Source organism: Platalea leucorodia (assembly GCF_965183815.1).
Source record: "Platalea leucorodia genome assembly, contig: HAP1_HAP1_SCAFFOLD_118, whole genome shotgun sequence".
NCBI lineage: Eukaryota > Metazoa > Chordata > Aves > Pelecaniformes > Threskiornithidae > Platalea > Platalea leucorodia.
The window spans coordinates 222,947-292,489 of NW_028121417.1; the positions used below are offsets into that span (position 1 = coordinate 222,947).

Below are 69,543 nucleotides of genomic sequence, written 5' to 3' on the forward strand. Positions count from 1 at the left end.
GCAGGACCTTGTTAACGTGCGCTTCCATTACACACATCATGCAGAAGCCTTGCTGGCGACCTGAAGAGGAAGGGAGGGAGGGAAGCTTCTCAGGTTAGCAAGATATCCAGAGCGGCGGGAAACCTAATGGAGATCTTGAAGTTACAAGGATAGCCCCCACCCCTCTTCTCCCAAGGTGCCAATGGCCCACCGAGCCTGGGACATTTCAGTGCACAGAAAACTTTCTTCAGAGGGATGCTGAACGGACAAAAGGTTTCTGTGCAAGAAGCAAAGAGAGTTTAACTTGCAGGCATAGGGACCGAGAGTGGGGCCTCGAAAGAGGTGCCTTTCTGAAGATGAACACAGCGAGACAGGACAAGGGGCTTCTAGGCTTGCGTGTTCAAAGCACACCAACTCGGGGGATTGACAGAGGAGGGCTGCTTTTGTCCTCAATCAAATTCCAGGTGCTGGGAATCCTTGGGAAGAGCCCACCAGATTTGCAAGGAGCTGTTCATAAAAGCACTGACACGAGCGGCTGTGCTCACGCGAGAGCAGGTAGTTGGCGAGAGGGGGTGTGTACGTCAGGCACTGCAGGACGGAGTTGAGGTAGCACGTATTGCCCAGGTTGTGGAGGCCTGCTCCAGCTCCCTGTCTTTGCTGCCAGGCCATGCAAAGCTTCTCCGGGGGAAAGAGGATCCTCTGTGGCAGAGCCATTCCCTTGGCAATGGCTGCAGGGAAATGACATTGGAAAAGAGATTTGAAAGACGATGTGGTTGCACAAAAGCATCTTTTAAAAGTCAAGTTCTGTACAGGAGCCCCCAGGACACGCAGCTCTACCCTCCGACACAGAACCACTGGGGGAAGCCTAACACTGCCATTGACAATGAGTGGTCAAGAAACAGTTTTGGAAAAGAGTCTGTTGCCCTGCTTACTTTGCCAAAACGCCATGAAAGCCACGCTCTGATTTCTGTGCCTCGGGCTACCTTCCTTTCCCTCTAGACTCCTGAACTGGATTATCAGGTCAAGTCTTCCCTTTTCCTGATTGTAACGTGATGAAAACAAGCAAGTCCCTAGCCCAGAAGGTAACCCGACTGATGTCAGAGCTTTCTACGAGCAACATCCTCTTCCAAAGTCTTGTCCATAGTGGCAGAGGAGGGACAAAACGTGTTTTCCCGTGTCTAATTGAAAACACCTGGGTGAGCCTGGCTGATTGCAGAGAAATAATTGTAGTTCAACAAAATGATTGAAAATAATTCCAAAATTCCAAAATTCCAAACGAAAACCACAGATCAACGTTTGCCATCAGAAGTGTTTCAGTGGTACTTGTAAGTGCTGCAGAGCTGCAGGCTGACGGCCCTGCTGTCCCTGTCACCGGACTCCAGTTGACAGCAATTGCCAAGGCCCTTTTGACAGACTGCATTGCGTGTCACCTTCTCTGAAGGGGACCTGCTGCTTACCTGTGGCCAGCGTTAGCAGCAGAGCCCTCTGGTCTCCAGCCCACACTTTCCCACCTTGTACGCAGGAGTGACCGGCTTTTGGCCGTTACTTTAATGGCTGCCTTTGCCGTCCTCCTTTTCTGTCTCCCTTCCTACCCCATCAGTCAGGGTGGGCTTCTTGTCATTCTAGGCTGAGCCCAACGCCTCAGACTACACGGCCACCCCCCTACTTACCTATCCTAGGCTATGGTAAAGAAATATAAGAATTAGCAAACAGGAGCTCTACCGATAGCCTGTATCTGGCCGGCCTAGAAAGGTGTAATAGCTCAGCCTAGAGCTCGGAAGGCACAGAGCAGCCTATACTTTTCTCCCATATCTACCTACCCTATGATGTGTCCTGAAAGTCAAATCATAATTACCTTTGACCGAGGATGGAAGCTGAGGAGAAGTGGGCAGGAAACGATAAATGGTTGGAAAAAAGTGGGCACGCAAGTAGCAATGGAAGGAGCTGAGTTATCCCGAAGGGCAGCTCAGCCCAACTGGCTTTCGCTGGCCTGCTCTTCAGGATTCCAAGCCCTGGCCAGGTGAGGTCACAAGCGCCGGGTGGGTGCCGCATCACCGCCCCTTTGTGACATGGGCGCCCACATGGGGACATGTCCCCTGGAGGCCACACAGCTGCCACGGCCCAGGCACCTCCCACAGCCATCAGCCCCTGGGCTTCCCCATGCCCTGCTGGCAAAGGGCTGCTCATCTGCCGTCAGAGCTCCCACCTCCTCCCTGAGCTGCACCAGCCGGATGAAGAAAATCCTGCCCAGGGCTGTAAGCGTGCCTGTTCCCAGCTTTGGCTGGCACATTTGGGTTGCTGAGGGTTTCTTTTCCACTCTTCCCAGGTACAGGACTGTGTCCGTGAGACTCGTGGAGCAAAGCACCTGGTCTCTTACAGGTTCATTTCCAATGAATTTTATCTGCCCCCAAGATACAGCCATGGGCTGGCTCTGAACTAGTGCTCCTGCCTGGTACCAACACCCCTGGTATCTCTGTCCCGTCCTTCTGCTGACAGCCCCACCACCGGCATCCCCACCGCAGGCTGGAACCTATATCCCCAGGAACAGCATCCCCACCCCACGCTGCTACCATCGCCCCAGTACCTGCAGCTCCCACCCACCTACGAGCAACCCCCACAAGTACCTCCCGGGGACCCCCACAGAGGGACACCCCAGGGGCTCTCTTAGCAAAATCTCATGCCCTAACTATTGCAGCAATTAGTCTTGAGAGTATGAAATTGGACCAAGTTCCTGAAGACAGACAGATAAACATCTCGTTGACATTGTATACTGCACAGTCATGGTTCAGTCAGCATGACCAAAGGGCCCCAGCTCACTGCAAGGAGGAGAAGGACAGCCCCCACCCTGAAGAAGAAAGGATGCCCCTGGACGACCCAGCTCACGCCAGCATCCCAGCCCCTCCGACACCTCTGTGAAACCCTCCCCTTATCTGCCATCAGAGACCAGCATCTGCAGCCAGACCCACTCCAGGGACGTCAAGATCAAGAAAGAAGCAGATGGATGACGACGCCACAGAATTAGAGTTGCTTTGCACAACAGCAGCCTGTGTGTGTGTTCAGCAGGGACTGGTTAAATTGCATTGGACCTGAACACTTGAAAGGCATAAGAAGCATGTGTAAAACCGCATTTGTGGTGCCCCAGTTTGAATGGGACGGCTCATGCGCACAAATGCAAGAATTCCTCTTGTAATGCTATACTCTGCGTCCCAGCTTCTCTCCTCGGTCAGCATAGCCCACTTGCCAAATTTTTGTGACAGCTCCCCATCATGGCCACACGGTACCGGTACCGGCACCGGTTCCACCACAGTTGGGAGCAGCAGTTGCCCCCCAGGGCACAGACGGGAGGACAAAAACAACCCAGAAGTGCCCCCACCCCCCACCCCCCAATCCCAGCCACCAGGGCAGGATGGGGCAGCACAGGCATGTTGGCATCACAGGGCCACTGGGGCTGGCCCCATCCCTTCCCCTTGGACAGGAAATTCACCTCCCCCAAAACATCATGTTTGGGATGGGAGACCATTGGGATAGCAAACCATCATTGGGATGGGAAATCATCAGTGGGACGGGGAACCATTGTGGGGCTGGGAAACCCACACTGAGGGCAGGAAATCATCAGCAGGATGGAAAATCATGGAGGTGGGAAGTTGTTGTGGTATGAAAAATCAAAGCATCGCAAGGCTGGCTGAAGCAGGTGCTGGCGGAATGATCGCCATGGGGACGGACCCCTCAGAATGCTGTTTGCCCCTAACCAGCCCCACACTGCCCAACTGCCATGGCAGGTACAGCAGCAGGCTCGCGCTCCTCCTGGTGCTCCTGCCCTCTGGGTAACCCCCCCAACAGCCTCTGCCCACCAGCATCTCAGGATGGGGGTCTGGGTCTCTGTGCAGAGGCTGAGGGACATGGGCTTCTTTCGCCTGGTGAAGTGGAGGCTCAGGGCACTCTAGTAGTAGCGTGCAACTGCTTGAAGGGTGGCCTCAGAGGTGATGGAGCTTTTCCTGGTAGTGGGAAGAGAAGGAAGCCTCCACAAAGTGCAGCTGGGAAGGTTCAGACTGGATGTGAGGAAGAAGAAATGTCACTGAAAGGGTAGCCTTGTGGTGCAAGAGGTGACCCAGAGGGAGTCTGGATCAGCCCATGGCTTTGTGTGTCAAGGGAAATCCAGCAAGGGTGCAGAGACATCAGTGAAGATATAGAAATGCCGGGGTGAGAGCTAGGCGGGAAGGCAAGATGGATGTCAAGGGCCTGAAGGGAAAGAGGTGCAGGCATGGGACAGCGTAGGACAGCCTGCAGGAGATGTGGCCAAGGGCTCTAGCAAGGCTGAAAGGCCCAAGAGGACCGAGGTCTTTGTCCTCTTGGCTATGGCAGCTGCCTCCGGCACCGAGGCCTACCAGGCAAAAGTCGTTTTGAGGCTCTGGCCTTTGTTTCTTCCTCAGCCCTGCCTGGGGAGGCCGGGAGGTGTTGTACAGTTTTCCTACACTTGGCATTGCTCACCCTCACACCCCACTGCCCCCAGGAAGAGCCCTGAGCCATGCGGGAGGGACAGGATCTGCCTTCCCGGGGCCTGCGGATAAGGGCTTGGCCTTTCTGCTTCACAAAAGAAACCAAAGGCTTTGCTCAGCATTACAGCTGCCTGCACAGAGCCTTTGCCTGCCTGCAATCATGGCCTCCAATTACCTGCTCTAAGGAGTCCCTGGGGAGGCTTTGTCAGTAATGGTCCTCATGGGACTCATTAATGCTTCAAGGTACTTTGGGTTTAGCTTCTGACTTGGACTTCTTGAGCAGTTTGTTCAATCTCCTCTCCGTATCTGAGGTTCAAGGCCTCAGCGCCAAATACACCATGGGGCTCATTAAAATACAGAAAGCCCTAACGAGCCCTGTCTCTTCCTGTGATTTTCTCCAAGTCTTCACGACTTGTACAGCTAATTAGAGAGGTTTCATAGTGGAGTTAAGGAGAAAGATTTCAAAGTGCATCTAATAAAAATGAATTTTTTTATTTTAAAGGATATTTTGTATTAACTCTGAGGTTAAAGAAGAGGTGATAGAAGCATTCTCCAGGTGTTAATGATCCTGAGTGTCCGCTCGGGAGGTCTGGACAGGTGGGAAAAGCAGTCCCTTGAGGTCTGCCACTGTATGGACAACTTTGCTCCTCACCTCCCAAACCTCCCCATTTCTGACATTGGCCCCCTGGGACTTGCATCACTGTTCCTTGCATCAGACTTCTGCACTCAAATCTGCAGCTGGATGTCACAGCTCCATTGCACCATCTCCCACCTGCTCTCCTTCGAGAACTGGCTGCACACAGGCACAGAAGAATTTCTCCTATTTGCAATTAAAGAAAAGCAAAGCAGGATAAAGTTCCACAAACAATAAAACACACTCTGTAACCATATGCTCAGTCCAAGCTGCCTCTAAGGAGGTTGCCTTTCTACAAGGGATAACCTTATGAGAAATGCTTAGAGATAGATAGGTGCAAACAGATAGAGAGGAAAACAACTGAAGTGTTGGTTAAAGAGGCAATTAGACTACTGAAAGACAGGCAAGCTTTGAACTCCCTGGGGCTTAAAGCAGCTGCATAGGTGAGAGGTATCTGAAGGAACAAAGACTAAGGGGAGGAGAAAACTGGAGAAAAATGGCAAGGGCCTTTGCCTAGGCAGTCTGCATCCACAAAGATGATTTTAGAAATGGCCACTCTATCAGGATAGGTGAAAGTGTATGAAAGACTAGTGAAACTAGGTACACTGTATAACAGGCAGAATAGTGGTAATGGAGTTACAGGGGAAGACAGGCATTTCTTTGAGTATCCCTTTTGAAAGGTCATGGGACTGGTGAAGGTCTTATGTGAGTGAGGACAAGCAAGTGGTGCACCCATCTTTGAAGGCAGCCAAAAGTGCAAGGCAGGGAAGCGCAGGCTGTACAAGCTCCCTTTGGTGAGGAGGGAGCCACTGAATGCCTCCTCATGGCTGACATTTCTGGACAGCTAAAAGAGAAGAACATGTCCAAAAGCAGTCAGCATGGACTCCCCAAGGGTAAATCATGCCTCACCAGCCTGACTGCCTTCGTGGTGAAGTCACTGTGCTGGTGCATGAGGGGAGAAGAGTGGATGTCGTTTACCTGAGCTTCAGCATGGCTCTTGGTGTGGTCTCCCTCAATAGCCTTCTACTCAAGTTAGGCCATTGCAGCCTGGATGGACAGAGAAACAGATGGGCAAAACGCCAGTTGGATGCTGTGTGTGTGTGCCGCCGAGTGCATTCATGTTGCCGAGATGTGCTCTGTGCCTTGTGAAAGGTGAAAAATGCCACCTTCTTCTCGAGGGCAATGTCACTGATGCTTGCAAAACCCCTTCTGACTGCACAGGGGAGATGCTCTGCAGGCCACCTCCTTTGATAGCATGCAATGAAAGGGACAGGGCAGAAAGCCAAGGAAGCGTGATGGAGCATTCGCAATGAAGCTGTCCACAGTGGGCGAGAGAAATCTCTCTGGGACACTGGGGGTTGTTCCTGGTGTAACAGGCAGAAATGTCAGCGGTCTGTTTGGTGTCCACACCTGAGCTGGCCTTGTGCACTCCTCATACACACAGAAACATTCAGAGACAGGAGTCCTTCCCTTGCACATGCAGAGGCAGTGCATTGCAGAAAACATAGTGTCTCCCTGGCCTCCTCTTGGCACTCCCGGAGGCTGGGGGACACGTCAGCCCTGCGGTGTATTGCTCTGCTCTGCCCTCATCTGAGGTGCCCCAAGGCACGAGGAATAGACGCAGGGACCTTAGTTCAAGGAAGCACATCCCAGTGCTGCATTCAGGTGATTTCCCAGGGGACGTTACTCTCAACATGAAGTGACCTCAAGACACTGTCCCACAGGCCTTGGTGGCACCCTGTATTGGGTTCGTGTGGCAAGGTTTTGGTAGCAGGGGGGCCGCAGGGGTGTCTTCTGTGAGAAGAGGCCAGAAGCTTCTCCAATGTCCCATAGAGCCAATGCCAGCCAGCTCCAAGATGGGCCCACCACTGGCCAGAGCTGCACACCAGTAGCCGGGAGAGATTAGTGAGAATGTGTGAGAGGAAATAACTCTGCAAACACCAAGGTCAGTGAAGAAGAAGGGGGAGGAGGTGCTGCAGGCGCTGGAGCAGAGATTCCCCTGCAGCCCATGGAGGTTCACGGTGGAGCAGATAGCCCTGCAACTCCCCTGCAGCCCATGGAGGACCCCACACTGGAGCGCTGGATGCGCCCGAAGGAGGCTGTGACCCCGTGGATGCCCACCCTGGAGCAGGCTCCTGGCAGGAGTTGTGACCCTGTGGGGGACCCATGCTGGAGCAGTCCATTCCTGAAGGACTGTGCTCCAAGGAAAGAACCCATGCTGGAGGAGTTCATAAAGAATTGCAGCCCCTTGGAAGGACCCACACTGGAGAAGTTCTTGAAGGACTGTCTCCCATGGGTGTGACCCCATGCTGTAGCTGGGGAAGAGTGAGAGGAGGAAGGAGTGGCAAAGACAACATGGTATGAACTGACCGCAACCGCCATTCCCCATCCCCCTGTGCCACTCGGGGCAAGGAGGCAGAGATATTGGGAGTGAAGTTGAGTCTGGGAGAAGGGAGGGGTGGGAGGAAGGTGCTTTAAGATTTGTTTCTATTTTTCATTATCCTACTCCAATTTGATTGGTAATAAATTAAAGTCAAGACTGTTTTGCCCATGATAGTAATTACTGAGTGATCTCGCCTTGTCCTTATCTCAACCCACAAGCCTTTCATCGTATTTTTTCTCCTCCTGCCCAGCTGGGGAGGGGAAGTGTTGGAGTGGCTTGGTGGGCACCTGACGTCCGGCCAAGGTCAACCCACCACACACCCCTAGGGACAGCTGATGGCATTTGTGCTCACTCGGGTTCATCTCTCCACACGCACATGATGTGCATGCTTACGTCTCATCTGTACGCTGCAAATGCAGACCTCTGACCTAGGCATTTGGTGTTCCTCCGTGGAGGGTCAAAGAACCTCTGCAAGCTGTGGCAAGAGGCGAGTGCTGAAAATGGTGGTGGTTATTCGCTGGTCAGTGACGACTGCTCTGGGGCAGCTTCACCCAGGTGCCCAGCGAACACAAGCACAGAGCAGACCCTGCTCTGCTGCTCCTTCACATCTCTCCCAGAAAGCCTGGCTGTGAAAGGACACTGCCATGTGTAACCCTGCACACTCACACACTTGAGCTTTCACTGGTTTTTTCTCTCCAGTGTGTTTTCCTGGGCATGTTCTTAAGAACAACGTTAGAAGCAGACCTAAGCCTTCAGCAACTGCCCTTTCATGATGGCAATGCTGTTATGGACGTCAGCTCTGCCACAGAAGCACCCACTGCTTGTCCCCTCCTGCTGGCACAAACTGCCACACACCAGGACTATATCAAGCTGCCAGTGCTCTCAGGCCTTACACCAACAGAAGGGCTCAGAAGGAGCGAGTGGAAGAGGAAAGTGAGCAGCTCGGAAAGACCAAGTGCTGGTGCTGCCTGGCAGTGCTGCTGTGCCAGGACTCTCTTCCCCTCCACCTCTGCACACAGGCACTGCCCCTGCAGCTCCAGAGAAGGTCTCAGTAAAGGACCTGGGACGAACAAGTCACTGCAGGGTCGTTTATTTTGTTTTAAATCACAGAGAGCACGGCTCGTCATTACACAGTCTCTGGGTCACACAGGACAGGTAGATACTGACTTAGGAATGGTATGAGTAATGGCATTGCTTTGTGGACAACATTATTGCAACTAAGAAAAGCTAAAAACCAAACCAAACCAAACCAACTACCAAAGTCAGGCTGGGCCTATAGTGCTTTACATTGTGAGTGATATACAGAATAAGATGGGCAGTTTATTGCTGCTTAAAACCATCCAGTCATCAGCTTCCACACTGCATCCTTGAGCTCCTGGTTCCTCATGCTGTAGATGAGGGGGTTCACTGCTGGAGGAAACACTGAGTACAGCACTGCCACCACCAGATCCAGGGATGGAGAGGAGAAGGAGGGGGGCTTCAGGTAGGCAAAAAACGAGGTGCTGATAAACAGGGAGACCACAGCCAGGTGAGGGAGGCACGTGGAAAAGGCTTTGTGCCGTCCCTGCTCAGAGGGGATCCTCAGCACGGCCCTGAAGATCTGCACATAGCACACCACAAGGAAAACAAAACACCCAAATGCTACACAGGCACTAACCAGAAGAAGTCCCACTTCCCTGAGGTAGGCATGTGAGCAGGAGAGCTTGAGGATCTGGGGGATTTCACAGAAGAACTGCTCCAGGACTTTGCCTTGGCAGAGGGGTAGGGAAAATGTATTGGCAGTGTGCAAGAGAGCATTGAGAAACCCAGTGCCCCAGGCAGCTGCTGCCATGTGGACACAAGCTCTGCTGCCCAGCAGGGTCCTGTAGTGCAGGGGTTTGCAGATGGCCACGTAGCGGTCATAGGCCATGACGGTTAGGAGAGAATATTCTGCTGAAATGAAAAAGACAAAGACTTGGGCAGCACATCCCAAGAAAGAGATGGCCCTGGTTTCCCAAAAGGAATTGGCCATGGCTTTGGGGAGAGTGGTGGAGATGAAACCAAGGTCTGTGAGGGAGAGGTTGAGGAGGAAGAAGTACATGGGGGTGTGGAGGCAGTGGTCGCAGGCTACGGTGGTGATGATGAGGCCGTTGCCCAGGAGGGCAGCCAGGTAGATGGCCAGGAAGAGCCAGAAGTGCAAGAGCTGAAGCTCCCGCGTGTCTGCCAATGCCAGGAGGAGGAACTCGGTGATGGAGCTATCTTTGGACATTTTTCCCTTTTGGAATGGGAACCTGTCCAAGAAGGAAAACACAATGACAAATTAGGGGAGACTTCTCAGAGGTAAAGCCCACGCCATTTCTCATCGCAATCCCCCTCCCTGAGCTGAACGAGGCATGTTTCAGGAAATTTTTCAATGCTACCAACTGAATGACATGGTGCCTGACAGCTTGGGCACCTAGTTCCCATGAAGACACCTCCAGGGCAGGACCCTCAGAGCTGGTGTCAGAACAGAAGCTGACCTGCAGCCCCACCTCAACCCCACAGAGGAAGAGCACAACAGAAATGTGGGGAAACAGGGAAGAAAACTGCAATGCTCCAAAAAAATGAAGCAAGAAGAGAAAGGCAGATGGGCATGCTGTGGAGCCTTCTCCTTACCCAGCTTTGCTCTCCGCCTCACTGACAGTGACACTGTAGGGCAGTTGTCTGTGTTGTTCTGTGTTAATTGTAGGACACATGCACTTCTCCCAGACTGGAGGTCCAGCTGCCAAGGATGTGACTCATGCCCTGGATCCCATGGCCTTGGGGGAACAGGCTTTGCTGGGTGGGAGAGGAGACCAGGGGGGTTGCTCCAGACAAGGTGTCTGCACTGCAGGGGGTGGCAGGGAGGTGCCCAAATCCCCCTTCCCATGGCATTTCTGGGAGCAGCTCCTGCTCACTCCCTGCCCAAGCCTCTGTCTCTGCTGCCAGAAGCTGTCCCTGCCAGGAGCTGGTTCTCTGTCCCCAGGTCTCTCTCATGTAATCACTCACAGACCCCATCCCCCCCGCTGTGTGCTCAGCTCTGACCTGCAGAGCCCTCCTGGCAGCAGGGCACTGCCCAGGGGCATCTCTGTGTCTGCAGCAGCTAAGGAGCAGCTCAGACAAGTGCTAAGGAGAACTGGGGTCTCCGTGCCTTTTCCACAAGGGAGACAGAAATTCCCATCTCCCACAGCCCACCCAGTCAACCATGAGGAGAAAACTCAAAGCACAGACTCCTTCCCATTCAGGTAAATGTTGTCTCAATGTTCTTCTTCAAAAGGACCCTCTGCAAATGTGCTGGGGGTGATCTGGAGCTGTGAGCAGCCCTCAGCCACACAGCAACCTGTTGACAGCAGGAAGATCCTGACCTACCTTGCCAATGGCTGCTCCTTCCACCCACAGCTTCTCCCCACATCACTGTGCGCAGCTCCCTGGGCCGGCTGAGTGCAGACCCTGGCACGTGGCAGAGTCCCTGCCCCAGCACTCAGCCCCTGGGGTGCAGGGACCCTGCTCTGAAGGACGGCCCTGGGCAGCCCTGGCTGCACACCCACCTTCACACCCTGCAGTTGTCCCTGGGAGAAGACAGCCATCATGCCCTGTCCCTCCGATGGTGCAGCAAGGAAGCCCTGCTCTGGAGCACATCCTTCTCCTCCATTCCTGCCATGTTGATGTGCCAGTTCTAGGAGATCCCTCCAGGATGGGCCCTGCAGCCAAAGACTTACTGTGTTAAGGGCTGGGAAGACTTCTCCTCCTTCACTCTACGCAATTTCCCACTCCTGGCTCTCTGTAACCTCTCTCTGTCTCACTCCTCTCCCCTCGGTGCCTGCAGGCAGTAGCCTCAGCCCTGCTGCGCTTTGCAGAGGAGCTGCTCCTGGGCACAGCTGTCTCTCTGCAGGGCTGCCCACTTGCCAGGAGCTCCCTCCATCCCAGGAGCCCAGCCCAGCTCAGCAGCAGAGGCCCAGCCCAAGGCAGCACTTTCTCTGCCCCTCTGGGCTCCCTCCAGGTGTCCCTGGGGCTCCAGGGCTGACAGCTCCTGAAAGGCAGCAGGGTCCTGCATGGGGAACACAATTTGAAGCAGACTGAAGTAATCACCAACTGTCCCTCTCCAAACACTGGGCAGACCGATTCCTGCAGTGGGAATTGCTCTACCAGGGTGCACGGGTCTATGGGAGGTGTCAATGTTCCCCTCTGGACACTTACATCCCTGTCCCATTGTCAGGCAGGAGAGGCTGGCAGTGACGGCAGGGGATCATTTCCACCTGTGTGGGGCAGGGATTCAGCTCAGGGTGCTGGTTTTGGCTGGGGCAGAGTTAGTTTTTTTCAGAGTAGCTGGGATGGGGCAATGTTTTGGGTTTGTGCTGGCAGCAGTGTTGATAATCCAGGGATGTTTTCGTTACTGCTGAGCAGTGCTTACACAGAGTCAAGGCCTTTTCTGCTTCTCAGCCCACCCCACCAGTCAGTAGGCTGGGGTTGCACGAGAATCTGGGAGGGGACACAGCCAGGACAGCTGACCCCAACTGGCCAAAGGGCTATTCCACACCATATGACATCGTGCTCAGCCTATAAAGCTGGGGGAAGAAGAAGAAATGGGGGGATGTATGGAGTGATGGTGTTTGTCTTCCCAAATAATGGTTACATGTGATGGAGCCCTGCTTTCCTGGAGATGGCTGAACACCTGCTTGCTGATTGGAAGGAGTGAATGAATTCCTTGCTTTGCTTTGCTTGCATGCACAGCTCTTGCTTTCCCTATTCAACTGTCTTTATCTCAACCCACGAGTTTTCTCATTTTTGCTCTTCCAATTCTCTCCCCCATCCTGCTGGGTGGGAGTGAGCGAGCGGCTGTGTGGTGCTTAGTTGCTGCCTGGGGTTAAACCACGACACGGGGTCAGTGCAGGCATCTCGGCTCTCAGCAGTAGCCCTGAAGCTGGAGGGGCATTCAGCTTGTCCCATGCACCCCACAGACCCACATGAGCTGGGATTCCTCTTGGCTCAGCTCAGAATGGACAAAAGAGGTGGGAGCTCTTTGTTTAAGCTGCCATGCTAGTTAATGGAGATGGAGGCCAGGAGTGGGCTGCTCAGGTGGAAACACCTGGTGCCATTTGAGGTGCCACAGATGGTCCAAGGCATGTGCAGGTGACTGCAAGCTGTAATGGAACAATTGTGAGTGACAGGTTGGTGTCTTGGGGGCATCATCTTGGAGGCCGTTGGGGAATTCCTTTGGCCAACTCAAATGGCAGCAGATGCTGACATTTAGTACAAAGAATCCTGTCCATGATCAGTATGTTCAGGGCAGCCCACAGAGATATTCCTCTGACCAAATTGAGGCATCTGCCATAGCAAAGGCTAAGTCTCTCTCCTTCTCTTCTCCCTCAGCTGTATTTCCTAGATCTACACTGACTGTAATGTCTTGTGGTCTCCTTTCAGAGCTGCACAGCCCTGCTCTGCTTATCTCTGGCGCTGGTGAGAGCAGGCTTTGCTCACTCTGCAGGCACCTCATGTCAGCTACCTCAGCATCTACATCTGCATCTCCTATCATTATTTCCCATATGATCCATCTAGCATATACTCCAAGCACATCTCTGCTGTGAAGAAAAGCCATCGCGTATATGGGCTCTTGGGACCTCAGAGGGGCAGACTGTGGCCTGTCCTGGGGACCTTCAGGAGGGATCTCATGAGCAGGAGGACGGATAGGCAGCAGAGCTCAGCACAGCTGGTCTTTAAGGACAACCTCCTGCAAGCACAGCAGTGGTCCATGCGGATATTCAGTGGACTCTCATAAGGGACTTCAGTGGCACCAAGATGAGCTGTTACTGCTGAAGTTACAGCTAAAGAGGGAAAACCAGACTCTGTGGGGCCACTGCAGAATTTAGCAAGAGCAGGTGTAGACAGGTCTGAGATACCATATGTGGCCTTTGGCTCAGTCTTCGTCAGCAAGGTCTCCCAGGCCTTTTTGCCTTGAGGCAGGGCCCATGGAGAACAAGCAGCAGTGGGTGGGGATCAAGCCGGGGGTCACCTGAGCAAACTCAACTCTTTACCGGTCCATGGGACCTGAGGGACTCCATCCAAGGGTGCTGAGAGAGCAGGCAGAAAGTCACAGTGACACTGCTCTGTGTCACTTTGGGCAGGTCATCAGGGGAACTCCCCGAGGACTTGCAAAAAGCAAACATTGCATGCATCTTTCAAAAAGTCCCCAAGGATGAGCTGGGGAACTCCAGGCTGTTCACCCTCCTTTTGGTTGAGGCGTGTGTCCCAGAGCGTGTCCTCTTGGATCCCATTTCTGGGTTTCTGAAAGAGAAGGTGACTGGATTTACTCAGGTAGATCATGCCTGACCATCTGTGCTGCTCTCTGAGATGAAAGGGTTGTACTTCTGGGTGAGGGGAGAGCAGTGCATGTCGTTTACCTGGACTTAAGCAAGGTTTTTAACACTCTGCCCCACGATATGCTTTCATCTGTGTTACGATATTATGGTCAGTCTGGGTGGGTAAGTAGATGGATCACAAACTGATTGCCTGTTTGGGCTCAGAGGGACGCGGTAAATGGGTGCTACTCTGCCTGAAGGCCTCTCACTGCAGAGTCCTGCAGGGGTCTGTCCTGCAACCTGCCCTCTTTCACATGGTTTTCCTGGTCTGGAGGAGATGAAAGAATGCTTTCTCATAGAGTTTGCAGATGGCACCAAAGCGAGGGGAGCAGCTGAGACACTGGAGGGCAGGGCTGCCATCCCAAAGGATACAGACAGGCGGGAGGGATGGACCAACAGGAACCTCATGAGGTCCAGCAAGGACAGATCCAAAGGCCTGTCCTGGAGTGGACTAAGCCCCTGCAGCGGCACAGGTGAGGGGCTGCTGGCTGGGTTGCAGCTCTGTGTTCAATGCTCTGGTGGTCCTTGGGTTACATTAGGCCAAAGAAGAGCTATCGGCAAGGAAGGCCAAGAGCCTCCTGGGCTGTATGAGCAGGAGCACAGGCAGGGGAAGTGGTTCTTCACCTCTGCTCAGCACTTGTTAGGCCACATGCAGAATACTTTCTCAGGGTTTGACCCCACACAATGCAAGAGAGGCACTGCCTATGGTGATCCAGGGATGTTTCCAAGAAGACAGTCAGGCTCATCACTGGGGTGCAAGACAGGAGGACAAGAGGCAATGGGCTGAGACAAGAGAGAGTCAGGTTAGCTCTGGGGAGAAACTTTTCCAACAGGCGGACAGTCAAGCACTGGGAGTTGTTTCCCAGGCTGTGCTCTGGCTCCATCCCTGCAACTTCTCGACACCCAAATGGACCAAACCCCTCAGTAACCTGGTGTGACCCTGCTTGGAGCAGCAAGTTAGTCTAGACACCACCCAAATTCCCTTCCAGCCTGAACGATGCTGGTTTTCCTTCTCCTTCATGTTGTCAATGTTAAGGAATGCACTCAGGGTCTCCCTGACTGTGGAAGTCATTCCCATCCGGGACAGGGCTGCCTCCCAGGTACCCCCAGACAGCCCTGATCCCATCCTTTGCTTCACCTTTCATGTCCTGGTTCCCTCTTGCCCTCCTCTCAAGGTCATCTTTTTTACCATCCTCATACTCCCTGTAAAGAACCGCCTACCCTGTTAGCCCTTTCTGCATTGGCTAGCCTCTTCTGGGTTTGTGCCTTCCTTTGTTGTTTCTGATGTGGGTTTTGTGAGGCTTTCTACCTTGGGCAGCAATTCCAGCAAACAAGTACTGCTTTTTCTTTACCTGTAGTGTCCTGCAATGCCTCGTGCTGTTATCCTGGTAGAAGCACAAATGAGGATGAGCCATCTGCAAACATACCATAAATGCTGGCACAAGAGGGCTCCAGTCCAGAGGGACCCAGGCACACTTGGGGATTTGGCCAAAAAAAACCCCAAAACCCTCCCAAAGATCCACAAGGAGAAGGGACAAGCCCTGCACCAGGGACAGAATAACCCTGCAGCAGTGTGGGCTGCAACCTGACGGGGTGAGGAGTGGCCCTGAGCGAAAGGGCCTGGGCATGAGCATGGATGCCATACAAGCCAGTGGTCTCCCAGTTCTGGAGGAATGGGCAGAAGCTGGAGAGGATCGAGACAAGGACAACAAGGATGGTGTTAGGGCCTGATTACATGAGCTGTGTGCAGACAGTGAGGGAACAGAGCCTCTTTAGCCTGCTGCTGAAGGGCGTGCTGAGGAAAACCCAGCACCATCCTACGTCTGCCTGGAGAGATGATGGAAAAACCCTCTCTTCTGCTGCCAGAAATGGTATGGCATGGGCAACAGCCCCAAACTGCCTCTTGGGAGATTCACACAGGGCAACAGGAAAAGTAACAAAAACCCTAGGAGTGTGGTGCTGCACTGCAGCAGGACACCCAGCGTGCCTCTGTGATCCCCACCCTGGGAGGTTTTCAGGTCTCAGCTCCCAAAAGTGCCACCAGCCTGACCACGGGGTTGGTGGTAGTTACCCTTTGGGCAGGAGGCCAGGCTGGAGACCCCCAGCAGTCCCCTTCCCACCCACGCTTCCACCAGCAGCCTGTGTCTTGCAGTATGTCCTAGAAGAAGGGACTCAGTTGAAGGTGAGGGTGTCTCTATCAGGCTCATGGGAAGATTCAGAGAAGAAAGCAGCTCAAGCGATCTCTAGTCCATTGTGCAGCTCAAAGCAAGGCCAGCTCTGAGGTCAGACCAGGTTGCTCCCGAAATGCTGGTATTCATGAAAAGGCTCTAAAGAGGAGCCAGGCATCTAAGTCACGGTTAGAGAACCAGAGACAAGGCATTTGACCAGCTCCCTGGAGACCGGTATTGGGAACACCTCACCTTTTGGTCCTCTACTGGTTTTGGTTGGGATAGAGTTGATTTCAATCATAGTAGCTCATATGGTTATATGTTTTGGATCTGTGACGAAAACAGCCATGATAACACAACGATGTTTTAGCGATCGCTGATCTGTGCTGAAACAGGGTCAAGGCCTTTTCTGTTTCCCAGGCTGCCCTGCCAGTGAGTAGGCTGCGAGTGGGCAAGAAGTTGGGAGGGGACACAGCCAAGACTGCTGGGGGAATCTCCAATTAATTACTGAAAGGAAGGTTCTCTGCTGCAGATTTCAGGCTTCAGAGATAGGATCTGAAGAGAAGAGCTTTGAACTAGCAAAGCTTTTCCATCATTTTGCATGTGTTGCCTCACTTCCCCGCTTTCACTCATTGGCACCCAGAAGCATCACCATCTTCAATTTGCTCTCCTCTGAAATACGGCCAAGTGATGGGAAGAAAGGAAGAAGAAGGAGGTAGGAGGTCTTTTTCAGTCTGTATACAGCTGAATTTCAAAGGTATAATTCAGGTTAATTTTGGTACAAACCTTGATTGTTTGAAAGCGTTCAAGGGACTCCCCTCCAGCCGCCCACCTTTGTCCCTGGCCTGGTGAGCACCTCCAGGGCCTGGTTCTACAAGCGCTGCAGTGCCATGGCTGTGCTGGGCCTTTGTGTATCGGCCGGAGCCTGGCACTTGGAGGGACAGGGTGTTGTGCCATTGGGCATCCATAACGGCTCAAGCTGGGAAGTGAGTCTGCGAGTCAGACCCAACGAGGTCCATGGCCAGGCATGGCTGTGCCCATGGCTGTGGCTGGCGAGCAGTATGCCCACAGCGTAGCTCAGGTCAGACTGACACTGGATTTCACATCCCTGATCCACTTTTCCCTGTTTGCAAGTACCAGATCCAGGTGAGCATCACCTCTGTTGGCACATCTGGCAGCTGGGCTAAGAAGCTGGCCCCAGGAACCAGAAGAAACCTGCGGGGCTGTTTGCACCCTGCGGTTTCCCCTTCTCGTGAGCATCAGGGTGATGAGAGTCCCCAGGGGTGATGTGGGGTCAATGGACTTCCTCCCATTGCTTAAATAAGACTGTGTCCTCTTCCTCACCTGCTTCCAGCTATTTAGCTCCTACCACAATGTCTCCCTAACTGGTCTCTCCTGTGACCCCCACCCACAAGAGCTCACCCAATCTGCTGCCCATCCCATAGAGGACCTCCATACATCCAGGCAGCTCCCTCCCCCTGAGGGCATCCCCCTCCTGATGTTCCCCACCTCTCTCCTCTGAACAGCCTGTATCCATGCATCACAGAACCTTAAGGTTTCTGACTTGTCCCACACACCTCAGCAGGTATTTACATCAATGTCACAGCTCTGTGACAGCACACAGGGCTCCATCCTCTCCTGTCTGTGCCCCAGGCTGAGGCCATTGGTGCCCATTTGTGCTGCAGCCCCTCAGCTTGGTGCCACCAGGGCCAACCTCAGACTTGTCACAGCTCTTGCACCCAAGATCCTGTGCAAGCCAAGGCTTTGCTTCAGAGCGGAGACATGCTGGCGTGGATGGCAGATGGCAATGTGAGGCTGAAATGAGGGGCCCACAAGGTGACCAAACCCTGTGCTTCCCAATGCCAGAGAGAAACAGGTTTGGACTGTGCGGCCCTGGCAGGAGAGGGCTTTGCTGTCTGCAATGTCACTGCAGCCCAGAGAGGCTGTGGTGGAGGTGAAGCTGATCTCCAAGAAGGACAGGTTGCTGCTGAAAATATCCTTGACTATGGACATCCTGTTATCCAGGCACGCTATGAAAATCATTCACTTCTTCCTTGATTGTATCATCAAGGAGGTGAATAAAGGATGGGGGTAAGAAGAATCCTTTGAAAGTGTTGGCACATGAGTGGAGACCCTGCTGTGGTGTGCCTCGTACTCATGCACTGCCCCATGCATCTAATGGCTAGACGTGGGACAGACACTGCCTCCCTGCAGCAGTGGCATTCAGTAACTTGCTTATAAGCCCCAAACCTCTCTGAGATGCCATTAGAGGTGTCTGTTAGTGACCAGCTCTGAATGGGGATTGCTGTGCGATAGGTCCTAAGATGCCCCCATCAGATGCCCTTGTGCTGGGCAGCTTTGGCATCTGAGCTAGCACTACAGGCCGGTATTTGGCCATTAAATTGAGCAGCTGCCCTGTCCCTGTCTGGGTGACTGGTCTCATACCAGAACAAAAAAAGGCAATTCCTAGACCTAACTCTGACAGAAATGACACAGCTGGAAAGAAGTGTCTCTCCCCAGCTGAGGGAGGGAACATGAGTGATTGCTCCAGCCTGTTTCACAGCAGGTTCCCCTGGAGCCCCAGGGACACCTGGAGGGAGCCCAGAGGGGCAGAGAAAGTGCTGCCTTGGGCTGGGCCTCTGCTGCTGAGCTGGGCTGGGCTCCTGGGATGGAGGGAGCTCCTGGCAAGCAGGCAGCCCTGCAGAGAGACAGCTCTGCCCAGGAGCAGCTCCTCTGCAAAGCGCAGCAGGGCTGAGGGCACTGCCTGCAGGCACCGAGGGGAGAGGAGCAAGGCAGAGAGAGGTTAAAGGCAGACGTGAGTGGGAAGGTGCATAGAGCTCACTGGAGCAGACATCTTCACAGCCCTTGACACGGTAAGGCTCTGGCTGCAGGGCAATGCACTTGAGTATCCTGGAGGGATCTCCTAGAGCTGGCACATCCCATGGTTGGTGCAGTGGAGAGGGGCGTGCTCCAGAGCAGTGGTTCTGTGCTGGGGCAGGGACCCTGCCACCTGCCAGGGTCAGCTCTCAGCCTGCCCAGGGAGCTCCCCACAGCAATCTAGGGAGAAGCTGTGGGTGGAAGCAGCAACCCTCGTCAGGTTCTGCTTTTGAGAGGGTGCTGCGTGGGCCAGGGCTGCTCACAGCTCCAGATCATCCCCAGGACATTTGCAGAGGGTCCTTTTGAAGAAGGCCATTGAGGCAGCATTTACCCGAAGGAGAAGATGGCTGGGTGGGCAGTGGGAGATGGGAATTTCCTTCTGCCTTGTGGAAAAGGCAGGGAGACCCCAGTTCTCCTTAGCACTTGTCTGAGCTGCTCCTCAGCCCCTGCAGACACAGAAATATCTGCGGGCAGTGCCCTGCTGCCAGGAGGGGTCTGCAGGGCAGAGCTGAGCACACAGTGGGGGGGACTGGCTGTTTGAGCAGGGACAGGGAGGAGACCTGGGAACAGAGAACCAGCCCTTGGCAGAGGCAGCTCCAGGCACCAGAGACGTGGGCAGGGAGTGAAAGGGATCTGCTCCCAGAAGCGCCATGGGAAGGTGGGGATTCAGGCACCTCTCTGCCATCCCCTGCACTGCAGATGCCTTCCCTGGAGCAACTCCCTGCTCTCCTCTCCCACCCAGAAGAGCCTCTGTCCCCATGGCCCCAGGGTCGAGGGCATGAGTTACCTCCTGCACAGCTGGACCTCCAGAAAAGAAGCACATGGGTCCTACAATTAATATTTATGTGTGCTTGTGTCTGTGAGGTGGAGAGCACAGCTGGGTATGGAGAAGGCTTCCCTGCATGCCTCTCTGCCTTCCTTTCCTTGCTTCATTTTTGTTTTTTTTTTTTTTTTTTGAGCGTAGCAGTATCCTTCCTTGATTCCCTCCCTGTCAGTGATGCTCTTGGTCTCTGGGGTTGGGGTGGTGGTGCAGGTCAGCTTCTCTCCTAACTATGACTGGGGATCCTTCAATGGAGGTCTCCTCATGGGAACTAGGTGCCCAAGCTGTATTTACAACTGTGAGGCACCATGTCATTCAGCTGACAGGGTTGGGGACTGAGCTGACTCGTTCCTCATTCAGCTCAGGGAGGCGGGATTTCAATGAGAAATGGCAGAGGATTTTCGAGAGAAGATTCTCCTAACTTGTTGCTGTCTATTCCTTTTTGGACAGTGCCCAATGCCCAGAGGAAGCAAATGTCCAATGGCAGCTCCATCACCCAGTTCCTCCTCCTGGCATTGGCAGACAAACGGGAATTGCAGCTCTTGCACTTCTGCCTCTTCATGGGAATCTACCTGGCTGCCCTCCTGGGCAACGGCCTCATCATCACCGCCATAGCCTGTGACCACCACCTCCACACCCCCATGTACTTCTTCCTCCTCAACCTCTCCCTCCTCGACCTGGCCTCCATCTCCACTACTCTCCCCAAAGTCATGGCCAATTCCCTGTGGGACAACAGGGAAATCTCCTACTTGGGATGTGCTGCACAGCTCTTTTTTTTAATCTTCTTTATCTCAGCAGAGTATTGTCTCCTAACTGTCATGTCTTATGACCGCTACGTGGCCATCTGCAAACCCCTGCACTACGGGACCCTGCTGGGCAGCAGAGCTTGTGCCCACATGGCAGCAGCTGCCTGGGGCACTGGGTTTCTCAATGCTCTCTTGAACACATTCAATACATTTTCCCTACCCCTCTGCCAAGGCAATGTCCTGGACCTTTTCTTTTGTGAGATCCCTCAGATCCTCAAGCTCTCCTGCTCAGACTCCTACCTCAGGGAAATGGGCCTTCTTGTGGTTAGTGCCTCTTTAATCTTTGGGTGTTTTGTTTTCATTGTGGTCTCCTATGTGCAGATCTTCAGGGCCGTGCTGAGGATCCCCTCTGAGCAGGGACGGCACAAAGCCTTTTCCATGTGCCTGCCTCACTTGGCCGTGGTCTCCCTGTTTGTCAGCACTGTAATGTTTGCCTACTTGAAGCCCCCCTCCATCTCCTCCAGATCCCTGGATCTGTTGATGGCAGTTCTGTACTCAGTGGTGTCTCCAGCAGTGAACCCCCTCATCTACAGCATGAGGAACCAGGAGCTCAAAGGCATCTTGAGGAAAGTGATTTCAAGGGCTTCTTTCAGGAGGCATAAACTTCCTATCTGTATCCACACATAACTCCCACGGTAAACCATTCCAGGACTTTACTTTGTGAGGTGTTCTATCATCATTAGCATCACTATGTTTATAATTATCATTATCATCATTATTATTATCACTATCATTATGGCTTCATTGAGCTTTCTCTGTCTTGCCTGTAGCACGTATTCATGTCTGTCTGACACTGGGTCAGTGCTGACTCTCTCATAGCAGATCTTTAATAAATGGCTTCTCCCCAGTGCAGTGCCTGAAGCCTCGACTTGTCTTCCAAAGCTGTTGCCAAGCGTGGTCATGAGCAGCTGCACCCCAAAAGGGCCTGTTGCTCCCTGGACTCAGGAGCAAAGAGCTCAGTGTCATGTTGTGACCTGTTAGAGAGCAAGGTTTGCATTCAAGTTTCTAGTTACAGTGGAGATGGTGAATGGTCACTGAGGCACATATGCAGGGCTGTCCCACATGGGGGACACATCCCAGGGCTTCCAGATATGGCAGGCAATGTCCTTAAGGATGGGAGTCTGGAGTTGCCTGGGGAGCCTGGGGCATCCCCATGGACAGCGTGTGCTTGGGGTGGGCAGTGACATGAGCCCCACAAAGTGAGAGGTCCCCCACAATGGAGTCACCCAAAGGGAAAGTGCTAAACGCAGGGATCTGTAGGGAAACGAGGACTCTGCAATCCCAGGGGAGGCAGTGGGCACCAAGCAGGTACAAAAAAGGAAGACTGGAGAGTGATTCTTGTCACCCTCAGGCCCAAATGAAGACACCTACTGTCCTTGGGAAAGCACCACAGTCCTTTCAAGCACCTGCCACATCCAGAGACCCCCAGGGAGGCGGATTAGCGGTTATGATCCCCATCCAGGTCAAGGCCCTGCAGGGAGCATGGGGAGGGGGCCAGGAAACGTCCAGCTGCATCAGAGGAGGGGTGGGGAAAATTCAGGTGGCAGCTGATGTGGGCTGGAAATTGCCTGGGGGAGACAAATTCTGGCATTGCGCTCATCAGCAGTAGTGCCCAGACTGTGGCTACCCTAAAGCAGGCTCACGGTGCAGAGCCACAAGTCCTTTCTGTCCTGGTGCTCCCTGAGGTCTGGGAAGTGGATGAAGCAGAATCGGCATCCCTCACTCCCCACCCCTTAGTGCCATGGTTCCTCCTGAAGCGTGGCATTGAAAGGGAGGCTGGGAACCTTTGTCAGGGCTTGTGCTGAAGGAAGCATGACCCCGTGAGTTTGCTGTTGTCCCTCAGTCCCTGTGCCCAGCACATGCCCTTGAGACAGTCTCTCCCAGCCCATATGCTGGCCCCAAAGTCACCCCCAATCCTGACCCTTTGTGTTTTCCAGCCCTGGCCATTCACCATGGTCCAGGTGTGGGCTGATCATTTAAATGTGACCAGCTCCACCTACACTGGGAGAACATCCAGCCCTTCCCCAACTCCCACATGCCCAGACCCTGGCAGTCCCCTGTCTACGAACCCCTGCCCGGGACACAGCCAAGTCTGGGCAGGGACCGGTGCTGGGGAGGGCTGCCAAAGCAGGAGGGCTGCCGAGGGATGTGGCACTGAGGTCCATTGGGCAGACCGTCCCAGGGGGATGTTTTCCCTCCCCTGAATGCAGCCTGCCCCATTGATGCCTGCACAGCTGGGCTGTGTGGCAGCAGAGCTGTGCTGCTGCAGGGATGGGAATGAGAACAAGAGCCATGATGCTCCAGGAAGCTCCCACACTGCCAGGACCCCAAATGACCCTCAAAATGACCCTCAAACAGGCAGGGCTGTCACCCCAGTCATAGTACTGGAGGGGCAGGCTGAGCTCCAACAGCTCCAGCTCTGCCAGCAGACTCGCTGAAGCCAGAGCAGCTCCCCACAGTCAGGAGAGGACTCAGGGCTGCTCGCAGGCTTGGGGGTGCCTTGGGGGTGCAGCTCCTGGCACCGCTTCCAGGAGGCCCAAGACACAGAGGCAAGCATCGGTTCCCTGCACCGCAGCCCCTGGTGCCTCCTTCCCTGCGTCACCATCCTCTCTCAGGAGCACCACTGGGTGCATCACTCCCTGCCTTGGCTGAAGGGGAGCTGCTGGAGGTTGTCTCTGATGTCCGCCATGGCCCCTGGCTCTGCCCCAGCACCAGCTCCCGTTCACTACCACAGTCCTTCTGTAGGGCTTGTCTCTGCTTGGATCTGGCCACCCCAGCCTGCCTGCATGGTTCCAGAGGGTCCCAGCGAGGCTGTGCTTGGAGAGGAGGTTGTGATTCTCCTTGGTCTGAGTAGGTGTGATGATCTGGCTAGGGATCATGAAGGGAAGGAAGGGACAGGAGACCATAGAGACAAGCAGCAGTAAGGGGAATTTCTTATCAGGTTAAGGAAAGAAAAAAAAAACCAAAACATGTATGTACTCATTCACAGACATAGAGAGAGAGAGTTTTTTAAACATCTATATACACATATATCACCACGATAGTTGATAAGCAGTGGGTCAGGGGCACAGAGGTTTTCAAAACTCGTCTGGAGAAAGCACTGATGTCCCTGATCTAACCATAAACTTCTCCCTGCTCAGAGCAGACCTTCAGATGTCCCTTCTGACTCAGATCCTGAAGGAAGAAGGGGCTGGACATGGACTCAGGAGGAGGGGACACTGCTGCATGTTGAGGCATTGCTGCCATTTATAATCACTGTTTCACCCTGTCCTCAGGGTTACAAGGTGAGGGAGATCACCCTCAGGAGGAGGCTGTGCTCCAAGGGACACCAGGAGTCCCGTTGGTGTGGGGATCCTACAGAAAAGTTCTCAGAAACCCTGCCAGGCATTACAGACCCAGAGAATCACAAAATAGTTGGGGTTGGAAAGGATCTCTGGAGGTCACCTAGTCCAACGCACTTGCTCAAAGCAGGGGCAGCTAGGGCAGGTTGCCAAAAGCCATTGGGTCCAGCTGGGCTGTGAATATTTCCAAGGATGGAGACTCTCTGGGAAACCTGATCCAGTGTTTGACCTCCCTCACATTTAACAAGTGTTGTCTTTTGCTGAGATGGAATTTCATGGGGTTTAATCTCTTTTTCTGTCACTGGGTACCACTGAGAAGAGTCTGGATCCCTCTTCTTCACTCCCTCCCATCAGGTTTATTTTTACACTTTAATGAGATTCCCCCCGAGCCTTCTCTTCTCTAGGCTGAACGGTCCCAGCTCTCTCAGCCTCTCTTCATGTGAAAGATGCTCTGGTCCTCAGTCATCTTCACAGCCCAGAGACAGCCACGTTTCTGCAAGTTCTCAATTTCGTTGCACTGAGGAGCCCAGAACTGGACCCAGCGCTCCAGGTGTTGCCTCACCAGTGCTGAGGAGAGGGGGAAGGATCACCTGCCTCTGCCTGCTGCCCTTCCTAACGCAGCCAAGGATGCTGATTGCCTTCTATACACATTGCTGGCACATTGCTGGCTGATGTCGCACTTGTCCACCAGGACCTCCAGGTCCTATTCCGTAAAGGACCTTGCATTTCCCTTTGTGGAACTTCATGAGGATCCCCTCTGAACCACTTCTCCAGCCTGTTGATGTCCCTCGGAATCCCAGTGCAACCCTCTGGTTTATCAGCCACTCCTCCCAGTATCCTGTCATCTGTTAACTCCCTGAGGGTGCCCTCGCTCTCATCCTCCAGACCAGTAAGAGATTAAACAGTATTGGCCCTAATATTGGACCCAGGGGAACACCATTAGTGACTTGCCTCCCGCTGGAGTTTGTGTTGCAGGTCACAAAAGCTGTGAGCCCAGCAAGTCAGCCAGTTTGCCATTGCCCTCACTTTCCCCTTCTCTAGTCCATTCTTAGTCTAGGAGGGTGTTATGGGAGCCTGGCTGAGCAGCTCCACAGCTCCTCCTGCTCGTCCTCCTTGAAGACAGGACTGACATACGCTTTCTTCCAGTCCTCAGAAGTCTCACCCAAAAGCCATGGGACCTTTCAGAGGTGACCAAGAGTGGCTTCACAATGACATTGGCCACATTGCTAAGCCCTCACGAGCACATCTTGTCAGCTCCCATAGCCTTGTTTATATCTGGTTTGTCTAAAGGTTCCCTAACCTGATCCTCCTCCACCAGACTTGCCCTCTGGCCTCAGGGGCCTGGGATTCCTGAAGGCCGGTCTCACCAAGAAGGCACTGGGTGCCTTGGCCCTTTCTGCATCCTCTGTCATTACAGCCCCAGCCCCATTTAGGGGCCCGTGTTTTTTCCCAGCCTTCCTTTTGCTGCTAATGTCACTGTAGAAGCTGCTCGTGTTCTTCAAATCCCTCCACAGATGCAACTTCAGGTGGGCTTTGGCTTTCCAAGCCCATTCTCTGCATTCTTGGGAAGTTATCGTTGATGGTCTCCAGAAACCGCCTGGATTGCATGTGTCCTGCCCTGTTGTCCTTCCAGCAAATATCAGGGTGGTTCAAGTCCTCATGAGGACCAGGGCCTGTGAATGTGAGGTTTCTGCCTGTTGCCTGAAGAAGGCCTCCTCTGGTGCTTCCTGCTCAGGTGCTCTGGACCAGGCGCCCTCTACAACATCAGCAATGCTGGTCTGCCTGCTAATCCTGACCCACAAGCTCCCAGCTAGCTCATTACCCATCCCAAGGCAGAACTCCATGCGTTCCTGCTGACCTCTCCGATAAAGGGCAGCTCCCTCTCCTTTCTTTCCCAAAAAGCTTGGATCCTGCCTGCATGTGCTTGAGGTCTTTGTCCCCTTGGCCATGGCAGCTGTCTGTGCTACCGACATCTACGAGGAGACAGGTTGCTCTCATGGCACTGGGGCCTTATTGTCTCCTTGCAGCCCCTGGGAAGGCCGGCCACTGCCATACTCTTGTCCTTCACTAAGCACTGCACATCCCACATCACCCTGCCCCAGGAAGAGCCCTGTCGTGGTTTAACCCCAGCCAGCAACTAAGAACCACCCAGCCGCTCGCTCATTCCCCCAAGGTGGGATGGAAGTAAAAGGGAGAAAACTCGTGGGTTGAGATAAAGACAGTTTAATAGGGAAAGCAAAAGCCGCACGCACAAGCAGAGCAAAGCAAGGAATTCATTCACTCCTTCCCATCGGCCAGCAGGAGTTCAGCCATCCCCAGGAAAGCAGGGCTCCATCACGCGTAACGGATACTAGGGAAGACAAACACCATCACACCGAACATCCCCCCCCCTTCCTTCTTCTTCCCCCAGCTTTATAGGCTGAGCATGAGGTCATATGGTATGGAATAGCCCTTTGGCCGGTCTGTGCCCCCTCCCAGCTTCCTGTGCACCTGGCAGAGTGGGGGAAGCTGAAAAGTCCCTGACTGGTGTAAGCACTACTTGGCAACAAGTTAGCACTCCTTTAGCAACAACTAAAACATCAGTGTGTTATCAACATTATTCTCATCCTAAATCCAAAACACAGCACTCTAGGAGCTACTAGGAAGAAAATTAACTCTATCCCAGCTGAAACCAGGACACAAATACAGGGGAAGGTCAATATTTCTTCTCCCTCAATTAATATACTTCCTAGACATTCCCATTTCACGTCATGGCAGAAAGACACCATCATTTTATTAAAAGTTTTCAATCATTTCAGCTGATGAAAGTTTCAAACAGTTCTTCCCCTTCCCAGGCAGAGCTCAGCTGTCTGCCTGTGGATCTCGAGTGACACTTGTAGAGGCCCCGGTGTAGCTGAGGCGTTTCCCTGCGACTGGCCACTGTCACACAGGACAGGAGGTCTCCTGCAGGAGACCAGAGCCCCTCGGGAGCTGCTGAGAGAGGCCAGGCAGAGGACACCTGCACTGGCACCAGGCATCTGTGTCCCTGTAACGTAAGACATCCGTATCCCTGCAGCTACATCCCACCCCAGTTCTGAGAATCATTTATTCTTTCAAAATAGTAATTTAAAACAAAAAAGCTCATGAAATCCCCCAAAGACTGGTACATTACAAGAAAACAAAGCTAAACTAGGAGGAAATAAACACAAAGACTTAAAAAAAAAAAAAAAAAACAGACCTGAAAATTGTATTAAAACATTTTCTTTGTTTTAGATCTTTCCTCATTTCTTCTTTGTTTCATTTTTATTGGTATTTTCTAAGCCTTTCTATCCTAATCAGGCCTGCAGCATAAAAGAAGATATTTCTATGACTTGCAGAGATCCAAATGTGTTCAAACTCCACCAAGACCCACCAAGGGCACAGACCAGCCTCCTCTCTCCTGCACCTGCATGTCTCAGTTCCCTGCCAGGAGACAGGGCTCTACACCACACACCCACTGGAGCACGTCCTTGCCCTGCATGGTCACACAGCTCAGCTAACATTGGTGCTGTCCTCTCCCGGGCACCTTCCAGCCCAGCCCAGACCTTTCCCAGCTCTCCCCACCTCCCCTACCCTCTCCCCAGCCCAGCAGAGCAGCCCAGCCTGGGCTGGTCCCACGGCAGTGCCCACCGCAGGGTGCTGCAGAGCTCTGGGCACTCACCCCACAGCCCCAGCCCCTCTGAAGGGCACAGCAGCTGCTGGGGGGGCAGAGAAGGGTCAGCCTCCCCATCAGCCCCAGGGCTGGAGGCTCACCATGGCATGAGGAAATGGAGGTTAGTGAAGCCGAAGAGCTCCTGGTCTGGGGTCCAGGAGCTCCCCATCACAGACTGCCTCTGCCAGCTCAGTGCCAGCCCTTCTCCCCAGGCCAGAACAAGAGTCCTGGTCAGGGCACAGAGCAGCCTGCCCCGAGTGGGTGCCTGCAGAAAGAGGTTTCTCTTTCTCATGGATTCCTCCCTGCAGGCATGGAAATGCTCCCTTGCTCTTCTCCCTGGACATCCCTTTCCCCAGGTGGGCATGTCCAGGCTGGCCTGGCCAGCCTGTCTTGGTTCCCACCCCTTGCTCTCCACAGCGCCCTGAGCTGGCAGTGCTGCTCTGAAAAGGGCAGGTCCTGCTGTGGTCCATGGCCATGGCTCTAGGGAACCAGCAGCCGTGGTGTGAAGGTGGCAGAAAGGATCTGTCCACTGAGGCAGCAAGGGGCAGCCCCGAGATCCACATGTGCCTGCTCCTCCATGAGGCAGCTGGGCTTGTGGCTCCTTGGCCCCTCCTGGATGCTGGGGCTGCACCCCCAGCTCCAGAGGAGATGTAAGAGATGGGAGGAGAGACAAATGATTTGCTGCTGCATTCTTTATTGTGTTTACCTGCACAAGGAGGCTGGTTCCATATGCACATGAAGTCTATCAGGTCAGAAAACACTCGTAGGGGGGTATGAATAATATTATTTATGTGGAAGTCCTATAAGAAGTATAATAAAAAAAGAGAAAACAGGACAGATAAGATCAAAAGAACATCCAAGCTTTTCCTGAGGATGATGAACAATTATTGAAGGTTCAGAAGTCTGTGTTCAAATGGTTTCCACAGGGCCTCCTGGATATCTTTGTTCCTCATGCTGTAGATGACGGGGTTCACTGCTGGAGGCACCACAGTGTACAGCACTGCCACCACCAGATCCAGGGATGAGGAGGAGATGGAGGGGGGCTTCAGGTGGGCAAACATTACAGTGCTGACAAACAGGGAGACCACGGCCAGGTGAGGGAGGCACGTGGAAAAGGCTTTGTGCCGACCCTGCTCAGAAGGGATCCTCAGCACAGCCCTGAAGATCTGCACATAGGACACTGCAATGAATACAAAACACCCAAATGCTAAAGACGCGCTAACCACAATTAGCCCAACTTCCCTGAGGTAGGCATCTGAGCAGGAGAGCTTGAGGATCTGGGGGATTTCACAGAAGAACTGCTCCAGGACATTGCCTTGGCAGAGGGGTAGGGAAAATGTATTGGCAGTGTGCAAGAGAGAGTTGAGAAACCCAGTGCCCCAGGCAGCTGCTGCCATGTGGACACAAGCTCTGCTGCCCAGCAGGGTCCCGTTGTGCAGGGGTTTGCAGATGGCCACGTAGCGGTCATATGCCATGATAGTGAGAAGACAAAATTCTCCGCCAATGAAGAAGAGAAAGAAAAAGACCTGTGCAGCACACCCCAAGTAGGAGATGGCCCTGATGTCCCACAGGGAATTGGCCATGGCTGTGGGGACAGTGGTGGAGATGGAGGCCAGGTCTATGAGGGAGAGGTTGAGGAGGAAGAAGTACATGGGGGTGTGGAGGCGGTGGTCACAGGCTACGGCGGTGATGATGAGGCCGTTGCCCAGGAGGGCAGCCAGGTAGATGGCCAGGAAGAGCCAGAAGTGCAAGAGCTGCAGCTCCCATTTGTCTGCGAATGCCAGGAGGAGGAACTGTGTGACGGAGCTGCTGTTGGACATCTGCTGCTTCTGGGCATGGAAACTGCCAAAGGAGATAAAAGAGAAAAAATCAGAGAAGATTCTCTGAGCAAAATTTCATTCGTTCACTGTGAAATACCTAAAGGTGCTTTTCTTTCCTGGGGGACTGTTACGCAGCTCGGAGGCTTCAGCTGTGGTTTGTGCTGGCTGAGTGTGCTGTGCAGAGCCGTGCCCTCTCCCCAGGGGCTCCTGAAGGGTCAGCCCTGCTTTCCAGCAATGACCCATGGAGGCAGCAACAGCCCAGGGTGTTTGGAGGGAGGCTTCCTGGGGAGGGGTTCCCTGTGCTGCACTAGAGCGGAGGGCGAAAAGCCCAGAAGGACGCTTTCTTCCCCAGAGGAAGGTGGGAGATGAGGTGCAGCAAATGGGTCTCGTTACACTGTGTTTTAGTATTCAGCAACCCCCATCCCACTCGGGAAATGGTCTTGGAAAGGGTCAAATTCCCCCGTTGCCCCATTGCTCTCAGTGCAAACCTCCGCCAGTGCTCCCATCCAGGAGGGCTGCTCTGTCCATCAGCCTGGTGCCCAGCTGCTCTGGGCTTGCACCACTCTCAGCTGCAGGAGGACTGCACCCACAGGTTGCTCTGCAAAGGACACTGGCCTGTCCTGGGAGCAGAGGGGTGCTGTGCCAGGTGCAGAGTTCAAAACACCTCTCCTTTCCAGCACAGCTCTGCAGAGTATGAGGAAGAGGACAGGGCAAGGATGCTGATTGGCATGGGTAGATTGGGTGCTCTCAGACATCTCCGAGGTCATCCAGGAGAGCTGTGCCCTTCTGGAGGGATGCTCACAGCCCCGCAGGACTCCCTGTCCAGCAGAATCCGGTGTCTTAAGGTGCTGTCTGCTAAGGGACGCAGTGTCTCATTGCCCAAGCACTGAGTGCAGTGTCTCGAGCCTGAAAAATGAAGAGAGGGCGTGGGCACCTTGGTCCCATGGAAACACCTCCAGGGCAGCACCCTCCAGGCCAGGGCCAGAGCAGGCACTCCACACCCCCACCCCTTGCCCCACACCACCGCCGTTCCTGCCAGGGACCCCACGAGCAGGAAGAAGAGCAGCACAAGCAGGTGGAGGACCAAAGCAGAACTCTGTGACTCTCCTCCCAAGGGAAGCAAGGAGAGGAGAGGTGGCTGGGCACTCAGGAAAGCCTTCTCCTTACCCAGCAGAGCACAGCACCTCCCAGTTAGCAAAAGCCCCGGGCAGTCGCTCGCAGCCCCTTTGCCCTGCAGAGGGAAGCGGCCACGTGTCAGGAGAGATGCCCCTCTGCTGTGCCAGAGCTCTGGCTGCAGAGGAGGCACCTCCTGCCCTGGACCACACGGCCTTGAGGGCAGAGGCTGTGCTGGGTGGGAGACGAGAGCAGGGGTCTTGCGCAGAGGCAGGTGTCTGCATTGGAGGGGATGACAGGGAGCTTCCCAACTTCTCCCTCCCATGCCATTTGGGGTTGGAGGTTCCTAGAGCTCTCTGCCCATGTCTCTGCTGCCTGGAGCTACCCCTCCCGGGAACTGTTGCTCTGCCCTCCAGTTTTTCCCTGTCAGGGATCACAGACCCCATACCCCATCACCCACTCCTGTCTGCTCAGCTCTGACCTCAAGAAACCTCCCAGCTCCAGGCACTCTCTAGAGGTACTCCCCGCTTGCAGGCAGGAAGGAGCAGGTCAGAGAAACCCTGCTGAGGCCAGCAAAGGTGGTGCTGGTGCTCTCTGGAGGTAGAGGAGTGGATGCAAGCAGTTGCCTTGCCTCCTACCAGACCTCCTGATCTCTCAGGGTGGCAGCTCGGGACTCTCAGGCTCCCCCTCCAAACGCAGCAGCGCCTTTTCCCCTTTGTCCTGAAACAGCAGGAAACTGAAAGCACAGCCTCAGGAAAGCTCTTTAGCTTTCAGGGATCCCCTGCCTTGCTCTTCCTCTGCAAAAGTCCCCTCTGAAATGCCCTGGGCAGCTCTGGCTGCACAGCCTGCCTTCACCCCTTCCCCCTGGTCTAACATGAGCCCCTGGGCTGGGAGGCCTCCTCACAGACCCTGCAGGCTGGAGCCTATGAACGCTTTCGGAGACCCTTCCCGCAAGGGCAGCTGCATTGCCCTGCACCAAGAGACTCACCGTGTCAAGGGCTGCAAAGGTTTCTTCCCTTGCAGCTCTCCTCTCTCCTCCCACTCCAGGCTGCCTTAAATCGTGCTCTGCCCTACTCCTTTGCCCAGAGCCCTGCTGCGCTTGGCAGAGGAGTTGCTCCTCGGCAGAGCTGTCTCTCTGCACTGCTGCCTGCTTACCAGGAGCTCCCTCCACCCCAGGAGCCTGTCTCAGCCCCGGAGGAGGGGACCTGCCCAAGACGTCACTGTCTCTGCCCCCACCCCACTCGGCGCTCCCTCCAGGTGTCCCTGGGGCTCTCCAGGAACCTGCTTGGGAAGAGACTGAAGGAATCACCACTGTTGCCTGTCTCACCTCTGCAGAGACGTTTCTTTGCAGCAGTGGCCTTGCTGCTCTCCGAGACACAGTTAGGTCTGCGAATCCCCCTTCCTTGGCCCATCATGAGACAGGACACCTGGACACTGCCAGGGAGGCATCTCCTTTAGCCATGCTGAGGGAAGGCAATCAGCTGAGTCAGTGGAGGCATCTCATGCTGGATTTGTAGTGGTGGGGCTGGAAGGGACCTCAGCTGCCTCCCATGCCTGCCACAAACCCCCAGGAGGTGGGATTCCTCTTGCTTCAGTCATGGTGTCTGTTAGGAATAGGCACCTGCACTCCTTTCCTACAGTCCCATGGTCATGCCCCTGTCACTCCAGAAACACAGATGGGTTCTGCTCCTTTATAGCTTGATGGCATGAGGGTACACTGTTTACTGGTGTCCATTAGAGCCTTATAATCCTGCGGGTCTCCTGTTCCAGGCCATCGAATCCACACAGTCCCGTAAACCCTGTTGTCCCATTCCTCCACCTGGCTGGAGGCAGGGCCCCCTCTAATCCTGGTCATAGCATTTATAGAATCATAGAATCATAGAATGGTTTGGGTGGGAAGGGACCTTTAAAGGTCATCTAGTTAAACCCCCCTGCAATGGGCAGGGACTTCTACAACCGGATCAGGTTGCTCAGAGACCCATCTAGCCTGTCCTTGAACGTTTCCAAAGATGGGGCATCTACCACCTCTCTGGGAAATGCATTCAAGTGTTTCACTTCCCTCACTGTGAAAAATTTTTCCTTGTGTTCAATCTAAATCTACCCTCCTACTGCAGCCTTCTTTTCTCCAGGCTGAACACCCCCAGCTTTTTCAGTCTTTCCTCATAGCAGAGGTGTTCCATCCCTCGGATCATTTGTGTGGCCTCCTCTGGACCCGCTCCAACAGGTCCATGTCCTTCCTGTGCTGAGGACTCCAGAGCTGGACGCAGGACTCCATGTAGGGTGTCACCAGAGCAGAGTAGAGGGGCAGAATCCCCTCCCTCGACCTGCTGGCCACACTTCTTTTGATGCAGCCCAGGATACAGTTGGCTTTCTGGGCTGAGAGAGCACATTGCCGGCTCATGTCCAGCTTTTCATCTACCAGTCCCCCCAAGTCCTTCTCCTCAGGGCTGCTCTCAATCCCTTCATCCCCCAGCCTGTACTGATACTGGGAGTTGCCCCCACCCAGGTGCAGGACCTTGCACTTGGCCTTGTTGAATCTCATAAGGTTCACACAGGCCCCCTTCTCAAGCTTGTCCAGGTCCCTCTGGATGGCAACCTGTCCCTCGGGAGTGTCACCTGCACCACTCAGCTTGGTGGCATCTCAAAACTTGCACTCAGTTGCACTGTTCGTGTCCTTGATAAAGACATTAAACAGTACTGGTCCCAGGATGGACCCCTGAGGGACACCACTTGTGCATTGGGTATCTATCTCCAGGGGTGGTCTCCACTCTAAGGTGGGCTTTGACTAGATGATCTCCAGCACCTACAACCTCTCTTCTTCCTCTTGGATTTGACCTTGAAGCTATCTCAGGATTTCTGATGTCTCCACTGGAGGGGTTGTCTTCTCAGTCAACACCCAAGGTTGAGCTTGAGACCTTCTAAAGATCTAATGGCCACCTGGCACCACCTGAGGAGGACAAGCCTTGAGCCCACCCAAGCTCAGGTGAAGACCTGGGCAGAGGCTTCCCTCCAAGGAAGGCTGGATGAGGTGAGGGGGAGTCTCAGCCAAGGGCTGAAGGCACTGGGGGAGGTGGGGCTGGCCCACAGCAAGGTGAAGGTCAAGAAGCAGGGCTGCAGCTGGGGCCAGAGGCCACATGGGGCATGGCATAGTGGAGGGAAGGGAGGGAGGGGTATGGCCAATGGACGCACTTAGGGGTGCCAAGGTTGCACTTAGGGGTCCAAGGGGGCCCTTAGGGGTCTGGGGGGCAGTTAGGGGTCTGTACAGGGATGAGACCCAGTCTATAAGGTTAAAGAGATCAGGGACGGGGCCCAGTCTGTACTGGCAGGAGTTAAAGGGATCCAGGTTGGACTGTGACGGGACAGAGCCTGTACTGGGAAGGGATCATGGGATCCATTTTGTACTAGGACGTGCCCAGTCTGTAATGGAAAAGGATAAAAGGATGCAGTTTGTACTGGGACAGGGCCCAGTCTGACCTGGGCAGTGTTAAACGGATCCAGTTTGTTCTGGGATGAGGCCCAGTCTGTGCTGGGAAGGGGACCAAGGGATCCAGTTTCTACTGGGACAGGGCAAAGTCTGTGCTGGGAGGCATTAAATGGATCCAGCTTGTACTGGAAGGGGGCTCAGTGTGTACTGGCAGGGGTTAAAAGGAACCAGTTTGTACTGGGACAGGGCCCAGTCTGTACTGGCAGGTATTAAATGTGTCCAGTTTGCACTGGGAGAGGCCCCATTCTCTACTGGGAGGTGTTTGAAGGATCCACTTTGTACTGGGAGGGGGCCCAGTCTGTACTGGGAGAGGTAAAGTGATCAGGTTTGTACTGGGAGGGGGCCCAGTCTGTACTGGGAGGGGGTCAGGGGATGCAGTTTATAATGTGACAGGGCCCAGTCTGTACTGGGAGGGGTTAAAGGGAACCAGTTTGGACTCAGATGGGGTCCATTCTGTACTATGAGGGGTTAACAGGATCCAGTTTATAATGTGACAGGGCCCAGTCTTTACTGGGAGTGGTTAAATGGACCCAGGTTCTGCTTGGAGGGGGGTCAGTCTGTACTGAGAGGGGTTAAAGGGTTCCAGTTTGTACTGGGACTGGTCCCAGTCTGTACTGGAAGGAGTTCAGGGGATCCTCCTTGTACTGGGAGGGGGGGGCCAGTCTGTACTGGGAGGGGATCAGGGCATGAATTTTATAATGGGACAGGGCCCAGTCTCTGCTGCAGGGCATTAAAGGGAACCAGTTTGTACTGAGACAGGGCCCACGCTGTACTGAGAGAGGTTAAAGGGATCCAGTTTGTACTGGGACTGGTTCCAGCCTGTACTGGAAGGAGTTCAGAAAAAGAAATCTATGTAATAGCTGAAAAAGTCTTAATTTCCAGCTTTTCGTGACTTTTTAAAGAAATTTTGCTGATCCCTGAGGGATGCTGCTAGTATCTGGCTCCTCGGAGGACTTTGTACCACTGACAGATTTGTTCCTGATCGTCCAGCCAACTTCCCACCCACCGCATCATCCACTTCTTCAGTCCAGATGTCAACAATCTGCTCTGGGGAGGCCATGGGAAACCACATGCAAGGACTTGCAAAAGTCCAGGTACACAGCATGCCCTTCTTTCCCCTCCCACGTGGGTTCAGCAATCCTTTTCTTGTCCTTCAAGTGATGGAGATAGCTGCAAGAGCATTTGCCCTGTCACCATCCCAGGAACCTAGGTGAAGCTGACCAACCTGTAACACGCCCGGTCCTCCTTCTTGCCCTTCTTGAAGATGGCTTTGATATTTGCCTTTTCTGAGGACCTTGCAACCTCCCTGATCTCTCTGCCCCTTCCAAGATGTTTGAGAGAGATCTCATGATGATACCAGCCAGCTCCACCAGCCAGCTCCACCAGCACCTCTCTGCTCCTTCCCACACCAAAAGCCTTCTTCATATCCCACCCTTGCAGGGGAGTGCCCAGGACACAGCACACACCAGTCCAGGCCCTCTGGGCTGGCTCAGAAGAGAGCCAGAAGTGATTTCTTCCTGCAGGCCCACAGCTCCAATGGTTTCCCTGCGCAGCTCACAGCTTCCCTGAGCATTTTTCTCAGTGCCCCCCAACCTTTCTAGTCCACAGGCTTAGATGAAGGGATTGAAGAGGGATGTGAGGATGGTGGAGAAAAAGGGCTTTGTCAAACTGTCTCAGGAGGGCTGTTCTGGGCATCACACCCCCAAGGCCGAGGGTGTCATAGAAAACAGTGGCACCAGTGAGGTGAGAGGAGCAGGTGGAGAAGGCTTTCTGCCTGCCCACGCTGGATGGGAGAGCTGCCCCGGGGAGGCATCTCTGATGCACACAGGATGACCATGTGAGCAGGAAGGGGAGGATGGGGTCTAGAAAGCAGGTTATGAGAGCAAAGAGCACGAGTGTCACAGTGTCACTGTGTGAGAGCTCCAGCAATGGGGTGAAATCACAGAAGAAGTGGTCCGCTCCCCTGGGGCCACACAACTGTATCTGGGACACGACTGACATTATGACTGTAGATGACAGAAATGCCCCTAGCGAAGGGGCAGCTGCCCTCTGGAGACAGACCTGCCGGTTCATGAGTCTTGTAGAGAGCAGGGGGTGGCACACAGCCCAGTACTGATCGTAGGGTGTGGTCACGGGTAGTAAACACTCAGTGCATGCAAAAGGTGCAGGAAACAATACTAGCACCGTGATGAGCAGAGATGGTGCTGTCCCCAGTCACGCAGCTGGCCATCAGCTGGGGCAGGGTGGTGGGTCTGTAGAAGATCTCCAGGGAAGACAAATGGCCCAAGAAGAAGCCCATGAGGGTGTGCGGATGCTGGTTTGCCACCACGTGCATGATGATGAGGGTTTTTCTCAAGCACAAACACTATGCAGGTCATGAGAGAGAGGGAAGAGATTTGCCTAAGGACTGGAAATGTTCCCCATTCCATAGGTATGTGGGACTCCATCATGGCCCCATTGCCCTTTCTCCACCTATGAGGAAGAATATTTGGTTCAGTTTTAGTTTAGTTTTATCCTTGGACTCCCTGGCAAGGGTCATCTCTAGGGAAGCTGTGGGTTTCCTAAAGCCTATTTCTAAATTCCTCCATCTCAAGCGAGCGTCTGCATCCACCTCCTCTCTGCTTCTACTGTCTATGGAACTTCCTCATGAGTTTCCTCTTCACCCAAGCTGGTCTTGTCAGCTATGGACTCACCCCTGCTCTTTGTGAGAGATTCTGTCATTGAAGACCAGCTGTACTGAGTTGTGCTGCCCCTCACTGCTGCCCACAGGATCCCCACTAAAAGCCCCCTGAACAGGCCAAAGTCTTCCCCTCTGACATCTGACACCTGCACTCTGCTCCTCTCCTTCCTCAGGCTGCTCAAGAGCTGCACCCCCCTATTTCATGGACACTACAGCCAAGGATGACACTGGTTTTCACATCCCTCACCAGATCCTCATGGTCTGCAAGGACCTGAGCCAGGTGAGCATCGTCTATGTTGGTCCAGCTGGTGGCTTTCCTAAGCAATTGCTCCAACATCCTCCAGAAACCTATTGGTCTCTTTTCACAATGCTGTCTTCCCTCTCCAATGAATGTCAGGGTCATTAAAATCCCCAGAAAGAGCCCCAGGTCACTGATCTGGAGACTTCCTTGAGTTGCTTAAGTAAGAGCTTGTCCACCTCCTCCCCTTCTTTGCAGGTTCTTTATATCCCGCCACGATGTCGCCCAAACTGGCCTCTCCTCCGATCCTCACCCACAAGGGCTCACCCAAGCTCTTGACCTCTAGATTCATTGGACTCTTTGAAGAGTGTATCATCAAGAGAGTGAGTAAAAGATGGGGGAGAGGAGAACCAGAAGAAGGGGAGAACGTAGGCCCACAAGTGGAGACCCCAGTGCAATGTGCTGCTTCTTCATGCAGTGCCTTGAATCTACCGGATAGAGATGGGACAGGGCTGGCCTCACTGCAGGGGTGGGGATCAGTCACTTGCACACAAGCACCGAAGGAATCGGAGATGCCGCCTGGGGTGTCTGTCACGCACCCGCTCTGAGGGGACGTGGCTTTCCTGCAGGTCCTGTGCTGTCCCTGCCAGCCACAGGCAGGTTTGGTGGAGAGCCTTGGTGTCTCACAGAGCCCTACAGGCCTGTATTTGGCCATTCCGTGAGCAGCTGCCCTGCATTAGGTCGGGCTCCATGGGGATGTGTGAGACAACTCTTGTTACAGACAGTGCAGAGCTGGTCAATACAGCTAAAGGAGGGGAGAAAGAGAGAGACTTCACTCTCCTTCGGGCACAGAACTGCATTTGCTCAGCTGAACACTTCTATGGGTGGCCCTGAACAGCGTGAGTAGGGACGGGTGGTGATGTCCTAAATGTGGGCATCTGCTGTCATTTCGGCTGGCATCCGCACCAGGCTGCAGGATGATGCCCCCAGATGTTTCCCAGTCTCTCAGTACTGCTCCATTATCGTGGACTACATCTGGTACCTCAAATGTCACAAGGGGCTTGTGTGTCAAATCCTGGTCTCCATCTCCATCACTGACATTGGGACCGTAGAAAATGAGAGTACACAGTGTACCCTAATGCCATCAAGCTATATAGGGGCAGAACCCATCTGTGTTTCGGGAGTGACAGGGGCATGACCATGGGACTGTAGGAAAGGAGTGCAGGTGCCTATTTCTAACAGACGCCATGACAGAAGCAAGAGGAATCCCACCTCCTGGGGGTTTGTGGCAGGCATGGGAGGGAGCTGAGGTCCCTTCCAGCCCCACCACTACAAATCCAGCATGAGATGCCTCCACTGACTCAGCTGATTGCCTTCCCTCAGCATGGCTAAAGGAGATGCCTCCCTGGCAGTGTCCAGGTGTCCTGTCTCATGATGGGCCAAGGAAGGGGGATTCGCAGACCTAACTGTGTCTCGGAGAGCAGCAAGGCCACTGTTGCAAAGAAACGTCTCTGCAGAGGTGAGACAGGCAACAGCGGTGATTCCTTCAGTCTCTTCCCAAGCAGGTTCCTGGAGAGCCCCAGGGACCCCTGGAGGGAGCGCCGAGTGGGGTGGGGGGCAGAGAAAGTGACGTCTTGGGCAGGTCCCCTCCTCCGGGGCTGAGACAGGCTCCTGGGGTGGAGGGAGCTCCTGGTAAGCAGGCAGCAGTGCAGAGAGACAGCTCTGCCAAGGAGCAACTCCTCTGCCAAGCGCAGCAGGGCTCTGGGCAAAGGAGTAGGGCAGAGCGCGATTTAAGGCAGCCTGGAGTGGGAGGAGAGAGGAGAGCTGCAAGGGAAGAAACCTTTGCAGCCCTTGCCACGGTAAGTCTCTTGGTGCAGGGCAATGCAGCTGCCGTTGCGGGAAGGGTCTCCGAAAGCGTTCATAGCCTCCAGCCTGCAGGGTCTGTGAGGAGGCCTCCCAGCCCAGGGGCTCATGTTAGACCAGGGGGAAGGGGTGAAGGCAGGGTGTGCAGCCAGAGCTGCCCAGGGCATTTCAGAGGGGACTTTTGCAGAGGAAGAGCAAGGCAGGGGATACCTGAAAGCTAAAGAGCTTTCCTGAGGCTGTGCTTTCAGTTTCCTGCTGTTTCAGGAAAAGGGGAAAAGGCGCTGCTGCGTTTGGAGAAGGAGCCTGAGAGTCCTGAGCTGCCACCCTGAGAGATCAGGAGGTCTGGTAGGAGGCAAGGCAACTGCTTGCATCCACTCCTCTCCCTCCAGAGAGCACCAGCACCACCTTTGCTGGCCTCAGCAGGGTTTCTCTGACCTGCTCCTTCCTGCCTGCAAGCGGGGAGTACCTCTAGAGAGTGCCTGGAGCTGGGAGGTTTCTTGAGGTCAGAGCTGAGCAGACAGGAGTGGGTGATGGGGTCTGTGATCCCTGACAGGGAAAAACTGGAGGGCAGAGCAACAGTTCCCGGCAGGGATAGCTCCAGGCAGCGGACACATGGGCAGGGAGCTCTAGGAACCTCCAACCCCAAATGGCATGGGAGGGAGAAGTTGGGAAGCTCCCTGTCATCCCCTCCAATGCAGACACCTGCCTCTGCGCAAGACCCCTGCTCTCGTCTCCCACCCAGCACAGCCTCTGCCCTCAAGGCTGTGTGGTCCAGGGCAGGAGCTGCCTCCTCTGCAGCCAGAGCTCTGGCACAGCAGAGGGGCATCTCTCCTGACACGTGGCCGCTTCCCTCTGCAGGGCAAAGGGGCTGCAAGCGACTGCTCTGGCCAGGGAGTGCTGTGGGGCTGTGAACATCCCTCCAGAAGGGCACAGCTCTCCTGTAGGACCTTGGAGATGTCTGAGAGCACCCGATCTGCCCATGCCAATCAGCATCCTTGTCCTGTCCTCTTCCTCACACTCTGCAGAGCTGTGCTGGAAAGGAGAGGTGTTTTGAACTCTGCACCTGGCACAGGGCCCCTCTGCTCCCAGGACAGGCCAGTGTCCTTTGCAGAGCAACCTCTGGGTGCAGCCCTCCTGCAGCTGAGAGCGGTGCAAGCCCAGAGCAGCTGGGCACCAGGCTGATGGACAGAGCAGCCCTCCTGCATGGGAGCACTGGCGGAGGTTTGCACTGAGAGCAATGGGGCAACAGGGGAATGTGACCCCGTCCAAGACCATTTCCCAAGTGGGATGGGGGTGTCTGAATACTAAAACACAGTGTAACGAGACCCATTTGCTGCACCTCATCTCCCACCTTCCTCTGGGGAAGAAAGCGTCCTTCTGGGCTTTTCACCCTCTGCTCTAGTGCAGCACAGGGAACCCCTCCCCAGGAAGCCTCCCTCCAAACACCCTGGGCTGTTGCTGCCTCCATGGGTCATTGCTGGAAAGCAGGGCTGACCCTTCAGGAGCCCCTGGGGAGAGGGCACGGCTCTGCACAGCACACTCAGCCAGCACAAACCACAGCTGAAGCCTTCGAGATGTGTTACAGCCCCCCAGGAAAGAAAAGCACCCTTAGGTAGTTCACAATGAATGAATTAAATTTTGCTCAGAGAAGCTTCTCTGAATTTTTCTGGTTTATCTCCTTTGGCAGTTTCCATGCCCAGAAGCAGCAAACGTCCAATGGCAGCTCCATGAACGAGTTCCTCCTCCTGGCATTTGCAGACACATGGGAGCTGCAGCTCTTGCACTTCTGCCTCTTCCTGGCCATCTACCTGGCTGCCCTCCTGGGCAACGGCCTCATCATCACCGCCATAGCCTGTGACCACCGCCTCCACACCCCCATGTACTTCTTCCTCCTCAACCTCTCCCTCATAGACCTGGCCTCCATCTCCACCACTCTCCCCAAAGCCATGGCCAGTTCCCTGTGGGACACCAGGGACATCTCCTACTTGGGATGTGCTGCACAGGTCTTTTTCTTTCTTTTCTTCATTGGAGGAGAATATTGTCTTCTCACTGTTATGGCCTACGACCGCTATGTGGCCATCTGCAAACCCCTGCACTACGGGACCCTCCTGGGCAGCAGAGCTTGTGTCCACATGGCAGCAGCTGCCTGGGGCACTGGGTTTCTCTATGCTGTGCTGCACACTGCCAATACATTTTCCCTACCCCTCTGCCAAGGCAATGTCCTGGAGCAGTTCTTCTGTGAAATCCCCCAGATCCTCAAGCTCTCCTGCTCACATGCCTACCTCAGGGAAGTGGGACTTCTTCTGGTTAGTGCCTGTTTAGCATTTGGTTGTTTTGTTTTCCTTGTGGTGTCCTATGTGCAGATCTTCAGGGCCGTGCTGAGGATCCCCTCTGAGCAGGGACGGCACAAAGCCTTTGCCATGTGCCTCCCTCACCTGGCCATGGTCTCCCTGTTTATCAGCACTGGCATTTTTGCCTATCTGAAACCCCCCCTCCATTTCCTTCCCAGTTCTAAATCTGGTGGTATCATTTCTGTACTCAGTGTTTCCTCCAGCAGTGAACCCCCTCATCTACAGCATGAGGAATAAGGAGCTCAAGGATGCCCTATCTAAACTTGCCCAATGGGCGCTATTTCACAGACAATAACCTGCCTACCTTTCTATGCACATTTCCCACAGTTTATCTTAGTCCACCAGTCTACCTTTTCCTCTTGTGATAATCCAAAATATAGAGAATTTTGTGGGTTTATACTACTTGTCTTGAGGCTTGATCTTATTGTGTCTGACCCTTTTACCATACTGTATCAGATGTGGCCTGTCAGATAGCAGCTCTTCAATAAAATGGCATCTCCCAGGTCCAGTGCCTGAAGGCCGGGCTCTTCCTCCAAAGGTATTTCCAAGATAATATCCAAGGAATTTGTCTTTTAAGATGTCTGTTCTCCTCGTGTTCTCAATGTTTTGGGAGTTAAAGGTCATGTTACTATTTCATTCCACTGAGCCAAATACTCTGGATTTAAAAGCTCTCTTTTTGGTGTCCAATGGGAGAGGAGATGGCCCATGAGCTCCCATTCTCTCCTCAGGTTTCTTCATGTATGACAGGAGTGATGGCATATACCAGACTCCCTAGAAAAGAATTTGGAGAGGTGAGGAGAGGAGAGGATGGGGACTCCCCACGTGCCCTGGGGTTGGAATGAATGGAGGCTCAGAAGGTGAAACACCCTCAATGGTGAAGTCCCGAAAAGTAAAGCACTAAATAAATGTATCCATGAACAAGGTCTCTGCAGTGCCATGGGAGTCAGTGGAGACCCAGGAGGAACAGGGAGGGGAGCCTGGAGAGATGCAGGAGCTGTCTGAGGAGGCCCAGGGCCAGGACTGTCACATTGTTCTGGGCAGTGGGGCTGATGGAGGCAGAGAAGGGGGCAAATGCAGTCAGGTTTGGGCATCACCTACAACATGTATTCAGGAGAGCCAGAGTGTTCCTGGCCCCTATTTACTCATGCCCTTGGGGCCAGCACCATCCCTGGAGCTGATGGTGAGCCTGAACTGAGCCTCTCTGCACTCTGAACAGTGCTTCTCTGCCCCCCAGGAGCTGCTGTGCCCTTCAGAGGGGCTGGGGCTGTGGGGTGAGTGCCCAGAGCTCTGCAGCACCCTGCGGTGGGCACTGCCGTGGGGCCAGCCCAGGCTGGGCTGCTCTTCTGGGCTGGGCTGGGGAGAGGGCAGGGGAGGTGGGGAGAGCTGGGGAGGGGCTGGGCTGGGCTGGGAAAATGCCTGGGAAAGGAAAGCCCCAGTGTAGAGCTAAGCTGTGTGAGTGTGCAGGGTGGGGGCACACAGCACTGCTCACAGTGCAGAGTCAGGCATCATGGTGAAGGAAGCAAGGCACCAAAGGTGCATTAGTAAGAAGCCCAGTCCTTGCCATGTCCCCTGGCCACCTCGGGAAAGCGGCCCTGGGAAAATTGTCCCAGATCGGTCCTGCACACCGGCCATTTCCATCTCTGGCCATACACCCCAACCCTGAGAAGTGATCTTTGCTGCATGGTCACTTCCCTCCTCCTCCGGGGCTCTGTGATATATCCAACTCCACCACCGGTATTAAGAAAAAGGGAACCAGTTTCTTAGAGACACTTATTACACACCAAGTCCCAGAGCTCTTGCCACAGCTGGTCTCTCTCAGCCAAGCCAGTTCTCAGACAGCTCCAGCTAGATCAGGTGCCCATGACCTTGTCTCAACAAATGTTGAAAAATCCATTGATTGGCATCCCACCAACTGGCCTGCATTCTTGCTCCAGTGTTTCACTCCGAGGGAATTCACAAAAACCCAGCTCTCTCAGCCTCTCCTTCTCCATAATGTGCTCCAGGCCCCAACCAGTCTATCCCAGGTGCAGGATCTGGCCTTTGTCCTCCTTCTATTTCATGAAGGTCCCCACAGGACAGTCCTCCCGCCTCTCAGGTTTCCCCTGAAAGGCATCCCTAAGGCACAGGAATGGTCCTCCCATGTTAGTAACATTGAAAAATGTGGTGAGAGTTGCCTCCTCTGGGTCATGGATACAGGTGTTAAACTGCACAGGGCTCAGGAGAGTCCCCTGTGCCACCTCACCAAACCCCACTATGTCCCCTGGCCTCCAGGTAGAGTCTGGCCCCTTCACCACTGCTCTCTCAGCCTCGTCATCCAAGCGGTGTTTTGCCCATCTGTTTGTCTGTCCATCCAGACTGTAATGGCCTAACTTGGGTACAAGAACATTGAGGGAGACCTTGCAAAAGGCTTGCTGAAGTGGAGGTAAATGACATCACCTGATGTCCCCTCATGCACAAAGGAAGCTACTTCCTCATGAAGGCAACCAGGTTGGTGAGGCATGATTTACCTTTGGGAAGTCCACGATGATGCTCTTCTCTTTTGGGTGCTCAGGAATGTCACCCAAGAGCACTCATTCAATGGTTTACTCCTCACCAAAGTGAGCTTGTACAGCCTGGGGTTCCCTGGCTTGAACTTCTGGCCTCTTTCAAAGATGGGTGCACCATTTGCTTGTCCTCACTCACAAGAGACCTCTACCAATCCCATGACCTTTCAGAAGGGATATTCAAAAGAAATATTGATGTTCACCTGTACCTTCTTCATCACTCCTCTGCCTGTTAGATGGTGTCTTTAGTTTCTCTAATCTCTCAAACAGTTTCACCTGTCCCCATACAATGACCATTTCTAATGCCATCTTTGCAGATGCAGACTCTCTAGGCAAAGGCCAGTTCCATTAGTCTCTAAGTTTCTCCTCCCATTATTCTTTGTTCATTCAGATAACTCTCACCTTCCCAGCTGCTGCTTTGTGTTTCACTGAGTTCAAAGCTTGCCTGTCTTTCAGTAGTCTAATTGTCTCTTTAGCCGACACTTGAGTTGTTTTCAAATCTTTTTATACCTATCTATCTAAAACATTTCTCATAAGATTATCCCTTGTAGAAAGGCAACCTCATTAAAGACAGCTCGTACTTAGCCTGTGGTTACAGAGTGTGTTTTATTGTTTGTGAAAACTGATCATGCTTTGCTTTGCTTTGCTTGCAAATAGGAAAAATCCTTATGTGGCCTGTGTGCAGCCAGTTGCGATGGATGCCCTCGACCTCTTAATCAAACTAGCAGTAGTTTGGTACAGGCTTCAGAAGAGGTAAAGGCGTGAGCCGTAGCCAGGCCATGAACTCCCCTAGTTTCTATCTGTTCTCTGAAAACCCACAAAGGAGCCGAGGGGTACATGATGTCTATGAGCTTGGAACACCAATCATGCGACTGACACGGGAATAGTGGGTGGCTATTCCAAGACTCAATTATCAAGGAACAAAGAAACTCGGGGGTACAAGGAGCCTCCTGCATACCTTTCCTATCGCATGTAATTTGACTGCAAGCCAACCACTTTATCCTATAAATACGACAGCCTCAGTGAGCCTTCTTTGAGCTCTCCCTGCTAGGCAGCGTGGGTGCCTGGCGGTGATCCCCCCTTGAGCTGGGACACCTCTCAAGGTTGCTCCTCAAGGCAGAGAGACCTTTTACCAGCGACAGATCTTTGGCAGGAGACTGATATCGTGCAGAACGTTGTAGCATGGTAACTTTGATTTTGTCTTGGCAACTTTGATTGCATGCTGAATTGACAAATTTTGCCTATATAATCTCTTAGACATAAATCGTTGTCCGAGTCTGAGACTAAGATTGGACCTAGCCACACCTAAGCTCCATCAGGCGTTTAGAAAGCAAGGAGGTCTACTCTGAACCTCGTGACTCAATGGGAGGGTCCTCCTTACCCTTTTGTATCCCTGGTCTCCCCGTGAATCATGTGAACTTGAGTGTAACTCAATTTTCCTTTGTATGTTTCTTCCATGCAGTAATTAATAGAGTAAACCTCATCATCAAACTTATTGAACCTTGAGCAACCACTCTTAAACTTTGTTAAATTCCATCGAATTCATTGAACTCTGTCAAAATTATTATTCTACCTGAATAAAACTTATGCCATAGGAGCCAGTGGGGTTCCCATTTTGAAAGGAGGATGGAGAAACCGGAGAAGGTCCAGAGGAAGTCGGTCATGATGGGCTTCGGGGCCTAAAGCACATGAGCTGTGTGGAGAGGTGGAGGCACCTGGGCCTCTTTAGTCTGCTGAAGGAGAGGCACAGGGCAGTCTAAAAGCAGGTGACACCGACCTGGAGAGGTGGTGGAGCCAAACTCTTCTGCGGTGTCAGATGGTATGGCAGAGGCAACAGCCACCAAGTTCCTCCCGGGAGCTTCACCCTGGGCCTTAGGAAACCCTGACAAGGCAGGTGGTGCTGCCCTGCAGCAGGACATCCAGAGAGGATCTTTCATTTCCATGTTTGGAGGTTTTCAGGTTTCAGCTCCACAAAGCCACAGCCAGCTTGACCCTGGGGTTGGTGATACCCCACCCTTTGGTGGGAGGCCACCATTGCAGACATGGAGACAAGGCACCTGACCAGCTCCTTGCACCCAGGAATCGGTATGCCATGCCACCTGAGACTCCTGGGAACAGCTACGCTTTTGTCCACAGAAGCGTGATTCCTCTTCATGTGTCCTGCCCAATCTCCTGACCCATGCGGTGCTTTAGGCTCTGAAGACAATCAAAACCAACTTGATGACTAGGTTAGTCTCCTTTTACATGCTGACAGGCAGGGCAGATGCAGGGAGCTCAGAGCTTCCAGGCTCCCTGCTGCACAGTTAGGACTTCAGAGACTGGAAAGGCAGGTAACGGTGTTGTGGCGGTGTGCTCCACATCAAGGTTTTGCCTTCCTTTGTGCCTTTTCACTAACCTGGGATCTGTCCCTTGGCCGCCTTTGGCTAAAAACAGAACAACTCCCCTATTCCACCTCCCTGTCCTGATGAAAACTGTGAGAAACAGATGGAGCAGAGATGATTTAAGGGCAATTCTGTCTAAGAGCTGTAAGCATTAAATAGTAACAGAGAGTTAGCAGTGAGAGAAAAAGCACTGTTCTAAGAATTGCATGCCAGAGGCTAATCACGGAGAACTTGTAGCTATTTTGTCAAGTAAAGATGAAATGGAAGAGCTTCGGTTCATCATCGCGAATACGAAGGAGTTCCCTTACAGCACTGTCCTGTTACTGCCATTAGGGACAGTACCACTAATTCCAAAACATCCTTGAGAGCTTCTTTATTTTTCCTCGTCTCCAAAGCTCAGGCTGCTCAGACCTGGAAAGTACTGCCTCAACTCTCTGCAAACCAAGTCTCTCCAGCCTTCTCTCCTCCACACTCTTTTACCCCAGGACACTTCTCCCCATCACGTCAGCACACTGCCTGGTCTCTATTTTTTGATCTGGGTGAAGCCAGGGTACTGCCTCGGTAAGCCTTCCCTACAGAAGTCCCCTCTCCCTGCTGATCCCACTTGTGTCACCGGACGCTAGGTACAGCTCCATTTTCCTGCTGCAGAGCTCCATGGCATGGACAGTTTTCCTGTTTCTTTCATGAGAAAAGGTGACAAGCAGGAGAGACTCCGTGCCAGGGAGTCCCAGCCTTGGGTGTTGCTCACCTGGTTCTTACTGGCATCTCTGTTGGTGTACCTGGTACTTTTCTGTGGCTACTCTTTCTGCACAGAAGATCTTAAAAAGACAAAGATTTCATAGCAGACGGTCGTAAAAGCCCTGTTATAGACAACAAAGTTTGCCATGGGCTCTGGAGGGAGCCAGGAAGATAGTTAACAAGCACCAGGAAGATCCAGGAAGCTTAAGGCCACTTCTGAAGAGTGAGTGGCTGTAAGCAACACTGACTGGCTGTGCGTAGGTCTCAGAGAGAGGGTCGAGGGTCGTCAGTGGGAAACAAGGAGGTGGCTGATGGCTTTAGCAAATCCTTAAGCATATCTGAGCCCAGAAATGGAAAGCAACTGATGTGTGTGGATGGGGAAGAGGAGGAGGTTTGTCCTGGGAAGATGTCAGGAGGGAAGACCCCTCTTCTGCAAATCAGGGATGACAGACATTTCCATGTGATGTGCATCCCCTAGGAGAAGGGGAATGCTCGCTGCTGAGGATGGCTGTGCTCAGTCATGCACCGTGAGCTGACCATGCTCCCTTTACCTCCTTCACTTCCCACACTTGGATGGACCTCAGGAAACATCGATGAGCGTGGAGGATGCACAGACCTCCTGCGCTGAGGTCCTGCCACTGCAGGGGAAGAGGGAAGGGTTTGTGAGACACATGGTAGTGCAGGGAGAGAGCAGAGCACGTGAGGATTCAAGCAAGTCTGGGGCTAGGACATCTTGGGTGCTAGAGGAATGCGAACAGGGCTTTGAAAGAAGCCAGATGGGTTGTGGGGAACTCAGAGACATTGGCAAATCCTCAGAAAACCACACCTTTGTGTTTGAAGAACAGTGAGGACACAGATTTATCAGTAAACCTTGGGATATCATGGGGGCAGAGTGAGCTGGGGAAGCAGGGGTGGTGGTTAAAATCTGCAGAGAAACGGGCACAGACAGAGGACAGTGTAGGACAGCCTGTGGTGGGGAAAGCCAAGGGCTTTGGTAGGGCTGGGACCCAGAACTGAGGTCTTTGTTCTCTTGGCTAGGGCTGCTGACTCTTGGGCTGAGGCCCACGTGAGGACACCAGTTCCTTGCAGCCCCCATACTTTGTTGCCTCCTCACCCCTGAGAGAGCCTGGGAGGTGTCTTAGCACTGACCTGCACTCAGCATCACAAACCCTCACATCTCTCTGCCCCTAGCAGGAGCCCTGAGACACCCAGGAAGGAAAGGATCCCCATTCCTAGGGTCCTGGGGTCAGGGCTTGGCCATCCTCCTTAATGAAACACGTCAAGGGCTTTCACAGCCCCCTCCACTTGGCTTTCTGCATGTGCCACTCTCACTAGTTACCATGCTGTCATGCCCAGGTGTTGCAGGCTGTGAGGAGGGTCCAGTCTGAACATGACGTCATTCACAATTGAACTTGGAACCTAGCATGTTTCAGGCCTAAGAGGCAATATCGCACCACGAGGAGAGGCTGGCTCTGGGGATGCCATGCCTGGTGCTAACCCACATGCAGAGAGGGAATTCATGACTGCAAGAATCGCGGTAGCTATCATCAGAGACAACAGAATCACCGAACCATTCGGGTTGGAAGGGACCTTGGGAGGTCTTTAGACTAACCTCCTGCTCACATTGGGATGAACAACGAATTCCCATTAACTTCCTAAGGGCTTTTGTCCAAGAGTGTCCAGAAAATGTCTAAGATCTTTGGTGGGCTCCTGGAGACCCTCTGAGGAAGCTGAGGGTGCCTTTTGCTGCCAGGTAAGGACGGCTACAGGATTCCTTGACTCCAACAAGCTGCTACTAACCTTGAGCATCTTCTAACGAACCCTGTCCACTGTCCTTCATCAAAAGGTGCAGTGTTGAGAGGCTGCTAAAGTTTTTCCAAACCTTGGACTATTACCCCGTGCTGCTCTTCCCTGTAGGCACCAATGACACAGCCAAACCTGCACAGGATTGAGTGTGACTGCATGGCTCTGGGGGTGATGGGCATGGTGGCACAGGCAGTGTTCTCCTCAGTCCTGCTGGTGAGGGGGAGAGGCTTGGGGACTGGACAGATCCTGTGGGTCAGCAATTGGTTGCACAGCTAGTACCAGCAACAGGGGTTTAGTTTCTATGACCAGGAGACCCTCTCTGAGGACCACTGACTGCTGTCAGTGGTGTCTACGCTGTTCCTGAGGCTGTTTGGCAGAGGTGAAGCTGATCTCCAGCAAGAACAAGGTGCTGCTGACAGGCACAGTGTGAACATTGCTGCTCTGTTCCTTGCCTGTATCATCAAGGGGGTGAGTAAAGGGTGGCGGAGAGAAAAACCAGCAGCTTGAGAGTGTAGGCACACGAGTGCAGACCCCAGTGTGATGTGCTTCCTATTCCTGCACTGTCCTGCATCTACTGGCTAGAGCAGGGACAGACCTTGCTGCAGGGCAGTGGTGGCAATCGGTGGCTTGCACAAAGGCAGTGCTGTCTGGGCTGTGTGTCACACACACGCTTTGAAGGGGGGCAGCTTTCCTGTGCAGGACCAGTGCTGTCCCTGCCAGCTGCACGTAGCTGTCTGTGAAAGCCTTGGCACCTCACATAACACTACAGGCCTTTCTTTGGCCATTACATTGAGTAACTGTCCTGAAATCTGTTAGGCCATGTGGGGATGAAACGAGACAGCTCTCATGATAGTCAGGAGAGATCTGGGAAGTACAGCTGATGGAGATCAGAAAGCGAGAGACTTAGCTCTCCCTGTGGTCCATGAGTCCATTTGATCAGCTGAATCCCTGTGTAGGCTGCCCAGAAAATGACAACTAGAGAAAGATTCTCTTGTCCTAAACGTGTGCATCTGCTGTCATCTCAGTTGTCCAAAGGAAATCATCCTCCTGCTCAGAAATGATGCCCCAGATACCACCCTGTCTCTCAGAGCAGGTACATTAGAACATGTAGTTACCTCCATGTCTCTTGGACCAGCTCTGGCACCTCAACTGTCACCAGGTGTTTGCATCTGAACACCTCACTCCTGGGCTTCATCTCCAGTAATTAGCATGGGAGCTGCCTGCAGGCAGCGAGGGGAGAGGAGCCAGGCAGAGAGAGGTGTTAAAGGCAGTCAGCAGTGGGAGGATGCTGAGAGCTAAGGGAGAAATCCTCACAGCCCTTGACACGGTAAGTCTCTGGCTGCAGGAATCTCCTGAAGCTGGTACATCCCACAGTTGACAGGATCTGTCAGGATGACTCTCACAGTATCCCTGTTGGAGAGGAGAGGAACATGCTCCAGAGCAGGGCTTCCCTGCTGCACGGTCAGAGGGACAGGGCACGATCGCTGCCTTCTCCTGGGGACAACTGCAGGGGTGTGAAGCTGGGTGTGCCCAGGGCCGTCCTTCCGAGCAGGGTCTGTGTGCTGGGGCTGTGTGCTGGGGCAGGGACTCTGCCGCCTGCCAGGGTCAGCACTCAGCCTGCCCGGGGAGCTGCCCACGATGCCGCAGGGAGAAGCTGTGAGTGGAAGGCAACCTCTGGCAGGGCAGGACAGGATCCTTCTTCTGCAGAGAGGGTGCTGCGTGGGTCAAGGCTGCTCACAGCTCCAGATCACCACTACGAAACTTCCAAGGGGATGTTTCAAGGGGAAGTTCAAGGCAGGGTTTACAATAAAGATAAGGAGATTTCCCGAGTCTGTGTTTTCAGTTTCGTACTGTGAGGGCAGGGGAGAGAAGAGGGGCAGTGAGGGAGGGAAAGAGAAAGAGAAAAGGACCTGTCAAGTTTGAACAAGTCATTGAGACTCCTGAGCTGCAACTTGGAGTGGCCAGTAGGTCTGCTAATAGCCTCCTAAAGTGCCTTCAACTGCTCTTCTGCCTATGGACAGCACCAGCATCACCTCTGCTGGACCCATCAGGGTTGTTCTGAACTTTTGCCACTCCCAACAGGAACATGTGCCCAGCCAGTCCCTGCAAAGAGAAGGGTTTCTGTAGGGCCAAGGTGAGTGCCCAGAGGTTCACATGGGGTTTGTTAGCAGGGGAAAGACATGGAACAGGGAAACACCTCCCAGGGAAAAAAAAAATCTCTAGGCAGCAGATACATGATCAGGAAATGAGAGGAAACTAAAACCAGAAATGTTGTGGGAGGGAGAATGAGCAAGCCTCCTCTCCCACCCAGCAAACCCCATGCCCTCAGGGCCGCAGGGTCCAAGGCGTGAACCACCTCCTCTGCAGCCAGAGCTCCAGCAGAGCCGTGGTGCAGCTCTCCAGCCACGGGCCCTTCTCCCTCTGCAGAGCACAGGGTCTGAGAGCAGCTGCCCGGCAATGTTGGTGTCCGGGAGGTGGCGTGCACAGCTGGGTAAGGGTAACGCTGTCCTGAGTGCCTGATTGCCTCTCCCCTGGCATCTCTCAGCCAGACCCTCACCTTATTTTAACTTGTTTCTCCACTGGTCTAGGTTATTCTTATTTTATTTCATTCTTGCTGTCAGGCTCTCTGGGGATGGGAGTTTCAGCTGCAGAGTCACACTCTGATCTTGTGTGTCATCCCATGCAGGTGTGTCCATGGGAACAGGTGTCCCAGCTTTCCTCTCACCTGTGGAGATCTCATCCATACAGTCTGTGGGGCTGGGGAATGAGCTGACTCTTACTGAGATGCCATCTTTAGGGCACTTGGCTGTCTGATGTGTTCTTCCAAGCCTTGAACTGCCCTCAAGGATGCAAAGCTGTCCCATAGCACCTCTCTTTTCTCTGAAAGCCCCATGGAGAACGCAGAGACTCTACGACCGAGGAAATGCTGTCGGGTTGGTGAAATGAGGCATGTGTGTCCTTGGCTAGAAGTGGGGTTCTGAGACCTTGAGAACGTGAGACATTTAGTGGTCTGCAGTGAATCCCTCTGCTCTCAGCAGTGTCTGGTGGTCTTCAGGGCACCATGGGAGTGTGATCACCCTCCATCTCAGAAAGGTGCAAGCCCAGGGCAGCTGGGAACAAGGCGGAGGGACAGACCAGCTCCCTTCACTCTGCTCTAAGCCACAGGCAATCCTCCTGCCTCTCAGGACTCCCTCTGTTCTCCCTGAGGGCAGCAGAAATTCTGAGGTTTCTGACATCCAAGAACACTCCCCAGGGGAAACGGAGGGAAACTTTAAGAATAAACTCTGAAATTGCCCTCTGCCATTCTGCTTCCTCACCACAGGGAGTGCAGGTGCTGACAGGCCCTTCTGCGTTAGGAGCAGTTTCATCTGACAAAGTCCAACACCAGGACTGGGTCCTTCCCCCACCTTTCCCATGAACCCACTCCTGCAGAGTAGGGCTGACTCCTCGGCAGGCAGCAGGCAGAGCCTGTATTTCTCATGGCACATTCAGCCAGCACCAAGCAGAGTTTCAGAAATGGAGCTGAAGGAAGTTCTCATAGAAAAGTAAAAAGGGGGTGGGTGTAGAAAGGGGAGCATCTAGGAGAAATGGCTTTTGTTTTGTTTAGAGAAGTCTCCCCTAACTTCTCACTGCATTTTCCTCCTTGGACAGTCACTCATGACCAGAAGCAGCAGATGTCCAACATAAGCTTCATTACCGAGTTCCTCCTCCGGGTTTTCGCAGACACGCGGGAGCTGCAGCTCTTGCACTTCTGCCTCTTCCTGGCCATCTACCTGGCTGCCCTCCTGGGCAACGGCCTCATCATCATCGCCGTAGCCTGTGACCACCGCCTCCACACCCCCATGTACTTCTTCCTCCTCAACCTCTCCCTCACAGACCTGGCCTCCATCTCCACCACTCTCCCCAAAGCCATGGCCAATTCCCTGTGGGACACCAGGGCCATCTCCTACTTGGGATGTGCTGCACAGGTCTTTTTTTTCTTTTTCTGTGCTACAGCAGCGTTTTATCTCCTCACCATCATGTCCTATGACCGCTACGTGGCCATCTGCAAACCCCTGCACAACGGGACCCTCCTGGGCAGCAGAGCTTGTGTCCACATGGCAGCAGCTGCCTGGGGCACTGGGTTTCTCTATGCTGTGCTGCACACTGCCAATACATTTTCCCTACCCCTCTGCCAAGGCAATGTCCTGGACCAGTTCTTCTGTGAAATCCCCCAGATCCTCAAGCTCTCCTGCTCAGATGCCTACCTCAGGGAAGTGGGGCTTCTTGTGATTAGTGCCTGTTTAGTCTTTGGGTGTTTTGTTTTCCTTGTGGTGTGCTATGTGCAGATCTTCAGGGCCGTGCTGAGGATCCCCTCTGAGCAGGGTCGGCACAAAGCCTTTTCCACGTGCCTCCCTCACCTGGCCGTGGTCTCCCTGTTTATCAGCACAGCAGTGTTTGCCTACCTGAAGCCGCACTCCTTCTCCTCTCCATCCCTGGATCTGGTGGTGGCAGTGCTGTACTCGGTGGTGCCTCCAGCAGTGAACCCCCTCATCTACAGCATGAGGAACCAGGAGCTCAAGGATGCAATGTGGAAACTGGTGACTGGATGGTTTTATGCAGCAACAAACTGCCCATCTTCTTCTGTATATCACTCACAGTGTAAAGCACTATAGGCCCAGCCTGACTTTGGTAGTTTGATTGGTTTAGTTTTTAGCTTTTCTTCGTTGCAATAATGTTGTCCACAAAGCAATGCCATTACTCATACCATTCCTAAGTCAGTATCTACCTGTCCTGTGTGACCCAGAGACTGTGTAATGATGAGCCGTGCTCTCTGTGTTTTAAAACAAAATAAACGACCCTGCAGTGACTTCTTTGTCCCAGGTCCTTTACTGAGACCTTCTCTGGAGCTGCAGGGGCAGTGCCTGTGTGCAGAGGTGGAGGGGAAGAGAGTCCTGGCACAGCAGCACTGCCAGGCAGCACCAGCACTTGGTCTTTCCGAGCTGCTCACTTTCCTCTTCCACTCGCTCCTTCTGAGCCCTTCTGTTGGTGTAAGGCCTGAGAGCACTGGCAGCTTGATATAGTCCTGGTGTGTGGCAGTTTGTGCCAGCAGGCGGGGACAAGCAGTGGGTGCTTCTGTGGCAGAGCTGACGTCCATAACAGCATTGCCATCATGAAAGGGCAGTTGCTGAAGGCTTAGGTCTCACCCACTGTGGACAGCTTCATTGCAAATGCTCCATCACGCTTCCTTGGCTTTCTGGCCTGTCCCTTTCATTGCATGCTATCAAAGGAGGTGGCCTGCAGAGCATCTCCCCTGTGCAGTCAGAAGGGGTTCTGCAAGCATCAGTGACATTGCCCTCGAGAAGAAGGCGGCATTTTTCACCTTTCACAAGGCACAGAGCACATCTCAGGAACATGAATGCACTCGCTGGCACACACACACAGCATCCAACTGGCGTTTTGCCCGTCTGTTTGTCCATCCAGGCTGCAATGGCCTAACTTGAGTAGAAGGCTATTGAGGGAGACCACACCAAGAGCCCTGCTGAAGCGGAGGTAAACGACAGCCACTCTTCTCCCCTCATGCACCAGCACCGTTACTTCACCACGAAGGCAATCAGGCTGGCGAGGCATGATTTACCCGTGGGGAGTCCATGCTGACTGCTGGTGGACATGTTCTTCTCTTTTAGCTGTCCAGAAATGTCAGCCATGAGGAGGCATTCAGTGGCTCCCTCCTCACCAAAGGGAGCTTGTACAGCCTGCGCTTCCCTGCCTTGCACTTTTGGCTGCCTTCCAAGATGGGTGCAGCACTTGCTTGTCCTCACTCGCATAAGACCTTCACCAGTCCCATGACCTTTCAAAAGGGACACTCAAAGAAATGCCAGCCTTCCCCTGTAACTCCATTACCACTATTCTGCCTGTTATACAGTGTACCTAGTTTCACTAGTCTTTCATACACTTTCACCTATCCTGATAGAGTGGCCATTTCTAAAATCATCTTTGTGGATGCAGACTGCCTAGGCAAAGGCCCTTGCCGTTTTTCTCCAGTTTTCTCCTCCCCTTAGTCTTTGTTCCTTCAGACACCTCTCACCTATGCAGCTGCTTTAAGCCCCAGGGAGTTCAAAGCTTGCCTGTCTTTCAGTAGTCTAATTGCCTCTTTAACCAACACTTTAGTTGTTTTCCTCTCTATCTGTTTGCACCTATCTATCTCTAAGCATTTCTCATAAGATTATCTCTTGTAGAAAGGTAACCTCCTTAGAGGCAGCTTGTACTTAGCATATGGATACAGAGGGTGTTTTTTTCTTTGTGAAACTTTATCCTTCTTTTCTTTTCTTTAATAATTGAAAATAGGAGAAATTCTTCTGTGCCTGTGTGCAGCCAGTTCTCGAAGGAGAGCAGGTGGGAGATGGTGCAATGGAGCTGTGACATCCAGCTGCAGAGATCAGTGCAGAAGTCTGATGCAAGGAACAGTGATGCAAGTCCCAGGGGGCCAATGTCAGAAATGGGGAGGTTTGGGAGGTGAGGAGCAAAGTTGTCCATACAGTGGCAGACCTCAAGGGACCTGTCCAGACCTCCCGAGCGGACACTCAGGATCATTAACACCTGGAGAATGCTTCTATCACCTCTTCTTTAACCTCAGAATTCATACAAAATATTCTTTAAAATAAAAGATCATTTTTATTAGATGGACTTTGAAATCTTTCTCCTTAACTCCCCTATGAAACCCCTCTAATTAGCTGTACAAGTCGTGAAGACTTGGAGAAAATCACAGGAAGAGACAGGGCTCGTTAGGGATTTCCGTATTTTAATGAGCCCCATGGTGTATTTGGGGCTGAGGCCTTGAACCTCAGATACGGAGAGGAGATTGAACAAACTGCTCCAGAAGTCCAAGTCAGAAGCAAACCCAAAGTACCTTGAAGCATTAATGAGTCCCATGAGGACCATTACTGACAAAGCCTCCCCAGGGACTCCTTAGAGCAGGTAATTGGAGGCCATGATTGCAGGCAGGCAAAGGCTCTGTGCAGGCAGCTGTAATGCTGAGCAAAGCCTTTGGTTTCTTTTGTGAAGCAGAAAGGCCAAGCCCTTATCCGCAGGCCCCGGGAAGGCAGATCCTGTCCCTCCCGCATGGCTCAGGGCTCTTCCTGGGGGCAGTGGGGTGTGAGGGTGAGCAATGCCAAGTGTAGGAAAACTGTACAACACCTCCCGGCCTCCCCAGGCAGGGCTGAGGAAGAAACAAAGGCCAGAGCCTCAAAACAACTTTTGCCTGGTAGGCCTCGGTGCCGGAGGCAGTTGCCATAGCCAAGAGGACAAAGACCTCGGTCCTCTTGGGCCTTTCAGCCTTGCTAGAGCCCTTGGCCACATCTGCTGCAGGCTGTCCTACACTGTCCCATGCCTGCACCTCTTTCCCTTCAGGCTCTTGACATCCTTCTTGCTTTCCCACTTGCTCTCAGCCCAGCATTTCTATATCTTCACTGAGGTCTCTGCACCCTTGCTGGCTTTCCCTTGAAACACAAAGCCATGGGCTGATCCAGACTCCCTCTGGGTCACCTCTTGCACCACAAGGCTACCCTTTCAGGGACATTTCTTCTTCCTCACATCCAGTCTGAACCTCCCAAGCTGCACTTTGTGGAGGCTTCCTTCTCTTCCCACTGCCAGGAAAAGCTCCATCACCTCTGAGGCCACCCTTCAAGCAGTTGCACGCTACTACTAGAGTGCCCTGAGCCTCCACTTCACCAGGCAAAAGAAGCCCAAGTCCCTCAGTCTCTGCACAGAGACCCAGACCCCCATCCTGAGATGCTGGTGGGCAGAGGCTGTTGGGGGGGTTACCCGGAGGGCAGGGGCACCAGGAGGAGCGCGAGCCTGCTGCTGTACCTGCCATGGCAGTTGGGCAGTGTGGGGCTGGTTAGGGGCAAACAGCATTCTGAGGGGTCCGTCCCCATGGCGATCATTCCGCCAGCACCTGCTTCAGCCCGCCTTGCGATGCTTTGATTTTTCATACCACAACAACTTCCCACCTCCATGATTTTCCATCCTGCTGATGATTTCGTGCCCTCAGTGTGGGTTTCCCAGCCCCACCATGGTTCCCCGTCCCACTGATGATTTCCCATCCCAATGATGGTTTGTTATCCCAGTGGTCTCCCATCCCAAACATGATGTTTTGGGGGAGGCGAATTTCCTGTCCAAGGGGAAGGGATGGGGCCAGCCCCAGTGGCCCTGTGATGCCAACATGCCTGTGCTGCGCCATCCTGCCCTGGTGGCTGGGATTGGGGGGTGGGGGGTGGGGGCACTTCTGGGTTGTTTTTGTCCTCCCCTCTGTGCCCTGGGGGGCAACTGCTGTTCCCAACTGTGGTGGAACCGGTGCCGGTACCGGTACTGTGTGGCCATGATGGGGAGCTGTCCTGAAAATTTGGCAAGTGGGCTATGCTGACCGAGGAGAGAAGCTGGGACGCAGAGTATAGCATTACAAGAGGAATTCTTGCATTTGTGCGCGTGAGATGTCCCATTCAAACTGGGGCACCACAAATGCAGTTTTACACACGCTTCTTATGCCTTTCAAGCATTCAGGTCCAATGCAATTTAACCAGTCCCTGCTGAACACACACACAGGCTGCTGTTCTGCAAAGCAACTCTAATTCTGTGGCGTCATCATCCATCTGCTTCTTTCTTGATCTTGACGTCCCTGGAGTGGGTCTGGCTGCAGATCCTGGTCTCTGATGGCAGATAAGGGGAGGGTTTCACAGAGGTGTCGGAGGGGCTGGGATGCTGGATGAGCTGGGTCGTCCAGGGGCATCCTTTCTTCTTCAGGGTGGGGGCTGTCCTTCTCCTCCTTGCAGTGAGCTGGGGCCCTTTGGTCATGCTGACTGAACCATGACTGTGCAGTATACAATGTCAACTAGATGTTTATCTGTCTGTCTTCAGGAACTTGGTCCAATTTCATACTCTCATGACTAATTGCTGCAATAGTTAGGGCATGAGATTTTGCTAAGAGAGCCCCTGGGGTGTCCCTCTGTGGGGGTCCCCGGGAGGTACTTGTGGGGGTTGCTCGTAGATGGGTGGGAGCTGCAGGTACTGGGGGCGATGGTAGCAGCGTGGGGTGGGGATGCTGTTCCTGGGGACACCGGTTCCAGCCTGCGGTGGGGATGCTGGTGGTGGGGCTGTCAGCAGCAGGACGGGGCAAAGATACCAGGGGTGTTGGTACCAGGCCGGGGAGGGGATGCCGGTTCCAGGGCAGTGGTTCCCGTTGGGAACCGCAAGGTGGTGCCGCCTTTCATAGGGGTGGCCGCCTTTCACCAGGGAACGAAATGGAGGGACAAGGAGCACTAGTTCAGAGCCAGCCTGTGGCTGTATCTTGGGGGCAGATAAAATTCATGGGAAATGAACCTGTAAGAGACCAGGTGCTTTGCTCCACAAATCTCACGGACACAGTCCTGTACCTGGGAAGAGTGGAAAAGAAACCCTCAGCAACCCAAATGTGCCAGCCAAAGCTGGGAACAGGCACGCTTACAGCCCTGGGCAGGTTTTTCTTCATCCGGCTGGTGCAGCTCAGGGAGGAGGTGGGAGCTCTGACGGCAGATGAGCAGCCCTTCGCCAGCAGGGCATGGGGAAGCCCAGGGGCTGATGGCTGGGGGAGGTGTCCGGGCCATGGCAGCCATGTGGTCTCGAGGGGACACATCCCCATGTGGGCCCATGTCACAAAGGGGAGGTGATGCGGCACCCACCCGGCGCTTGTGACCTCACCTGGCCAGGGCTTGGAATCCTGAAGAGCAGGCCAGCGAAAGCCAGTTGGGCTGAGCTGCCATTTGGGATAACTCAGCTCCTTCCATTGCTACTTGCGTACCCACTTTTCCCAACCATTTATCGTTTCCTGCCCACTTCTCCTCAGCTTCCGTCCTCGTTCAAAGGTAATTATGATTTGACTTTCAGGACACATCATAGGGTAGGTAGATATGGGAGAAAAGTATAGGCTGGTCTGTGCCTTCCGAGCTCTAGGCTGAGCTATTACACCTTTCTAGGCTGGCCAGATACGGGCTATCGGTAGAGCTCCTGTTTGCTAATTCTTATATTTCTTTACCATATCCCAGGATAGGTAAGTAGGGGGGTGGCCGTGTAGTCTGAGGCGTTGGGCTCAGCCTGGAATGACAAGAAGCCCACCCTGACTGATGGGGTAGGAAGGGAGACAGAAAAGGAGGACGGCAAAGGCAGCCGTTAAAGTAGCGGCCAAAAGCCGGTCACTCCTGCGTACAAGGTGGGAAAGTGTGGGCTGGAGACCAGAGGGCTCTGCTGCTAACGCTGGCCACAGGTAAGCAGCAGGTCCCCTTCAGGGAACGTGACACGCAATGCAGTCTGTCAAAAGGGCCTTGGTAATTGCTGTCAATTGGAGTCCTGTGACAGGGACAGCAGGGCCGTCAGCCTGCAGCTCTGCAGCGCTTACAAGTACCACTGAAACACTCCTGATGGCAGACGTTGATCTGTGGGTTTCATTTGGAATTTGGAATTTTGGAATTTTTTTCAATCGTTTTGTTGAACTACAATTATTTGTTTGCAATCAGCCAGGCTCACCCAGGTGTTTTCAATTAGACACGGGAAAACACGTTTTGTCCCTCCTCTGCCACGATGGACAAGACTTTGGAAGAGGATGTTGCTCGTAGAAAGATCTGACATCAGTAGGGTTACCTTCTGGGCTAGGGACTTGCTTGTTTTCATCCAGTTACAATCAGGAAAAGGGAAGACTTGACCTGATAATCCAGTTCAGGAGTCTAGAGGGAAAGGAAGGTAGCCCGAGGCACAGAAATCAGAGTGTGGGTTTCATGGCGTTTTGGCAAAGTAAGCAGGGCAACAGACTCTTTTCCAAAACTGTTTCTTGACCACTCATTGTCAATGGCAGTGTTAGGCTTCCCCCAGTGGTTCTGTGTCGGAGGGTAGAGCTGCGTGTCCTGGGGGCTCCTGTACAGAACTTGACTTTTAAAAGATGCTTTTGTGCAACCACATCGTCTCATCTCTTTTCCAATGTCGTCTCCCTGCAGCCATTGCCGAGGGAATGGCTCTGCCACAGAGGATCCTCTTTCCCCCGGAGAAGCTTTGCATGGCCTGGCAGCAAAGACAGGGAGCTGGAGCAGGCCTCCACAACCTGGGCAATACGTGCTACCTCAACTCCGTCCTGCAGTGCCTGACGTACACACCCCCTCTCGCCAACTACCTGCTCTCGCGTGAGCACAGCCGCTCGTGTCAGTACTTTTATGAACAGCTCCTTGCAAATCTGGTGGGCTCTTCCCAAGGATTCCCAGCACCTGGAATGTGATTGAGGACAAAAGCAGCCCTCCTCTGTCAATCCCCCGAGTTGGTGTGCTTTGAGCACTCAAGCCTAGAAGCCCCTTGTCCTACCTCGATGTGTTCGTCCTCAGAAAGGCACCTCTTTTGAGGCCCCGCTCTCGGTCCCTATGCCTGCAAGTTAAACTCTCTTTGCTTCTTGCACAGAAACCTTTTGTCAGTTCAGCATCCCTCTGAAGAAAGTTTTCTGTGCACGACAATGTCCCAGGCTCGGTGGGCCATTGGCACCTTGGGAGAAGAGGGGTGGGGGCTGTCCTTGTAACTTCAAGGTCTCCATTAGGTTTCCCACTGCTCTGGATATCTTGCTAACCTGAGAAGCTTCCCTCCCTCCCTTCCTCTTCAGGTCGCCAGCAAGGCTTGTGCATGATGTGCGTAATGGAAGCGCATGTTAACAAGGTCCTGCATTGCTCAGCCAGTGCCATCCAGCCTTGGACTGTAGTCAATGTCCTCCCACGTGAGTCATTTCAGGTGCTTTTACAGGTTTCCTTCCCTTCTTGTCCTCGGGGGACAACTACTAACTTCTTCTTTCTTAGGAATAGGAGAACATTTCCAGCATGGCAGGCAGGGAGACGCCCACGAGTTCTTACGCTGCACTGTCGATGCCATGCAGAGAGCTTGTCTGAGTGGAAGCAGCGAGTAAGCACAAGCAAATTCCCATTTCAACATGCCCAAGCCCTTTGGACTCCTTGATGTACTCCCATCAAGGAAACCCTACAGCCAGGGATTTCAAAGCAAAACTCTTGGAGGAGATAACTCTCTGCCCTACTTCTGAGCTCCAATTACCGTTTCTTTCCAGCCTGGATGTCTCTTCTCAAGCAACTACCGTCATCCACCAAATATTTGGGGGTGTGCTGAGATCCAGAGGTACTTTTCCATGACTATTGCTCTCCTTGGAACTGTCTGTGTCCTTCTCTCTGCCTGTGATAAACAGCTCATTGTGTGACTGGCGTAGCAGGTATGGAGGCCGTAAACCGGCACAGTCAGTCGACTTCCCCTGTCGCTGAGCATTTTGATTTGCCTTGCAGTCACGTGCTTGAGCTGCAAAGCTGTTTCCGATTCTTATGAGGCCTTCCCGGATATTCCTTTGGATATAAAAGTAAGAGGGTTTATTACTGTGATTCAAGACATCCCAAGGCCACTGTAGCTGGTGTAAAAACAAATACTGCAACCCCAAGAGAAGAGAGCTTGGTGGTGGGTGGGAAGTGGAATGGACTGTGTCCTTCTGGGGAGGCCATGGCAGTGGTCTCCCTCTAGGTGCTGGCTTTAAGCTGGACAAGCAGGCATTATCCTCCCTGCACCCTTGAGGGACTCCCATCCTTCTTCCCTTTGCCCTCCCTCAACACCCGTCTGGCTCCCAGGCGGATGGGTTGTGTTGTTTTCATTACGATGAGCCTGCACCCCATCGGTAGCTGAACTGAGTGGTGCCACACAGAGGTCACTCTTGATAGCCCTGGGCATTCCTGGGAAATGAGGGAAATGGTCACCATAATACCCTCTTTCTGCCTCCTTCTGGACACTGCTTGTGGGTTCACAGTGGGTCTCCTCAGCCTCAGCTACCTGGGCCTTCTTGGCAGCTCTTAGCTAAGTGTTTGGGCAAGGGCGTTTCCCCGAGCTCAGTGCTCCCCTTTCTCCCTCCTCCAGGCAGCCTCATCTGTCACCGCAGCTCTGGAGGACTTTGTCAAACCCGAGCAGCTGGATGGTGAAAACTGCTTTAAATGTAGCAAGTAAGATGATTACTAACGACATATTAATGCTAGATCCTTCATGAAGGTGCTGCATGTCATCGTGCAGAAGTCATCTTTTCAAGGAGGTTTAATGCACAATAATGGGACGCAGCTGTTGTTTAATCTGGTACTTATGGTTCTGAACAGCCTTAAAACAGCGTCAGGATGTGTGAGACAGGAAAGCTTGTCTTGCCTTCTGGCGGGGAAAAAGGCTGCCCTTCAGCATCTGGCCCTGTGCTTGGTTTCAAGGTGTGACAAGATGGTTGCCGCCTCCAGGAGGTTTACAATCCATCACGTGCCCAACGTTCTCACCGTGTGTCTGAAAACGTGTGTTGAACCTTTCACCGGCAGGAAGATCAGCAAGGTGCGTACGCAATTGGAGTGCAACTTTCTCTTCCTGGAGCGGGAGATTTCCCAGAGCAGTATGCTCTTTCACAAGCCGTTCATGTTGGGTTTTTCGTGTTCCCTTCTGGGGAGACGAGAGTGCCCGTGGGAAGACAAGCATGGACTCTGCTCCGACAGAGCTGCTTTGGCCAGGAACAGTTTCCTGCCACCCAAACCATTACATGTTGCAGGCTATTCCATGTACTATCTCAGGATCATTTCTGAGCCCTCTTGGTCTCTCCGTAGGTGGTGGAGTATCCCGAGTACTTGGATCTTCGGCCATACACATCCCAGGCAGCAGGAGAACCGCTCCTCTACGCCTTATATGCTGTCCTGGTACATCGCGGTGTTACCTGTCATGCAGGACACTATTTCTGCTACACCAAGGTCAAGAGCACCTTCCTTCCTAGCAGGGGAAAAATGTGTGCTGGGGAAGGCAAACTTTCACAGCAGGGTTACTGGCAGCCAAGGTTCTGGGGGAGAAGGTCTCCTTCCCGGCTGCGCTGGATTTCTTTTGGCGTCCTCTTGGTTCTGTAGTTTTCTGCCTGGGTTATCCCTGAGAAACCAGGCAGTTCATCTCCAGCTCTCGATGCCTTTCTTTGCAGGCCAGCGATGGACTGTGGTACAAGATGAACGATGCGTCTGTGGATGGCTCTGACATCAACACAGTTCTCAGGCAGCAAGCCTATCTACTGTTCTATGTCAGGTAATAACCAGTATTCAGATGGGTTCCGAATACGTTTCCTTCTCCTGGCTTTGCTCTTTTTCTTCTCATCCTCCTGAGTGTTTCTCTTTCGGTCCTAGGAGACAGCTCCTACCTGCATCATTCAGTGCTGTCAAGTCTGAACTACCCCACCTCCGTCCTTACCTTTCCTTGCCGGGCTTTCGGCTCCTGCCCTGCTGTAAACTGCTCCTTGTCTGCTCTCTGAAGCTGGCTAATGTAGAGAAGAGTACTTAAAGGGGGCCTGCAGGAAAGATGGGAAGGGACTCTTTATCAGGGAGTGTAGTGATAGGACGAGGGGTAATGGTTTTAAACTGAACGAGGGAAGATGTAAATTAGGTATTAGGGAGAAGTTTTTTACGGTGAGGGTGGTGAGACACTGGAAGAGGTTGCCCAGAGAAGCTGTGGATGCCCCCTCCCTGGAAGCATTCAAGGCCAGCTTGGATGGGACATTGAGCAGCCTGATCGAGTGGAAGGTATCCCTGCCCATGGCAGGGGACTTGGAACTAGATGATCTTTAAGGTCCCTTCCAACCCAAACCGTTCTGTGATTCTGTGACTCTATGAAATGGAGGCTGCAGGGGGTATAAAGACAAGGACTTGCTCTGACAGGTGTAGACCTGGTGGGAAGACCCCAGTCGAATTTCTCATTTCTAGTCTCGGTTACGTCTTTTCTCTGTTGTGGAAACTGCTCCAAGAAAATGACTGAACCCCAGGGGAGGCTGCAAGAACAGACCTAAATGGAGATCACTCTTTGTTTCTCCAGGTGCTCTGATTTGAAAACTGGAGAAAGGGCTTCTTCCTCACCAGCACCATCATATGCCCGTCCCTTCCTCAGTCAGCGGGGGGCCGACAGCAAACAGGCGTGCTCTGTGGGACCACAGGGTCTGCCTCGTCGGACTAAGGTAACTGTGGGGAGGTGGGTCAGGGCAGCAGGTGGACAGTGGATTTCTTTCTGGGCTCTTGGCATTGCTCTCTTTTCCCTCCCACACTGCAGCTTTCTTCACAGCCCCAACACTGCTCCCTCTTAAAGCATCCCACCAAGATCCATCCCATTTGTCTGCCTTTGGCCCTTTGGCCTTTGCAGCCCTCCAGGAGAGCCTTTGGGAGGCCCTTAGCTGTCCCCTCCCACAGCTTCTGGGCTTTCCTCACTCTTCTGGTCCTTTCAGGAGGAAAGGGCAGGACCTTTTCACAGCTCTCTTTGCAGGACGTGGCGCTGGGCATGGAGGACTCTGCAGAGGACAGCAGCTCCTCTGCAACAGCCAGCAAGAGCCAGCTCACCTGGGCAGCTGCACGGGAGGCATCTGCAGGCTGGCCGCGCTTCATCTGGCCAGGCAGGCTCAGCATCGCCTCCTACGTTGGCTCCTGCCTGCATCGCTTCTTCCGTGGCTGTGTAAGGCTGGTGTCCAGAAGGAAAGCTGCGTGCCCGCTCTGCTCTCAACCATGTGAACGTGTGCTGCACACCACGCGAGAAGACATCAGCAAAGAGGAGCATGGATTCAGCCCTTGTTCCCACTGCCAGAAGAGTGGTGCCAAGGAGAGGGCGCGGAGCAGATCCCCGCAGTGGGGAAAAGATCTCCGCAGCTGGTGCGTGGACACCACGGACTATGACCACTCAGCAGGGAGGAGGAGGAGGAGAACTGGTCCTCCAAGGCGTGATCATGCTCCCAGGGATGATGCAGCTGCAGGGCCCTCCAACGGCAGCTCCCAGTCAGCTCCTGCACCCAGTGCTGCTCAGGAGCAAACCCTGCCAATACAGAGAGAGCAGAGCAGATCTCTGCGGCGGGGCTATGATCTCCGAAGCCGGTTTGTGGAGATCACGGACTACTCCTGCTCAGCAAGGGAGAGGAGGAGGTGGAGAACAAGTCCTCCACATCGTGACCGAGCCCTGAGGGATGAGACAGCTCCAGGGCCCTGCAAGGCCAGCTCCAAATGGGCTCCCGCACGCCGGGCTGCTCGGGAGCAAACCCTGCCAATGCAGAGAGAGCGGAGCAGATCCCCGCAGCGGGGCTATGATCTCCGCAGCCGGTTTGTGGAGATCACGGACTACCCCTGCTCAGGAATTGGGAAGAGGAGGGTGAGAACAAGTCCTCCGCATCGTGACCGAGCCCTGAGGGATGAGACAGCTCCAGGGCCCTCCAACGCCAGCTCCAAGTGGGCTCCCGCACCCAGGGCTGCTCAGGAGCAGCTGAGGCAGAGAGAGCGGAGCAGATCCCTGCAGCAGGGCTATGATCTCCGCAGCCGGTTTGTGGAGATCACGGACTACCACCGCCCAGCAAGGGGGAGGATGAGGTGGAGAACAAGTCCTCCACGATGTGACCGAGCTCCAAGGGATGACACAGCTCCAGGGCCCTCCAATGTCAGCTCCAAGTGGGCTCCTGCACCCAGGGCTGCTCGGGAGCAAACCCTGCTGAGGCAGAGAGAGCGGAGCAGATCCCCGCAGTGGGGCTATGATGTCTGCAGCCAGTTTCTGGAAACCACAGACTATGACACCTCAGCAGGGAAGAGCAGGAGGAGGCGGGTTTCAGTGCCTCAGAGACGCACGCCAGACAAAGGCTCGGGGCACTGCGGTGGTGACAGGGACAGATTGTGACCATGGCTGAAGAAGGAGCACAGCATCTTTCTGCTGCTGTGCCACAGAGGAGCAGCAGAAGAAAAAAGAGGAAGAGAAAATGAGGAAGCACCAAAACTGCCCCCAGCAGGGACCGAGCTGCACAAAGGGCACCAGCAGCCCACCCTGCCCCCCCTCCCAGTGCTGCCTCTGGCCAGGAAGAGCTCAGAGAGACCTTCCACAGACTCGGACAGCTCTGCCGGCGAGCCCGCCTGCCCACAGGTCCCGCGAGGAAGAGCTTTAAGCCCTGGTCAGCTCTTGGGATCGCCTTGCAAAAACAACACGCACTTGGTACCAACAGTCAGAAAAGCCAAAGCCAGAATTAAAAACACTCGTTGGCCTTGCATATGCAATTCCTGGGGTGTTTTCTTCTCTGTAGGTTTTGGGGCAATTGGAGGAAATGCCCAATGTGGGAGGTTTATGTCTTGGGATTTTGAAAGCTGTGTGCTTGCATGTGCCCATCTTGCAATCTCTTCTTGTCAAATATGGAGATCAAGTCACTCAAACAAAAATGGGCTGGCTGAGACGAGAGCGAGTGGGACTGAAACAGGCTGAACGGCCGGGCCCTGAGGGTGCTGCTCAGTGGCACCAAGCCCAGTGCGAGGCCAGTAAGCAGGGGTGTCTCCCAGGGGTCAAGACTGGGTCTGATCCTGTTTATCATCTTCCTTAATTAATGTTCTGGACGATGGGGCAGAGTGCACCCTCAGCAAGCTGGCCGATGACACCAGACTGGCAGCAGTGGCGCTTAGGCCATGGGGTCGTGCTGCCGTCCCGAGGGACCTGGGCAGGCTGCAGAGATGGGCTGACAGGGCCCTCATGCCCAGACCAGAAAGGGGACGTGCAAAGGGTGCTGTGCGGGTGACGAGCAGCGGCACAGGCTGCCCAGGGAGACTGTGGAGTCTCCCTCCCTGGAGATGTTCCACAGCCCTCTAGACATGGTCATGGACAAGCGGCTGCAGGAGGCCCTGCTTGAGCAGGGGGGTTGGACCAGGTGACTTTGTCCTCCAGCTGACCTCCCGGCCAGCCTCAAGCAGCCGCTGATTCTGTGAAATGGACGCCTGGAAGAGGACCCAGCCACCAACGCTGTCCCCCTCAGGCGGCCATCGACAGCTCCACCAGCAAGCTGCAGCCGTGGAGAGGAGCCCAGGGCGGAGCAGGCTCCTGGCAGGACCTGCGGCCCCGGGAGAGGAGCCCAGGCAGCAGCAGGTTCTCTGGGCGGAGCTGCGGCCCGTGGGGCCCAGGCAGGAGCAGGGGAATGGCGTGAGGAGGAAGGGGCGGCAGAGCCGAGGCGCTGTGGGCTGCCCGCAGCCCCATTCCCCGTCCCCCTGCAGCGCTGGGAGGGGAGAGGGGCCCGAGGAGCCGGGAAGGAGGAGTGAGGCTGAGCCTGGGAAGGGCGGGGCTGGGGGAAGCCGTTTGGGGTGGGGTTTGGTGCTGCTCTCCTGCTGCCTTTTCCCTTGGCCCCAAACCGCATCAGCCTGGCCCCGCTCAGGCCCCGCTCGCCCCTGAGGGGGCGCAGGCGGCTCTGGGAGGAGAGGCCCGGGCTGCTCCCGCCCACCCAGCCAGAGCCGCGCCATTGGCCACAGCTGAGCCAATCGGCAGAGCCGGTGTTGGCCTGTCAGTGCCAGGCGGCCTGGGGCGGGGCCGGAGGGGCCAGAGGCCCAGCGGCCTGAGGAGAATGGGGGCAGAGAGGGGCCGGGGGCAGGCGGGGGGCCCCGCTCAGCAGCCGAAACCAGTTCCCACCAGTGCAGCCCTGGCTGAGGACAGCCCTGGGGAGAGCAGCACAAACCCATTTCCCTTTTCCCAGCCTCCCTGGCTGCCGGCTGCAGCCGAGGCAGAGGCCGCGCAGGGGAGGGCTCCTCCTGCCAGCGCTGCTGATGGCGGCAGAGGAGAGAGCGGCCTGGTCCTGCTGAGCGCAGGGCCGCTCTCCCGCCTGGGCTGCCCCTCGGCCCGGCGCTGCATCTCAGCACCAAGGGTCTGTGTGGTTGGTGGTGTTGTTTTCCGGAAGGGTTGTTCCCCCATCCCATCCTCCCTTCCCCCTCCCTGCCCCGGCCAATATTCACCGGAACCGTGCTGGCAGAAGCTCCCGGTTCCTGTTAAGGTCATTTACATGGAATAATTTAAAGGCAATTTCATGAGGCTGCAATTCAAACTGCTCCAGGTACACTGGAGCTTTAAATGTGCAGTTGCCTGCCAGTGACCTTTCATATGCCTTTCTTCCTAGGTTCATTCATTGCATTCCCACCAAAACCAAAGCCCCGGCTTACACATGGAAAGGGGCAAAACCCGCCGTGGGAGACAGCTGCTCTCCAGTCCTCATTGCTGTCTGGAGCCCTCCGTGACCAGGAATGGGCAGTAGGTGCCTGCAGTGTATCCCATCTCTGGATGTGCCAGGGCAAACACCAAGCTCACAGCTGGCCCAAGTGAGTAACAGCTCTCCAGCCGTTCGTGCAGACAAGACAGACAGCCTTTCTTTTTTGCCCCGTGTCAGTGCAGTACAAAACAATCAGCTCCTCGGACTGAGGAGCCTCGGGCTGAGGCAAAGGCGGCATTAAGTACCTCAGCCTTTTCCTCGTCCCTTGTCCCTGTTTCCCCCCGCCTCCAATAAAGGATGGAGATTCTCCCTAGCCCTCCTTCTGTTGCTAATGCATTTCCAGAAACAGTTTTTATTGTCTTTGAGGGCAGCAGCCAGATTCAGTTCCAGCTGGGCAGTCTCCTTCTCCCTCCCCTGCGGGAGCCCCGCCCTCCCGAGGTGAGATGTGGGGGCGGGGCGTTCCTGGGGGAGGGGCGAAACCGCGGGGGCGTGGCTGCGGTGGGGAGGCCGGGCTGTGAGGTCACAGACCCCCGTTGTGCGTCACCTTGATGTGCTCTGCTGTGCCACGGGCACCGCTCTGGCAGTGCCAGCTGCAGCGGCAGCAGCAGCAGCAGCAGCATGGTGCAGGTGTGGGGGGCTGTGGCCCCCACCCGCCTCCTTCTTCTCCTCCTCCTGGTGGCTCTGCAAGCCCAGGATGCGCGGGCTGCTCCGTGGCGAGCGCGGGGATTAGGTAGGCAGGCGGGCAAGGGACGGCACCCAGCCCTGGGCAGCATGGAGCGGAGCCCACCGCACCTCGGGGTGGCAGCAGGGCCAGGGCTGTAGTGGGGCAGGGCTGGGAGAGCAGCGGGGCTGGGCTGAGACGGGTGAGCTGTGGCAGCTCCTCGGGCCAGCGGGAGGCAGACGCCCTGCAGGGAGGCACAGGGGCTGCGGCCGCTGCAGGCGGCTTTTGCAGGTGAACGGTGGTGCCAGGAGTGGTGCCTGGCCCTGCCGTACAGCTCTGGCCCTGCCGTGCAGGCCGGGGGAAGGCTGCCTGAGCAGGGCGTCGCAGGGCCAGCTCTCGTGATGGTGCCAGGGGCAACAGACCACAGGAGCACTTCTCTCCCAGGCTGCTCACAGCTGTGCCTGGGGCCGTGGCTCTGCCGCTCCCCAGCTGGGTCCCAGCTTTCAGCCTCGGGGACGTCTGTCCTCAGGAGGTGTCCGCTCAGGAAGACGGCAGCATTCCTGCTCTAGCCCTGCAGTGCTCTCCTTGGGCAAACACAGGTCCCCGACACACAGCCCCAGCCCACAGCCCAGGGGAACAGACGGGGCAGCACTTGTGCAGCCTCTCACTGCCCAGCGGGCTCTTCTCCATGAGACGTGCGAATGATCATTTTATTCCTCCCGTGCTTTCATGTGGGCTTCTTTTGTGCACAGCAGAGATCTCCCAGTAAGAAATCCCCGAGGGGCCGTATGTTTGTCCAGCCGCTCCTTGAGGGGAGTTGCACACGGCCTGGAAACGGTATTTTGAGAGCTGCCAGGTGCCAGCCAACAGGTCACCCGGGCCCCTCTGCAGCTTTGGAAATCTCCCCCCCACGTCTGGGTGCCACGTCATTCCCTGACTCCCCTCCAGTCACTGCAGGTCACTGGGAAAGAAGTAGCTCACAACATCTAATGGAAACGTGCTTGATTACAGCTGTGCCTGTAGGCGACAGCCACCAGACTTCTCAGCCTGATCTTGTCCGGGAGCCTCAGGGCGATCCCACAGGTATGGCACTTGAATGCATGAGCATTTAGGGTTTCATAGTCTGTTCCTATGAATTTTTACTTAATCATTTCTTGGCCAATGCTCAGACGTGCAGAAGAGCAGAGAGGGAATGGGTCGGGCTGAGTGATGTCCCCTGGGGCACTCTGCCTTGCGAAGCTGTCTTTGCCAGCCTCTGCCAGCCTGCGCTGCTTCCAGTGCCTG

At 54.1% G+C, this 69,543-nt stretch overlaps 4 protein-coding genes and 1 pseudogene across 5 annotated transcripts; 3 read left to right on the forward strand and 2 right to left on the reverse strand.

Moving 5' to 3' along the window:
- Nucleotides 1–8,822: 8,822 nt before the first annotated feature.
- Nucleotides 8,823–9,740, reverse strand: LOC309603501 (olfactory receptor 14J1-like; the record flags this gene model as incomplete). The annotated part of the gene is made up of 1 exon (XM_082338337.1): nt 8,823–9,740. The coding sequence occupies one exon, from the start codon at nt 9,738–9,740 to the stop codon at nt 8,823–8,825; it is 918 nt and encodes a 305-aa protein (XP_082194463.1).
- Nucleotides 9,741–20,183: 10,443 nt separating this feature from the next.
- On the forward strand, nt 20,184–21,143 carry LOC309603508 (olfactory receptor 14J1-like; the record flags this gene model as incomplete). Its single annotated transcript, XM_082338342.1, has 1 exon — nt 20,184–21,143. The coding sequence occupies one exon, from the start codon at nt 20,184–20,186 to the stop codon at nt 21,141–21,143; it is 960 nt and encodes a 319-aa protein (XP_082194468.1).
- Nucleotides 21,144–28,411: 7,268 nt separating this feature from the next.
- On the reverse strand, nt 28,412–29,347 carry LOC309603510 (olfactory receptor 14C36-like; the record flags this gene model as incomplete). Its single annotated transcript, XM_082338343.1, has 1 exon — nt 28,412–29,347. The coding sequence occupies one exon, from the start codon at nt 29,345–29,347 to the stop codon at nt 28,412–28,414; it is 936 nt and encodes a 311-aa protein (XP_082194469.1).
- A 7,793-nt stretch (nt 29,348–37,140) lies between these two features.
- Nucleotides 37,141–41,371, forward strand: LOC309603511 (olfactory receptor 14A16-like; annotated as a pseudogene). Its single transcript has 2 exons — nt 37,141–37,245; nt 40,426–41,371. The product of its transcript is annotated as an olfactory receptor 14A16-like (transcript).
- Nucleotides 41,372–52,218: 10,847 nt separating this feature from the next.
- LOC309603512 (olfactory receptor 14A16-like) lies at nt 52,219–53,199 on the forward strand (the record flags this gene model as incomplete). Its single annotated transcript, XM_082338344.1, has 1 exon — nt 52,219–53,199. The coding sequence occupies one exon, from the start codon at nt 52,219–52,221 to the stop codon at nt 53,197–53,199; it is 981 nt and encodes a 326-aa protein (XP_082194470.1).
- Nucleotides 53,200–69,543: the final 16,344 nt, after the last annotated feature.